This window comes from Poecilia mexicana, unplaced genomic scaffold (assembly GCF_051168715.1).
Source record: "Poecilia mexicana isolate PSO_F unplaced genomic scaffold, ASM5116871v1 scaffold_8, whole genome shotgun sequence".
NCBI classification, from domain to species: Eukaryota; Metazoa; Chordata; class Actinopteri; order Cyprinodontiformes; family Poeciliidae; genus Poecilia; species Poecilia mexicana.
Window position 1 is genome coordinate 8,457,522 of NW_028263377.1, and position 72,089 is coordinate 8,529,610.

The window sequence follows — 72,089 nt, forward strand, 5'->3', positions numbered from 1 at the left end:
TGTGATCTATAGACTCAAAATCACTTTGAAATAATTATAATAGTCCCTATAGATGAGGCACAGACATTTGTTTTCCAGTTTTATCCATTTTCCATTTTTTAGGAATTTTTTTCATCAAAATTGAGTGTTTTTCTTCAATAGCTTCCAGGTCATATGGCCTATTGACTCAAAATCACTTTGAAATAATTATACTAGTCTCTATAGATGAGGCACAGACATTTGTTTTCCATTTTAAATAATTTTCAATTTTTTATGAATTTCTTTCATCAAAATTGAGGTTTTTCTTCAATAGCTTCCAGGTCATGTGACCTAATGACTCAAAATCACTTGGAAATAATTCTAATAGTCTGTCTAGATGAGGCACAGACATTTGTTTTCCATTTTGAGCCATTTTCCATTTTTTATGAATTTTTTTCATCAAAATTGGTTGTTTTTCCTCAATAGCTTCCAGGTCATGTGACCTATTGACTCAAAATCACTTTGAAATAATTCTAATAGTCTCTATAGATGAGGCACAGACATTTGTTTTCCATTTTGAGCCATTTTCCATTTTTTATGAATTTTTTTCATCAAAATTGGTTGTTTTTCCTCAATAGCTTCCAGGTCATGTGACCTATTGACTCAAAATCACTTTGAAAAAATTCTAATAGTCCCTATAGATGAGGCACAGACATTTGTTTTCCATTTTAAATCATTTTCAATTTTTTATGAAATTATTTTTGCCAAAATTGAGTGTTTTTCTTCAATAGCTTCCATGTCATGTGACCTATTGACTCAAAATCACTTTGAAATAATTCTAATAGTCCCTTTAATTGAGGCACAGACATTTGATTTCCATTTTTAGCCATTTTCCATTTTTTAGGAATTTTATTCGTCTAAATTGAGTGTTTTTCTTCAATAACTTCCAGGTCATGTGACCTAATGACTCAAAATCACTTGGAAATAATTCTACTAGTCTGTCTAGATGAGGCACAGACATTTATTTTCCATTTAAATTTTTTTATTTATTTTTTAGCAATTTGTTTTGTCAATATTTAGGATTTTAATTCAATAGCTTCCAGGTCTTGTGACCTATTGACCCAGAACCAGTGTGAAATTGTTCTTTTATCCTATATAGATGAGGAACAGTCATTTGTTTCCTATTTTAACATTTTTTTTTATGTTTTAGCAATCTCATTTGTCAAAATTTAGTATGTTTTTGCAATAGCTTTCAAGACATGTGTTCTATTGATTCAAAACCATTTTGAAATTGTTTTATTAATTATTATAGATGAGGCACCCTCATATTTTCCCCATTTTAGATCTTTATCCATTTTTTACATCATTTAAATTTACAAATTAAAAAATATGATTGGTGTTTAATATCTTAAATTTCATGTGACCGACTGAAAAGGAATAAAAAGGGCTAAATGGAATAAAAATGAGTTTGCACCACCTATCCTGTCTAGTAGATTAATTTCACATTGATTTTGAGTTAATAAGACCCAATTAACTTATGGGTCTTTTGACCCATAAGCTATTGAAGAAAAATCAATCAATCATCTTCCCCTTGTCTGCAGTCAGGCCCAGACTTCTGTCTCCCCAGCCACTTGTTCCAGCTCCTCCAGGGGAACCCCTGGAGAAGCTGGAACGCTCGTCCACGCTGGAGAAACATCGTCCCTCCAGCGTGTCCTGGGTCTTCCTGTGGGCCTCCTCCTGGTGGGATGTGCCCAAAAGACCTCACTAGGGAGGCGTCAAGGAAGCATCCTAATCTGATGCCTCGCCCACGCTGGAGAAACATCGTCCCTCCAGCGTGTCCTGGGTCTTCCTGTGGGCCTCCTCCTGGCGGGACGTGCCCAAAAGACCTCACTAGGGAGGCGTCAAGGAAGCATCCTAATCTGATGCCTGACCCACCTCAGCTGGCTCCTCTCGAAGTGAAAAATCAGCAGCTCTACTCTCAGTCCCTCCTGGATGACTGAGCTTCTCATCCTATCACTAAGGGAGAGCCCAGAGACCTTATGGAAAAAACTAATTTTGGCCGTTAGTTTGTGATTTTGTTCTTTTAGTCAGGGCCCTTCAGCCTCTGCCATAGATGAAGGTAGGGACATAGATCGACTGGCAAATCGAGACCTTTGCCTTTCGATCCCGCTCTCTTCACCATGACAGACTGGTACAACGCCCACTTTACTTGACCCAGAACCAGTGTGAAATTGTTCTTTTATCCTGTATAGATGAGGCACAGTCATTTGTTTCCTATTTTAAATTTTTTTTATGTTTTAGCAATTTCATTTGCTAAAACAAATGAAATTGTTTTAGCAAAATGGATCTCCTGTCCATTTTGCCCTCATTCTTGATGTTATGGATTCTGTATTTTCCTCCATCTCTTTTACCCTCTTAACACGCTGCAGCATACATAACCATGTTTATATGTGACTGCTGACATGTAAACAGACTGAAACTGATTAGAGTACCGTTTAGGGAGGGTCCAGATTGCAGAGATGAATAAAAAGCTAAACTTGCTACAATCTTTGTCTCAGTTTGCCCAACGCTGGACGGTGAATGTAACATAAGAAGCATGATGTTCCATTTGGATGATAAGTATGGCTTGTGGAATTTGATCATCTTTTAGCATTAAAGCTTGTTTTTATATATAACCAAATCTCATTATTTCTCAAGGTCATTTACGATGAGTGGTTCTGGTCGGGTCCTAAAACTGGTTAACGGACATGGGTGGTGAACAGAGACAGAAATGAATGAACTCCAACAGTGAACAAGATCCTCAGATGCTTAAACTCCTCCACTTGGGTCAGGACAATCTTCCCTGACCCAAATAAGGCACTCTACCCTTTTCCAGCTCAAGACCATGGCCTTGGATCTGGAGGTACTGATCCTCCTCCCGGCCGCTTCACACTCATCTGCATACTGCTCCAGTAAAGCTGTAGATCACGACCTGATGAAGCCAGTAGGGCCACATCATCTGCCAAAAGCAGAGGTGTGATCCTAAGGCCACCAAAATGGATCCCTTCAGAACCCTGGTTGTGAAGGGATCCATTCACAACCGGGGTTTTCTGTCCGAGATTGGCCTCGGACAGAAAACACCCAAATCCAAAAATCTAATCAAATTTTATTTATACATCACATTTCAACAACAAGACATTTCAAAGAGCTTTACACCATAAAAACACAAAAATACAAAGTCATAGAAACACAGCTAACAACTGAAACATTACATTACATCTCACTACATATCAGATTTTTTGTTAATGTTCCATTAATTAGCGCATGGCTCTCACCTCAGGTCATGCGATGAGATGAGACTATTTCTAGTTAGAACCTCTCAACCTCACACACCAGCTCAGGCTCCCACCAGAGAGGTGATGCCCACTGATAAAAAGTCTATCGCCCAGGGTCAGAAGGCCAAGGTCCCCTCCCTCAGCCTTCTAACATCCCACATTGCACCCAGCCCTTTTGGCCCACAGTTGGTGAGCCCATGGGAAGGTGAATCCACTTTAGGCTGAGCCTGGCCAGACTCCATGTGTTTTGGCACCAGATGCTGCCAAGGAGAACCAACTCCAGGCCCGGCTCCAGGGTGGTGCCCTGGTGACCTGCGTCCAGGTGAGGGGACACTGTATCCATTGATTGTGCTCTTTATAAAGGGTCTTTGGGCTGCTCTTTGTCTGGTTCATCACTTCTAGCACTGGGTGACCCTATAAGGGGTATGAAACCCCTAGAGTCACTTCAACACTCAAACACTTTCATCATGACAAGGTGGCAGTCTATGGAGGTGAAGAGAAAATAGGAAATATATTTTTTAAATATAAAATTGCCTAAAAAATAATAAAATGGGTCAAAATGAATTAAAAATGAGTGTACCTCATTGCTCCAGTCTACTAAAACAAATTTACACTGATTTAGAGTAATTGGGTGAAAGTTTAGTGAGAACTCCTGCTCGGGTTCTCACTAAAACCAGGAACATTGATCACATAACACCAGTTTTAAAGTCCCTACACTGACTCCCTGTAGCTCATAGAATAGAATAGAAAAATACTGTTGTTAGTTTATAAATCACTGAAAGGTTTAGTACCACAATACATTAAAGATCTGCTGTTTTATCAATCTTCCAGACCCCTCAGGTCTTCTGGTTCTGGTTCTGCTCTGCATCCAGAACCAGAACCAAACGAGGAGAAGCAGCATTCAGCTTCTATGCACCACAAATTTGGAACAAGCTTCCAGAAAACTGTAAAGCAGCTGAAACACTGAGAGCCTTTAAATCTCAACTAAAAACCCACCTGGTTAGAGCTGTATTTGAAACGTAATCAATTACGAATTTAATGACAGCTCTTAACTTAATGTAATGTTTTGATTGTTGATTCTATGTTGCATGACTCCGTGTTTTCATGTTTTTATTATATAAAGGACATTGAAATGCCTTGCTGCTGAAATGTGCTGAACAAATAAAATTGGATTGATTGATTGATGACATAGAAGATAATATAAAAATACCCACAAATTATAAAAAGGACTCAAATCAAATATAAATGTCTGTGCCTCATCTATACAGACTAGCAGAACAATTTCAAAGTGATTTTGAATGAATAGGTCACATGACCTGGAAGCTATTGAAGAAAAACACTCAATTTTGGCGAAAAAAATTCATAAAAAATGGAAAATGGCTAAAAATGGAAATCAAATGTCTGTGCCTCAATTAAAGGGACTATTAGAATTATTTCAAAGTGATTTTGAGTAATTAGGTCACATGACCTGGAAGCTATTGAAGAAAACCCCTCAATTTTGGCGAAAAAAATTCATAAAAAATTGAAAATGATTTAAAATGGAAAACAAATGTCCGTGCCTCATCTATACAGACTAGTAGAACAATTTCAAAGTGATTTTGAATCAATAGGTCACATGACCTGGAAGGTATTGAAGAAAAACACTCAATTTTGATGAAAAAAATTCATAAAAAATGGAAAATGGCTCAAAATGGAAAACAAATGTCTGTGCCTCATCTATAGAGACTAGTATAATTATTTCAAAGTGATTTTGAGTCAATAGGTCACATGACCTGGAAGCTATTGAGGAAAAACACTCAATTTTGATGAAAAAAATTCATAAAAAATGGAAAATGGCTCAAAATGGAAAACAAATGTCTGTGCCTCATCTAGACAGACTATTAGAATTATTTCAAAGTGATTTTGAGTCATTAGGTCACATGACCTGGAAGCTATTGAGGAAAAACACTCAATTTTGATGAAAAAAATTCATAAAAAATGGAAAATGGCTCAAAATGGAAAACAAATGTCTGTGCCTCATCTAGACAGACTATTAGAATTATTTCAAAGTGATTTTGAGTCATTAGGTCACATGACCTGGAAGCTATTGAATAAAAACCCTCAATTTTGGTGAAAAAAATTCATAAAAAATTGAAAATGATTTAAAATGGAAAACAAATGTCTGTGCCTCATCTAGACAGACTATTAGAATTATTTCAAAGTGATTTTGAATGAATAGGTCACATGACCTGTAAGCTATTGAAGAAAAACACTCAATTTTGGCGAAAAAAATTCATAAAAAATGGAAAATGGCTAAAAATGGAAATCAAATGTCTGTGCCTCAATTAAAGGGACTATTAGAATTATTTCAAAGTGATTTTGAGTAATTAGGTCACATGACCTGGAAGCTATTGAAGAAAAACACTCAATTTTGGCGAAAAAAATTCATAAAAAATTGAAAATGATTTAAAATGGAAAACAAATGTCTGTACCTCATCTATACAGACTAGTAGAACAATTTCAAAGTGATTTTGAATCAATAGGTCACATGACCTGGAAGCTATTGAGAAAAAACACTCAATTTTGATGAAAAAAATTCATAAAAAATGGAAAATGGCTCAAAATGGAAAACAAATGTCTGTGCCTCATCTAGACAGACTATTAGAATTATTTCAAAGTGATTTTGAGTCATTAGGTCACATGACCTGGAAGCTATTGAATAAAAACCCTCAATTTTGGCGAAAAAAATTCATAAAAAATTGAAAATGATTTAAAATGGAAAACAAATGTCTGTGCCTCATCTATAGGGACTATTAGAATTATTTCAAAGTGATTTTGAATCAATAGGTCACATGACCTGTAAGCTATTGAAGAAAAACCCTCAATTTTGGCGAAAAAAATTCTTTAAAAATTGTAAATGATTTAAAATGGAAAACAAATGTCTGTGCCTCATCTATAGGGACTATTAGAATTATTTCAAAGTGATTTTGAGTCATTAGGTCAAATGACCTGGAAGCTATTGAAGAAAACATTACATTTCTTTGACAGGAATGTTGGGTTCAGTAATTTGTTGATAGTCCCTAAGTGAACCTGGGGCGATGCGGCCGGGAGCGATAGAGAACCGCTGGCCGAGAGTAGCGTTCCGAAATCGGATCAACTTTCAGCTAAACGTCGGTTACTCCGCGGAGCTCGGGCCGGGAGCGGTGGAGAACCGCTGGCCGACATTAGCGTTCATAAATCGGATCAACCTTGAGCTAAACTCCGCTTACTCCCCGGAGCTCGAATATCGAATATCCAACTTGAAACTAACTTCACTGCGGTAGTCGACCTACAAAAAACAAAGATGCATCATGGGTATTGTAGTCCTAGAACGAACAGGTGGACATTTAACAAAGATAGTATCACGTTTTAACAAGATACGTATCACGTTTTGTTAGATATTTTTTGGTATTATCATTATTACTTTAGTTCATATTCAGTCTAATGTTAATCAGTATTATTGTGATTTTTAATTTAAAGTGTTCTCTTCCTTATGTGTGTATAAACTGACCTGGAGGTTACGACTGACTGTTTATCTTTATGTGAGACATTTAACTCTGTGTTTCCCAGACCTTAATTCTTATCAACCAGAATACCTCCTAACTGCCTGTGAGCAGTCGTATTTTGTCTCTTGTTTATCCTCCCTCTTTGTTGACAGTTTGACCTAGAGCTGAACTGGGCTCAGACCGTAGATCAGATATCACACCTGGAACTGAGTTGCTGGTTTGTTTAGGTTAGAAGTTTTACGACCTTTGTTGTCTTCCTGACTGCCCCTTTTGGTTGTTCTGCTTGACAATAAAACAGGGGCTCGCGTGGAAGGAGATCAGAATTCTCTGTGAACGGCCTGGAGAGGCCGTGGCGGAAAGTTCTCCTTTTGCAAAAGCTTTGTCTATAAAATTCATATACGTTGTCTGTGGTCTTTTTATATAGGTTCAAGAAAAAGTACCTATCATTTGGTGCCGAAAGCCCGGGATCTCTCAACCCCCGCTGACAGGCAGAGGAAGACGCGCTGAATCCGTGCACGGCCAGAGTCAACTGGAGACCTGGAAAGAAAGACCCAGGAAGCAAAATTCTTCGCTGGGCCAGCGACACATGTCCGACTTTGTCTGCCAACGGCGGAGTGACGAGATCCGACTGGACAACCCGAAAACTACAGAAACGTAGGTGAATTTTTAAATGACTATTTTAGAGGTTAGAGTCCTTGTCAAACGGCGTTTTGACTAAAGTCCTAGAGGTTAGAGTCCTTGTCAAACGGCGTTTTGACTAAAGTCCTAGAGGTTTGAGTCCTTGTCAGATACCAGCTTGACTAAAGTAAGGTTTGAGTCCTTGTCAAATATCAGTTTGACTAAAGTAAGGTTTGAGTCCTTGTCAAATATCAGTTTGACTAAAGTAAGGTTTGAGTCCTTGTCAAATATCAGTTTGACTAAAGTAAGGTTTGAGTCCTTGTCAGATACCAGCTTGACTAAAGAAGTTATAAGGGTCCCAGTTGACAGAGTTTCAACTAAAGGCAAAAGGAAAGGCTCTTGGAGAGCCTCCTTATTTAGAGGACACCTCTTAAGGGTAAGTCCTCACGTAGATAGGAAGCTTAATATTACTGTTCTATTATTACTGTGCTGATATTGCTGTTTGTCTGCTGCTTTGATGTGTGTGTGTGCGTGAAAGAGTGAGTGGAGGTTTAAATACTGCTCAGTATTTTACCTCATATAAAAACAGTGGGGTTAAACAGCAGACCTCTTGTGGATGCAAAGGCGAGATTCTCCCACTCGATAAGAGTTGAAGCGGAGAATACCACAACAAGGTATTTTTAATTGCTGGCCTACTGAAAAGATCTCCAGTTCATAGGACTCCCTAGGAGTCAACGAACCTGGACTAAATTTAAATAAATAAAAATTTTCGAAGCTAAAATTGATTTTAAATAATAGAAAAAGAAACATAAAATAGATGGGAGGCTAAAAATTGATCAATGACAAACAATTGTTGGAATTTTGGAGAGTAGTGAAGAAAGAAAAACGGGAATAATAAAGGCTAAAAAGGAGGATGAGCTGAGATGTGCTAAATTATGGTTAAAAGCAGCCATAGACCGGAAAGAACAAATTAAAAAGGTTAAAGACAAAAAAAATTCGTAGAAGCAAAAAACGCTTTAATGTCGAGTTTCCGCCCTGAAATTGAGGGCTGGATTAAAAAACACCTGGTTGAATATGATGCTGCCTCAGTCCCACAGCTGATGACGTGGGCACGTCATGCAGAAAAAGTAGTCAAAAAACCAAAAAACAGGATCAGATGTTTTTCATCTGGAGGATTTTGGAGAAGTAGACACCTCTGTTGTTTTCCGCGGCCCTCAAGAGGCCGGGGGAGAAACAGAGGCAAAGGAGGTCACTTTAGGCAGCGACCCCTAAGTCATAAACCAAAGGACAACGATATCTGTTGGACTTGTGGCAATACTGGCCACTGGTCAAGAAACTGTCCTTCAAAGAATGCTGCACGGGGCAACAAGAGGAATGGTGGAGTGAGGGGACCACAAACAGGAGAAATACACAGCATGATCAGACTCTACCACACCCCAAAAAGACAAACCACCAGACTAAATTGATGAAATGGTGGACACATGTGCAGCTTGTTATACGTTAAGTAAAAGATAAATAAATAAAAGAAATTGAATTCCTGTATGAAACCAGTGCATGCAAAAATAATTTTTAATGTTACTAAAAATTAGGTTTAAGCCTCACAAGTCAGAAATAAAATTATTTTTAGGAAATACTGGTGTTTTGTTTTGTTTGTTTATTTTGTTTTTTAGTGTTCCTACACTTTCAAAGAAAAATCAGTTGAGAGACGTCTCACTGAAATAAAAACATGGGAACAACTTCCTTGTATGCTAAAAGTGGAATTATGATTTTCCTGAAGAAGGAGAAGCTGAAAAATAAAATTAAATAATAAAATTCTCCTCAGAGAACAATATTTGATATATTGTGTCGTAATCAGATTACAACACCAACTTGGTGAAATGATCCTTTGGCTGTATAACTGGAGGGGTCAGAGGTCAGAGTAAGGTACCGACCTGGACATTATCCAGCCTCATGTCTCTCTTAGGCCTTTTTGAGAGGAGGGCTGCCCGCTGACCTCGCAGTTCGCAGTACTAAGATCGACAAATTTAGAGAAATCCATTGTTCTCTGGTGAAACGTGACACAGATGAAGTTAACATAAACTTACATTCTACATTTTAAAGGTTAATATTGTACAGGTTAAAAGAGACTACAACTTTTAACATGTTTCATGTTTATATGTGTTTGAATAAAGAAAGGATTTATGAGTTCTTAAAAAGTTGGGTAATAAGTGGCTAAACACTATACGATCACAAGAGAAAAGTTATATGGAAAATGTTTGAAAAAAAAAAGACACAGAAAGCCGAACAAACCCTAATGGATTCTTATTTGCTTCTTTCCTTTTCCTCTGTCTGAGCCTCGCTGCGGTGAGTCTGACCTCCGACCTCAACTCAAACCTGTCCTGCCAGATCAGATGACGTCCCTCTTTCAACACCAGCCAATGACAGTTGATAAAGAAGCGAAAAAGGACACAATGATTTCTGCCACCTGAAGGCGCCAAGATGTCCGCTGATCCTGATTCCTGGACATCTGGGAACTGCCATGCAGCAAACTACTGTATGGAGTCCTGCTGGACGTTTGGACTGGAACTAAATTCATTGGTGGACAACCTGGACATTCACTAAGGGACGGTCTGGACAACTTATCCAACACCAGAGCCAGTTGGACTGACAGGGAGCTGGAGGAGAGGCGGGGGGAGGACCAGCTGCAGCGACGCCAACAGCAGGAGGGGGAAGCAAGAAGTGAGACAGTGGAGAAATGCAAGATAAGTTATACACACACCACTGTGATAAAGAATGTGCTCACTAATCCTGTTTGCATATAGGAATAATCTACCCAGAAAGGAACATTTTAGAGGTTTTTAGGTACAATGTTAGATACAATCGTTCATTTTGTACCCGTTAACTCAGTCCTTAACAGAAGGACCAGTGATCCTCTTAGGGCCCACGAGCCATAGGTTGGGAAACTATGAAGAAGAAAATTATAATCATTAAAAGTTAAACAAAAAAAAACAAAAAAAAAAAAAAAACTGATAGAGCTATGCAACTAAATTACACCAATTAGAAAAATGTATTAGAGATCCTAAGCTAATAATGATTTTCAAATGTTTTATTTACTAGTTTGGAACTAAATTAAACATCTCTACGTGTTAAAAAAAAAAAAAAAATTATATTGCAGTGTTGAAATATTATGAAATATTTCGTTGAATTTAACTGAAAAATTTAATTTAGAGTTTAACAAAGAAAAACCATAATATAACCCTGCAATTAAAATACGTGTCTGCTACAATATCTTCTATAAACCTATGAGTTCACCTGCATTAACTACTAATCCTCCCAAAGACTTTATAAAAGCTTAGATGATTGTGACACATGGGCAATGCCATGTGTAAAAAGGGGGGAAACGGGAAAATGGTGAGGTAATACTATAAAACTATATAACTACTAAATTCTTACATAAAATTTTTTTTTGTTATGAACTTTTGAGTTAACAAATACTGTTAGATGATGATTGATGCTTTTTCTAAATGGGTTGAAATAGTTCCAGCAAAGCATGCGGATGCTTTGACGGTAGCTAAGGCTATCTGCAAAACTATATCCCAACACACGGTATTCCACAGAATGTTTAGATTTAGTGAAGCTCTATATGAGCATCACCCCGACAGCTGATGGTCTAACACCTTCTGAAATAATTCATGGGAGAGCTTACAGATTGCCTCTGTTTGCTCCAGAATACAAAAAGCTGATGAAGATCAGACATTAGCAGATTATATGATCAGGACTCTTAAACTGAAGGAAGTGTCCAGAGCAAAGTTACTGCCTTATGATTCTCTTCCTGTACAGGAGGCCGCTCCAATCGAGCAAGGTGACTGGGTCTACATAAAGGTCATCAAACGAAAGAACTGGACGAGTCCACGGTGGGAAGGACCGTTCCAGGTGCTGATGACCACACCAACAGCTGTAAATATTGCTGAAAGACCCAGCTGGATACATCTCAGTCACTGTAAGCTGCAGAGAGTGTTAAACCCCTAAAGTCGGAGTAGAGAGGAAGGAGAGCTTCTTCTGAGAGCTTCCGGGGTACAAAGGGGAGTTACTTTATAGTAGTAGCTCGTCTCAAACCCGGTGAAGAAACGCTAAGATTCTCACTTCTTTAGTTTGGGGGTTCTAACATCTCTGTACGCCGAGCAGCAATGGAGACTCCATATGCCAGATGGACCTTCTACTGCACTGTGACTGCAGCATGTCTGATGTTTGGAGGAGGAAGTGATCTCACTTTCTACCCACATGACTACAGAACCAACCTGTAGTGGCAGCTGATGAACAGGACTGCTCACGAGGAGAACGAGGTGAACTGCTGTGTGTGTGCGCAGCTACCAATCGCCACACACAACTCAGGTCTGCACCCAGAGAGCATCACTGATGACAAACAGATGTGTCTCTATGGCCTGAGCACACAACCACGACTCAGCGTCCCCATGCCAAAGGGATGCAAATGGTGCAAAAAGGATTTTTCTGTTCTACTTCGGACAGGAGATGCCACAAAAGGACTTTTTGGATCTATGAACTGTTCATTTGAGGATGACGTACTTCCGTTTCCACCTTTTCCACAAGCCACATGGAAAATACCAGAGACCATTTCTTTAGCAGGAGCTAAACCCGGGTCTCTGAGGAGCTGTGTTTACAACAACAGACACGTTTCTCTTAGAATGCTACCTTGGAACTTGTGTAACAAAGTTTTCACCTACTGCGACATGACACCGGATTACATCAACTGCATCGCCTGCAGGGGTCAGAGGGCGACCCCCGGCTGCAAAGTCTGGAAGGATAACCCAGACTGTGACAACCTGCTTCAGGAAAGGAGTTTCAACACCACGCATAAGACAAGGAGGAGACAAGTGACAACACCGTGCAGCGCCATAGTGCCAGGAGATTATGGCTCACGGATGTTGGCAGACTGGTACTTCATATGCGGGAATGTAGCGTACATGTTCTTGCCTAAAAATTGGGGAGGACTGTGTGCTGTGGTGCCTCTAATCAACCCGATTGCGTTCATCAGGAAAGCACAAAATGATCTACACACCCGCTCCAAACGAACAGTTATGTCAGAGGTCAAAAGATGGGGAGACCTCACAACACATACTGGAGTTCCATGGGAATTCAGGATTTGGAACGGCGGAGAAAAATTCATGCAAAGTCTTTTTCCGTGGGTTGATCTAGGAGAGATTCGGGACCACGTTGAGATCAACAGATATGAATTACTGCGACTCATCAACAGTACACAGCCAATGGCACCAAGAAAGAACTGACTGAACTGAGGAACATGGTTATGCAAAACCGTGTTTTCCTGGACTTCCTCACAGCCTCTCAGGGAGGGGTCTGCAACGACTGTGCTTTTGTGCTTGATGAAACAGGAACTGGAGGAACTTAAACATTACATAGAAAGTGGAACACAAGGATCACCCTCTTTTGATTTGCTTTCATGGCTCACTTCCAGACCATGGTGGAAGTTACTGGTGAAGCTTGAAACACCTATTCTGGGTGTTTTGATTCTTTTTTGCCTGTTCATAGGTTGCATTTTTCCATGCCTTCGAAGCATGATGTTTAAAACAATTAACACAACTGTTATCAACTATCAGCTGGCAAAGGCATCTTATGAGACAATTGAAGATGACTTGTTTCGAGTTCTGATGGTTTTCTGAACAATGATGAAGTTCTGTAATCAATAAACAGATGAATTCATTTGCTGAATGACTCCTACAACAAGTGGTTGTAGAGATGAGTAACCTGCATTTGATTTTTTGTTGTTTCTTTTATTTTTCATGTATTTCATTATTTCACATTTATTCATTGTGTATTTTCTGTGTTTAGATTAGAAAAAAAAACTTTTGCATTTATTGGTTCTTTTCTTTTCTTTTCTATGCTTGGCTTTTGCATAAAGTTTACACACATAGTAAAATGATAAAAAGGGGGGAATGTTAGATATTTTTTGGTATTATCATTATTACTTTAGTTCATATTCAGTCTAATGTTAATCAGTATTATTGTGATTTTTAATTTAAAGTGTTCTCTTCCTTATGTGTGTATAAACTGACCTGGAGGTTACGACTGACTGTTTATCTTTATGTGAGACATTTAACTCTGTGTTTCCCAGACCTTAATTCTTATCAACCAGAATACCTCCTAACTGCCTGTGAGCAGTCGTATTTTGTCTCTTGTTTATCCTCCCTCTTTGTTGACAGTTTGACCTAGAGCTGAACTGGGCTCAGACCGTAGATCAGATATCACACCTGGAACTGAGTTGCTGGTTTGTTTAGGTTAGAAGTTTTACGACCTTTGTTGTCTTCCTGACTGCCCCTTTTGGTTGTTCTGCTTGACAATAAAACAGGGGCTCGCGTGGAAGGAGATCAGAATTCTCTGTGAACGGCCTGGAGAGGCCGTGGCGGAAAGTTCTCCTTTTGCAAAAGCTTTGTCTATAAAATTCATATACGTTGTCTGTGGTCTTTTTATATAGGTTCAAGAAAAAGTACCTATCACGTTTTAACAAGATACGTATCACGTTTTAACAAGATACGTATCACGTTATAACGTGATAGCACTCGAAAAAAAAATTTTTCCTGCGTGATAGCAATGCGCTTCCGTATCGTTTAATAGCATGAATCACCACTTTTTTGTATTAGTTGGTCACAAGACAAAGCATTTATTTACAGGAGTGTTCGGAAATTGACGGTCCCTATGTGAACATCCAAGCGCTTCGGGAGGCATCGGTAGAGAACAGCTGGCCGAAATTAGCGTTCATAAATCGGATCAACCTTGAGCTGAACGTCCCTCATCCAGTATCCAATTTGCAAAACAACTTCGCTGCGGTCGGTAATGCAATGACAACACCGGTGTTCTGACTAGTTTGTTTTGGTCTGTGGGCTGCATACGCTGTGATGTCAGCTCCAAAGCTCTATAAGCCCTCTATAAGTTTTTTTTGTTGGGTTTTTATTTTTTGTACAACATAATAAGCCGGTCACCTTGTTAACTTTGACCTTTGCCCGTGCATGACGCAGTTGCCCCTCGCACAGTGAGATAAGGCGGATAACCGGAGCTCAACGTAGCGAACTGTTCCAGATTACATAACAATTTTTGGTAAATTAAAAAAAAAGTTTTTGGTGAATAAAGTGGAGTAGACTTGCTACTTGTCAGATGACTGAAAAATTTGAACGTATCGTTTCTGCTTCAGCACGGAGTATCGGTTTAAGCAGAGAGGTAATGAAATACAACAGACACTGACAGGCCTCTGCGTCTGCATTTCTCTAAAGAACTACTGAGAGGGAGGAGACAGGTGAGGAAAAACTGTTCTTGTCTATCGATTCAGTATTTTTACCATACAGAGATCACTATAAAGCTTCTTCCTTGTATCTTTAATGATAACAGTCATTCTTCATTATTGCTTATGCAATAGGGGCACATCGGCTGTCCTAAACCAATCATCTCCATAATGTATAAATGTCCAATCTTCTAATTTCCTTTGCTGCATAATGTACATTGTATTTATCCTGGCGTTAGGTAAATGTACCTTGAAGGAGAATAGCACTTAAATAAAAGTCCAACAAGGATATTCATTTAGAATTAAAAATAACTGACCCTGAATTACCATGATAGATATAATGTACCGTATTTTCCGCACTATAAGGCACACCGGATTATAAGGCGCACCTTCAATAAATGGCCTATTTTAGGACTTTTTTCATATATTAGGCGCACCGCATTATAAGGTGTATAGAATAGACGCTTCATACTCTATTGTTACACATCTAAATTTATAAAGAAATGGTCCCCGAGTACTTAACATAGTAGGCTGGCCCAGTCGTTGTTTAAGATTAATAATGGCACAAATAAATAATGATTAATACTGAATTATATATATATATATATATATATATATATATATATGTATTTCAGCCAACGAGTCCAAAATCCGATGTGAGATTCATCCGTGCTGCAGTGAATCTGTCTCTCTTTATAGATTTCTCCCTCTTCTTCCTCACATCGTGTCTTTAGGAAACTTCCAAAACAAAAACGGAAGATTTAGGATGTATCTTACTTTTGACAGAGTGAAAGAATATAAATAATAGTCTTTACCACCTGTGTAAACTTTGCCGGTGAATGTTATAACACATAATATAAGTTTTATAATATGTGTTATATTGTTTCATTTCTAATATAGGCCCTTGTGTCAGATAATCTAAGTCAATGTTAGAGAATAATTATTTTTTTTAGATTTACGGAATCTCAGTTAGCCTTCATAGCGGGCTGAACCCGTATTACACCAAGCACTGTAGCTAATATTAGCTGGTATCTCGCCGGTGGACATAAATAGAGTAAAGTAATATTCTAATCACAATATATACACAATAATGTGTCCATCTTACTTGTGAAATGTTGTCTGTGGAGCCCTCGCATCAATAATCCATCGACCAGAACAACAATATCCCTCAGTGCTGAGGCATCTTCTGCTGTTTTGATTGAGCAAAGTAGGAGGGTATACCGCTCCAAGATGGCCGCCGTATTTCCTGCGCCGGAGCGGTCCATGAGGCGTCTATGCTTATATTATGTCTATGGGACCAACTACTAAGCAGCCTACTGCATGTCTGTGTAAACATGACGTCTTTCATTTCGATCTGAGTTAATTAGCGTAGCATTTCTGCCAGATTTTCACAAAATATCAGCCACGACAATGGACAGGGGAACCAACAAGTTCATGTCATCTTTTTTGGACGACATCAAGGTATTTGAGCCACGGGATGCCTCCAACATTGTGTGCGTCACAGCTAAAAGCTACCGATAGATGAGGAAAACAGCAGATCCTCACACCTTCAGCATAAATATAGCTGTGGACAAGATCACTGATGCCTATTGTTCTTGCAAGGCTGGGTCAGTCGGCATTCATGGTTTTGATGGTCCACAATGTACATTAGCATGTGTTTACTACTGTAGCTTGTGTTTGTGAGAAGGTCACGCACGTGGTAGCTGCGCTGTGACGTAAAATGGGCATTAGCCAATGAAACGCAGCCCCTGTGTTAAGGTCCGTTGCTGGACCTGTTGTGGCTCAATATTGGTCCATATATAAGGGCACCGGATTATAAGGCGCACTGTCGGCTTTTGAGGAAATTGAAGGTTTTTAGGTGCGTCTTATAGTGCGGAAAATACGGTATGTAATAAAAGTGTGTCATTAATGAAGGGGAAAATCTCAAACCAGACTTTAAGTAAGTTTAGAATCTGGTTCGCAGAGTATGAAGTTAAGTTATATATTTTTTCCCTAATTATTCAATGAAAAAAAAAAACCCTCAGTTAAGTAAAATAAAATTGTAATCAAAACTTTTGGAATTGTAATGATTTCTTTTTAAAAAACTAAATGTTTTGTTTAAATAACTTTTTTTCTAAATTAAATAACTCATTTTTGTCTTGTGAACTTAAAAAGTTATTTGCCAAACATAAACTTTTATTTGCACTCATCAGAAATATTTTGTTGCGATTTTGGGCTCATAAACACCAAATTTCATCTTGCATATTGTCATTCACCACAAAATGTGTGAATACTTGAGTTTTCCCTCTCCACTTGGATTTCTATAGCATAAGAAAAGACAAAAATGTGTAAAGAGGAGTTTTGAATTTATTTATTTTTATTCATCCCAATGACTCCGTTTCTTTTACTTTTCTCCAGTGAACAATTTAAGAGAATGTACAATACAAAAATATGAAAAATAACATAACCCATTCAACTAATTAGCACATGTAGGGCAGTATGCAAGTGCACAGCCTTTGCAGATATATTTCTTAGACCTGCAGCTCACAGTATGTATTTTACAGTCCTTCTTTTGAGGGCAGAACTGACATCTCTTCCTCTTACTTGTCCTAGCTGGGGAAGTGGCTGTGGTAGATGGATCCTCAGGTTGATCAGGAGCTGCTGCACTCTGAATAGCTTTCACAACTGCTGCTGAGGCTTCTGTGGGGGGGACATGCTTCCTTCTTTCAATGAGTGGACTTACAAGTGCCTTTCCTAGCTGCTCCAGGAACACCCTCCTCTTGTGCTTACGAGACATCCAGGTCGGGTTGATCTCTCTCCAAATCACAAAGGCATTGTAGGAGGACACATCAATGATGTTGTGGAAGATGGCCAGGGGCCAGCGGGCAGTCATTCTTCTGCAGCTATATGCTCCAATCACCTTATCTAGGTTGTCCACACCTCCTTTGTTACGGTTGTATTCCAGGATGATGATTGGCTTCCTGTCCTCACAATCGCTAATGTCGCCGTCTCTGTGCTCAGAAGAACTACATTCTTGTTTTTCTTTGGGAGGTAGGAAACTAGAGTAGTGGTGGGCGTGAAGGCAAACTTTTAGGAGAAGACCTCCTAAAAGCAGTGCAGGTGGGAGCTCAGGCTTGTTCTTTCGAACTGTACCAACCATGGTGATCTTCCTCTTCAGGAGCTGCTGTCCGAGTTCATATGAGGTGAAGAAATTGTCACATGTCACCTTGTGACCCCTCAGTCCCTCTGTCACAGCTAGCTGCAGCCTCACCTCGGGACCTGTATACACCTGCTAAGGTTAGCAGCCCTAAGTAGGCCTGCAGGTCAGTCTCATCCATCTTTTTCCAACTGTCTCCATATTTGGGAAAACCCTCCTGATTTGTCATATCCAGCATTATTTTTTCTATTGCTGGTTTGATAAACAGGTAGAATGTAGAAACAATATCATGGGCATTAGAAACGGCATACCTTGTGGGTCCTGGGGTCATCTTTGCAATGTTTTGTTCTGCATGCCTGCCGTGTTGGTCATATGCCGCTGAGGACCATGTTATTTTGCCATTTTTTGAAAGAAAAGTCTCACTTTCAGGTTCAGGGTTTTCTTCTTCTGAAGATAATTCATCATTCTCTGGGTTGTATTTCTCTCCATCTTCTTCTTCGGATACATCCTCCACTTCCTCTTCTGAATCAGAGTTGTCTTGCTGGATGTGAGAAAATCACCTCTTAAGCCTCTTCAGTGTTATAGCGCACACTCATGGCTTCAGCACAGACACAATACAGGGTCCTGTTATGCAGCACCTTTATAATCTCTTGAAATAACAGGTGGTCTTCTGAAGTCTGCGAACACCACCTGGTTTGCCTTGTTTACTTCTGCTACTGATTGATCTGAGACACAACTAAAACTTTGTAACATTCTGTGGTTTGTAAATAGCTCTGTGACCTTGATTTCAACTCTATTTGAATCACTGGTCATTTTGACCCGAAGACCATCTTTGTACCTTTTTTTGTACAGCTTACATGGAAATGTGAATAAAAGCAACATTTAACTTTTTCTATTGTTTGGGCCAATCTAGGAAAAGTCTTAAAATCTCAAGTAAAAAAAAAATAACAGTGGATTTTTTGGGGGGTTTTAACACAGTGTTGGGTCATTTTGACCTGAGGACAAGCAAAACTCAGTAGACTTTTCTCAAGGTGACATGCCTAACAATTCAATTTTTGCTTTTGTGTTTTGTCTTTTTTCTGCAGTTCCACATTAAAGTTTGATGCAGCTCTGCTTTCCTGAATGGACCATCTTCATCTCCACTGCAAGTGTAGCAAACAGGCAGCTCTTTTTTATAGATTACAGTCCACCAAAAGGTTGCATTGTGCCCTTGTTTATATTTTTAATAGTGTAATTCTGTAAAGACAAAATATCTCTGGTGGTCTAGCTCTGATTTACATATCCTGCTAAATTGCGGGTTTGAATATTGCAATACTTTCTTATAACAAAATAGACCTGCAGAAAGAAATTACTAATAAAATATCTTGCATATGCATAGTTGTATGCTCTATATAGAGTTTTTCCTTAGCCTTGATTGTATATCTCACAATTTTGTTATTTATCATTGTTTATTAAACTCTGAAAGCTGTGTGGCTTTAATATTCTGTCCTAGAAGGCGGTTAGATGTGCCCTTTTTTTTGAGCACCTGCCCCTCTAGTGGTCTCTGCACGGCCCTGGCTGAATCTGGTGGATAGCTGTGCACCCACCCACCCAGGTTGATTGGATCGAGGTGGAGCGGTGACGTGTCCTGGTTGGCTGGGGCGAAGGCATGGTGATAGGTGATGCCGGTTTAAGGTGAAGAGTCTTATAGGATGAATTTACGCCTAGGGCTTCATTTCCTCACATTGGATGATGACAATAAACAGGACGGGGAGTTTGTTGGGGAAAGATACATTATAAACAAGAATCTGGATGATTTCTGACAGAAACAGACACATTCTGGAGTGGTCTGTTCAGTGGTCCAGATGCTGCTCCAAATCAGTAAAAAGGACAAAAGAAAAGTTTTTGAAACTATTCACAATGACATAAATCATAATTTGACTTAAAATTTTCACAAAAAGGTTTTACCAATTTATCTAATAGTTAAAAAAGCATGTGGGATGAACATTTCAAAATGTCTTTTCTCTTCTACCACATGCATTTTATGCCCCTTTGAATTATAACATGCAGAGACAAATCCAAATTTTGTTCTTCACCACACTTTAACAGTGCGTGTACTGACCTGACAGACTTCCTTGTTCTACTGAATAAACCACAGAGGAGAAAAACTGAATTAGTTTTAACCTGCCATGTATAGACATGTACAAGGTAAAAATTGATGGATCTTTTTAAATCAGTAAGTAATACTTTTAACTATAATAACTTTTATTTGACCAGATAAAAAATCTCACTGAGATCTGCAATCTCTTTTTCACGAGGAACCTGGGAAGACAGCAGCACCGTTTACACATATCAACATTTACATTCACTCACAGAAAGACACTTGTTTAGTTTTACAAGCATCACAGCATAAAATAAATAAAATCAGCTGTTACAGGATCGTGTTTACATGTTAAGACTTTTACTTTCTTAAGTTTTCATTATGTTAATCAGACTGCAATGCATAAGATGTGTTGATAAGGTCAGAGGTCGTCTGATCCTGCCAGTTGTAACAGAAAATTCCTGTTTTTATCTACACATTACATGCAACACTATGCAAATATAAAAACCCATCGAACCAGGTGCCGCCTACCGTCTCTGAACAAACATGTTAAAGAACTGACTTCTCAAGGGAACGCCCAATTGTGCATACATTGTAAAACATTTAATGGTGGTTTAACTTGAACCTGAAAATCCACCTGCTGCCTTGAAAATGCAATTTAAGACAAGAAAGCTCTTTTGTTTTTATCTCAGCAGTTTTGCCCCTAATTATCCAAAACAAATCTGCAAACCTTTGTCAGAATAAAAAGAACTTGTACATCCTTATCCCTCTGACACAAAACTACTTTTCCCTTTTAAATTATAATGTAAAACTTTCCCCTTTTACATTATAATGCCCATTTTTATGCTTTTATTCTGCCACTGTTTCAGCCAACTAGCTGAATGTGTCTATATATTTCTTGTAGAAACATGTAGCTTACATGTCGAGTTCAAGGTAAAGACCCATTTCTCTTTCACTTTTGATTTCCTCGTTTTTTCCAAAGCAGAGTTTTTCAGCCAATGAGAATGAGAGACGGCAGGAGGAGTCTGTTAGAACAAGAGACATTAAAAACAAGAATCTCTCTGGGGGGGTTTCAGTTTACAAAGAAATCGGTACATGTACTGCTGTGCCAACAAAGATTCGCTAAGCCAGTTAAACAAAAGCAAGGTAAGAAAAACTTTTATGACTTTTGACGCAAACATAAATTACATTTTGTCTTGTATTTCTTCTATTTAAATAATTTATTCACATAAATGTGAAAAAAACTTAACAGGTTAAATAAGGTGTGGCAGGAAATATCTGTAAATGTCTTTTCTTATGTATTATAATGTTTTTGTTTTATAATCTGTACTCTGATAATAGAAAACTCTGTTACAAAGCCACAACCCACCATCAGCCTTTTATAGCATTTTAAATCGTAACGTTCAAGTTTGAAAATGACCTTTAATCTTTGCCACACCCATGCCACACTTCCTCTTGGCATACTGAATAAATATAAAAATGGCTTATTTTAATCTTCCATATACAGACATTTACAGTGCAATAGGTGATGAATCTATTTCAATCAAAACATAATATTTTAAAAGATGAATATAATTTGTTAAAAAAAGTTTTTTGTAACAGTGATGCATTGTAAACCTTGAAATTTGCATAGTACTGTGATGTAAAATGAAAGCAGATGGGACAGAGAATTATTTAACATCAATAAAAGGATAAATAAAATGAAATTTGTAACCTGTTACAAATAATAAAAAACACCCTGAAAAGTGTAAAATCATTAGAACTTTTTGCTTTTTATATGTAAATATATACTGTATGTAGCATGCTTCCTCTTTTTGAACTAGCCTCAACTTAACTTTTGTCTGTTTTCCTCACGTATATATACTGTATTTACACACACACACACACACACACACACACACACACACACACACACACACACACACACACACACACATATATATACATATATAGAGATACATATATAGAGATACATATATATATATATATATATATATATATATATATATATATATATATATATATATATATATATATATATATATGTATATATATATATATATACACATATATAGAGGCAGGACAACCAGTCTGACATTATCAGTTCTTGAAAGTGTTTGGCTCATCTCCAGTTGCACCAACATCAGTGGTGAGCAGGTTACTAATCTGTTCATCCAAAAGGAGGAGCTGAGCCATGCCTTCATCCTCCAATACTTTCAGTTTCTCACTTCTAACAAAATCAACAATCAAATCGTACAGACCTGCTTCACTTAAATCATGAACACCAATGTCACCTCCATCATTAATTGAAGTCACAACTGTCTGCAGCTGCTCTGTACTAAATGTAACAAGTTTTTTCTCTATCTTGAATATCAGTGCTCGCTGTGGATGATTGGTAGCCAGAGTTTACGACTCACTTCAGCTGGACCTCATCGATTCAGACCTGCAAGCAGCTACTCCAGATACAGACATTCCCTTGCAGCCAACACAGACAGCGGGAGGCTCCACTGACATACCACCGACAGCAAGTGAAACTGGTAAGAAGAGTCCCTCTACTAGTGTAGGAGACCAGATTATGAGGTTAAATAATGTTGTAGCTTTGTTTCCATGCAGAGAGTTTAAGCTTCATGGTGGACAAATCTCTTTTGGTTCTGTTGTGTCATAAAAATAAGATTTATGTAAACATAAGATTAATCTTAACAAAATTCCTCGAGTGATTTGAGTACCTTGATTATAAAAATTCTACATTAATTTATATTTTATTAATTACCGCACCGTGTTCCAGCCTGAATATTACTAGCGTTGCGCGTAGCTCTCACTTCTGCCTCTGAGTTGTTGATGAAAGCTAAGTGTTAGCTGCATAATGTCCAATTTTCAATTTTGACCCATGTTGATTTTATTGATTGATGATAAAGCCTGGGTTTTGATCGTTTTTGGCAGGGCCGTGCAGAGACCACTAAAGGGGCAGGTGCTCAAAAAAAGGGCACATCTAACCGCCTTCTAGGACAGAATATTAAAGCCTCTCAGCTTTCAGAGTTTAATAAACAATGATAAATTACAAAATTGTGACATATACAATCAAAGCTAACGAACATCTCTATATAAAGCATACAACTATGCATATGTAAGATATTTTATTCGTAATTTCTTTCTGCAGGTCTGTTTTGTTATAAGAAAGTATTGCCATATTCAAACCCGCAATTTAGCAGGTTATGTAAATCAGAGCTAGACCACCAGACATATTTTGTCTTTACAGAATTACACTATTAAAAATATAAACAAGGGCACAATGCAACCTTTTGGTGAACTGTAATCTATAAAAAGAGCTGCCTGTTTGCTACACTTGCAGTGGAGATGAAGATGGTCCATTCAGGAAAGCAGAGCTGCATCAAACTTTAATGTGGAACTGCAGAAAAAAGACAAAACACAAAAGCAAAAATTGAATTGATAAGGCATGTCACCATGAGAAAAGTCTACTGAGTTTTGCTTAAAAAAAACTTGTTTTAAAATTAAAATCACACATTTGTCTCATAAAGTGAAGAAATTATTTGCAAAACAAATTTATTTGCGCATGTAATAAATCTTTTCTTGCTATTCTAAGTTTTTATTTGTGACTCAAAGTTTTGCTTGTGATTCTCACATGATGTTGTGGGCAGGGCCCAAAATCACAACAAAAGATTTCTGAGTGTAAATAAATGTTTGGCAAATAACTTTTTAAGTTCACAAGAATAAAAATGTATTTAATTTTTAAAAAAAAGTTTTTAAACAAAACATTTTGTTTTAAAAAAAAATGAAATCATTACAAATCCAAAAGTTTTGATTACAGTTTAATTTTACTTACTTAATTGAGGTTAGTTTTTTTTATTGAATAATTGGGGGGGGAAATAACTTCATACTCTGTGAACCAGACCCTAAACTTACTTAAAGTCTGGGTTGAGTTTTTTCCCCTTCATTAATGACACTTTTATTACATACATTATATCTATCATGGTAATTCAGGGTGAGTTATTTTTATTTCTAAATTAATATCCTTGTTGGTCTTTTATTTAAGTGCTTTTCTCCTTCAAGATACATTTACCTAACGCCAGAATAAATGCAATGTACATTATGCAACAAAGGAAGTTAGAAAACATGTATCCAAGGAGCAAAAGGGGCAGGTGCTCAAACACCCCTAGCTCCCCCCCCCTCCTCTGCACGTGGCTGGTTTTTGGACCAATAAGCATCCTTAAAATGTTTAGAGTACAGCAACCTTTCTCCTCTGGGAGCTGCTGGTTCAAATCGAACGGCGGGAAGAGCGCTGAGGAGTATTTATGGAGGTGAAGCGAATAGACTGAACACGGCGGGCGGCTGAGTAGTTGATGCTTACAGTGTAAGTGTAGCCTTACGGACGAACCGCACAACAAATTTCATATCTTCCCGGTCTCAACAAACGAGTGGTGGAAATCATTGCAGTGGTACATGGCTGGTAGATGAGTTTGAGTGTGACAAACGAAGGTGCCGTAAATATCCCGTATTGCTCCCCCCCATTCTTTCGTTCCCTTGTCTACCGGTCTCTGGACTTACGTTCATCTGTCCCCTGGTCTATTTCCTCCCCTCCACCCCCATCTTACATTCGTTCATTTGGTCCCTTGTTCCCCACCATCCCAAGACCCCCACTCCAGGTGCCATTTCCCATATCAGGTATGGGGCAAGGTGAGAGTTTATCTATTAAACTCACTGAAGATGAATACATAAACTAAAAGCTGGAGTATAGACATTTTTTATAAGCGTATTTGTGAGCCTGCCTCTTTATTATTAAATTAAATATAATTTCAGATCTTTGTATAACTTTTCTTCAGGTTAACTTAGAAAGTGAGAGTATTGTTACAGGTTAATTTTCTAAACTACAGAAAAAGTAACTGGTCGGGATGCTCAAATATGAAAAACTGGACTGATATTGATATCCGATAGCAACACTGGTGTTATGGAAGATTTAGCAATATTTTGTTTTATAACTTTTTTTATCCGATCACTCGATTAATTGTAAGAATAATCGATAGATTACTCGACTACTATTCGTTTACAACAGCCCTAAAACAAATAGATGAAGAATTATAGGAAGGTTTTACTGAAACAGGAAATTCACACAATCTTTAAGATAATGAAGCCTTTTGCATTCAAATAAATGTTACCTAATAAATGTGATGAACTTAAGATGTTCCTGCGCTCACATACCAGAGATAAAATAGCATTAAGCTTTTGATTTAAGTAACGCAAAGCAACAAGAGGAGTGCAGAGCAATTTCTGTACAGAATAATGGGACTTAAACAGCATGTCCTTTTTGAGACAGAGCAACCTGGTGCAGATTTTAGTTATGATAAAAAACTTGTATAGGATACATTTCTACACACACTGTACCGTGAGTTACATGAAACTCTTGGTACAGGCCAGTCATCTAGAGCTTTTCCCAGCTCTAGTTGAGGTACCAAGTGGGTTAATTGCTGTCATTAGAATCCCAAATCAGAATCCCACCAAAGAATATCTCTACTTTAGCAAAAGAACAGTTCTAGGAACTTTAGTGCAGGTCATAGATGTGAATCTAGGTCAGAACAACCAAAATTAGTAATTCTCCTGTGATTTCATACATGGCATAGTAAATATCAGAAAGCATTGAGATACAAGATGACATATCTGAGATCCTCCTGTTGATTTGTTTCACTTGGTGGAGGATGAACAGAAATTAGTCAGGGATGTTGTATATGGAGTCTGAAGTCTTTGCTAAGCATGACTCTGACATTGGCTGCATTAAAAATTTTCAGTTGAAAAGAACGAGACACCTGTCCAGATGCCCCAAAATGCAATTCCAAAGCCCCTGTATTAGGAGGTGAAAGAATATGTACAAAATCTTCTTGACCATGATTGGACTAAGAAATTCACCTCACCATATTCGTCCCCTGTTGTCTGTGGAGACCATCAAGGTTTTGTTGATAAGAGTTCAAGACACATGACTGCATTCAGCACACCCTGGGGCTTGTATGAGTGATCCGCTCCCATTTGGCCTTACTAATGTAACGTAGTTGGAATGGAGCTGTACTCTCTGACAGTGGTGTCAGAGAGAAGGATCCTGTCCAAGATGCGGGCCATCTTTGACAACAAGTCTCATCCACTTCATGACGTTCTGGCAGGATACAGGAACCCCTCCAGCCAGAGACTCATTTTGCCGAGGACTACGAGATGGTGATATTTTCACTGGCATTGTTGAAAGTGGAGAGAAGCCGGAAGCCACGTATGATTGCGGTAGCACAAAGACAGAAAAGTTTGGAACTGAACTTTTAATGATGAATGCAACTTAAATTAGAACATGGCAATGATAGATTAAGAAAGAAGTAACTGGAATAGTGTGGATTGTAGTGAAGAGGAAGGGATGAATGGTCAAAATGACGAAAAAGAGTGGGAAAATGTGGGGAAGGGTGGTAAGAAGCAGTGAACCGCTGAAAGAAAGAGAAAAAAGCGAATTGAGGAAAGTACAGAAGACACTGATAGTGAAGGCATTGAGGAAAGAGCAGAAGAACCAAAAAATCCAATTATGAATATTATAGTAAGATTTGATAAAGGAGAAGGGGTAAAGAAGATTGATCCACTTAAGTCAACAAAAGCACTTAAAGCGCATGTTGGAGAAATTAAACATGCTAAAATACTGAGAGACGGAAATCGATAGCTCCTGGTTGGATGAGCAAAGATACACCTTATTTTAATAAATTAAAGACAAGAATACACTTTTTCTATAAAACATTCTACACAGGAATAATAAATCAGATTTGCTCTCGCAATTCTCCAAAGACGTCTTTGGACGTCTTTGCTTTTCTTTCTTTCATCCTTCTTCTTTTCCATTTATGTCAGGTAAATTAATGTATGTCTCTGTTCTGCAGTTTTCTGTTGTAATTTTATGCGTTGTCTTTATTGAAGAATTGAGGGGTGGATATACTCTTAAATATACAGTATAAGTAAAAGAAATAACGCACAGAGACGTAGTTCTTGCTGCTAGGCCATAGACGAGCTGGAGATTTATTACACTACCACGGATACCTCGTTACAGTTTCTTCAGTTCAATACTCAAAAATCTTCCATAGCCTCAACACAAAAAAAATCTCCCTGTCATTCTAAGACCTCGTTCCCTTTATACATTTCCATCTTCATTGGTGTGTGTTGGAAAGTTTCAACCAGTGGCGTGCTACTGTTGTTTTGCAGAAAGATTCTGGCACGCTTTATACTGAGTGTGTATTGGGCGACCTTTAAAATATTTTGGACCTCACAAACTCAACATCTGCTCCATTTCAGAATTGCTGAATAGGACAATTTATCTCAAATTGTTGATTTTATCTTGCACAAACAGACATCCTTTCCAGTAAATTCTGGCTCCATTTGCGCTTTGCTTGCAAATGGAAGGCAGTGAGTCGGTCAGGTTGACCTAGTGCGAAGCCAAGTCCTTTCAGAAAAACAATTCCCTTAAATAGTATTTCCACTCTTACATCTTCTATTGGATTAAATTGCAATTCTGTGACGTCAACACGCATTGTTGTTTTTGTGTGGCTACACGCGGCCCGCCGGGAGAACCTGGGATCGAAGAAGATTGAGTAAAAGAGTTTTCTTAAGAAATATTATAACCTAAAATCTTCTTCAACACTAGCAACAGTGAGGCTAGCATAACTGACCCACTGCTCACTTGTTCAATGTTTTAAGTTAATTTTTTTTCCTCACCTGTTAAATCTGAAGCCCTTGTTATCTAATTCATAGGGTTGAATTAACTGCTAAATATTGCGTCCATTTTTCAGATTGTTTGCTTAACTGTGGTATTTTCCTGACCACCCATAATGTTGACTCAATGGACAGCAAAGGCGCATGTGTGGCGCACGATAAGTCACGTAATGCCCAGTCCAGTGATTTATATCCATCCATATCATTGCTGCTGCCTCGCGCTCTGTCCTTCTCTCATACTTTCCACTACTTAGTGGGTGTCAGGTTACATTGTGTTGCATTCAATGTTATCGGAAAAAAGAGATTCATGCGCTTAATGTCCGACTTTCCATAACTATTTATTGAATTCATAATTGCCAGCTGGGGTGGCAACAGGGGTGGCAAGGCTCTCATTTGGGGTGGCAACTGCCACCACATGCCACCCCAGTAGATCCGCCCCTGCTGTAAAGGAATTATTACAGGAGTGCCTTTCAGTGTAAAGATGAAAGATTTAGTTGGGAATTTAAAAGAAAGAAATAGGGAAGTAAAAGGAGCACGAAGACTGACAAAGGGTCCAGAGAAAGTTGAAACAAAAATTGTGTTGGTGGCGTTTGAAACAAAAGAAGTGCCAAAGGAGGTTTTCTTTGGTTTGATAAGACTTAGTGTCAGGAAATTTGTGCCTAAACCAGTGAGATGTTTCAACTGTCAGGAATTTGGCTATGTTGCAAAAAATGTGTAAAGGAAAAAGGAGATGTGCCCGATGTTCTGGAGACCATGAATATGGAAAATGTGGAGTTGGAGTTAAACCAAAGTGCTGTACACTGTTAAAAAAAATAAATAAATAAAGTCCGGAGATTTCAAGGTAAAAAAATGGTAAAATACCAAGAGTTTCTGACTGTAATATCCAAAACATTTAATTACCGCATAAAGTACATGGAATTACCGTAAGTCAACACTGAAAAAAAAGGAAGAAAAAAAGGTAAATTTATAGTAAAAAAAATGGTAAAATAGTTATGGTTGCTGACTGTAATATAAAAAACACTTAATTACCGTAGAATATATGGAAGTACAATAATTCAGTAATCATATATTTCAAGTGATTTTGACAGTCATGAAATGTAGAAAACACAGAAATCTATTGTAAAAATCTAAGTAATTGTAAAATTCATAGTAAAATATTGTGATATTGCCAGCAGCTAATTACCCTAAAATTAACAGTACTAATCGGCCAAAATTACAAATTTTGCTGATGTTTATGAACCAGACTGCAAAAGTAATTTACAAAGAATAGAATGCTGGTGTGATATTTTGGTTTCTTAATTACATTTATAATGCCTTTGATATCTCAAAGGTAGACCAGGTATCAAATTGGCGATCCACCGATTGCAGGGCAAACTTCTACAGCCGATGCCACCATCATTTATGAGAGAGTTTGATTAAATTATGTATTTGGGATTATTTAATTTTATTCCGACAATAGATTTGTCATACATTAATAGAAGATATTCTGACCTTTCCTCATATCCCACCTTTGTCACAGGGAAGCCAAGCGCTACATACGCTTCGTCATATTTTCTCAACTTAGCTTTCCAGTGACCTTTGTTTGTCTCATTATCTTCGTCTCTCTTCGCCTATCTTTTCATGCCTGTTAAATATTTTTCCATGATGTCTCTTCAGTGCATTTTATATCACTTCTTAAGCGCTGTGTGGCTTGCTCTGTGAAAAAACCCTACTCCACACGCTCAGTCTGACAATAACGGCACCATTGACCCTACGGTAATAGATGTGCAATTACACTTTATTCTATACCATTTTACTTTCAAAATGTGAATAAGAAAATTCAGAACTGGGTTACAGCCCCCCCCCCCCCCCCCCCCCACAGGCATCGCATTGTGCCCCTCTAGAGGGGCATGCCCCACTATTTGAGAAGGACAGTCTTAAACATACAAATTATGAATGTTTTCAAAATGTCTTTAAAATGAAAGGACTACTTTACCAGCATAACTACTGTGCCTGTTTGAGCATCTTAAGATTTTTCTGATCGCTAATTTGATATCCTGGCCTAACTGACAACATTTACAGCCTATTTACCAAACACTGATATGGAACAATTAGGCTTTGACTTTTTAGTAAATGTCAAAAGTTACAAATTTAAAAAATAAGCTTTAAAAGTGGAAATTCGGAGTAATTTTGCAATGAAATAACATCAACTGTTATACAAATCAGATGATACATTTTCTCTTTAATGTATTTTATGCAAGAAAAAAAAACAAACATAGTGGTTACGTTACAATCAAATAAGTAAATAACATCAAAAGTGTTAATGTAAATATACAGTTATCCCTCATACTTTGCGGGGGTTGCGTTCTGAAAATAACCCGCAATAAGCGAAATCCGTGAAGTAGAGTTACCTTTATTTTTTACAATTATTATGTAGCATAATTAAATACTCTACATTGAAACCAAAGCACAAAACCTGTTTTCAGGTCAGCAGATGTGCGAGTTCATCAATCGGGCCTTAATGTGATCCGGAGTCATGTCATTAAAGCGTCTCCTCCAAGCTGCTATGCGAGATTCAGCTGTATCTACGGCAGAGCGATGGATCTCATCATTCTGGCCAGTTTTTTTCCAGCAGGCCTTCAAAGTTTCAATTTCCATCTCTTGAAAGGCCAATCTGTATTACTTATATTTAAATAACGCAACGTTATTGGCACACAGGCAGAGAAGAACCGCTGAGACTGTTTAGCCAATCAGGATGCAGAACACAATGCACTGTGGAAAAAAACTGCACACAAAAAAAATCTGCAAAGCAGCGAAACCGCGGAAGGTGAACTGTGTTATAGCGAGGGATCACTGTATATAATACAAGATTAAACTAATGTCAGTTTAGCAATTCAGTTCATCCATCAGAGGGATGAAGCTCTGATGGAATCTGGTTGTCCTGCATTTGAAGCTGCTCAATGTTTTCCCAGAAGGCAGCAGGGAGAACACACTATGCTAGTTTATCACTACTTTGATATCCTGGCCTGATTGACAACATTTACAGCCTTTTTACCAAACACTGATATGGAACCATTAGGCTGACCGCTCTACATTTTCTTTAAGGAAACCACTGAGAAAGAAGACTCAGAGGTGAAAGATGTCAGAGGAGACAAATCCACGAATGGTAAATTTACTTGTATGGCGACTTCTCCACTGCACACACACACACACACACACACACACACACACACACACTTGCATGCACTTTTTAAAATCAACATTGTGTAATCACTTTTTCTACTATCTCCCACCAGGGCATGAGAAAAAGGGTGAAGCTGAGACTGGAGTAAATTTCTTTGACTTTTTAGTAAATTAAAATGTCAAAAGTTACAAATTTTTTCTCATAGTAATATTCATGCAATTCTTGTAAAGACGAAGCATGATGGTGTGAAAGACTCAGAGGCCAATGACAACGACAAAGGAGAAAAGACTGATTCATCTGAGCCGAGTCAGGAAAGCAAGAGTTTTCAAAGTCCTCCATCTACAGCGCCTCCCACCAAGACTGGTATGTCATCCCATGTTATGCAGTTACTTGTTGTATGATTGGTGTTTTGTTTTCAATGACATTTAACTAATCTGGAGACCTTTCAATGTCTTATAGGTACCCTTGCTATGGATAGGAACAGAGACAAGGTTGGATATACTTATTTCTAAGAATTTCTAGACTGTAAATTTTGCTTTGTTGTGTTTGCTGTTTTAAATCTGGTATTATTTGCAGCCATTATTAAATTCTTCCAAGAAAGCCAAAAAATGCTCTCAAAAGAGACTAAATGGTGCTTAAAAGATTTGGACTGCAGAACCAATCTCAAACATAGTGGTCACCAGCAGAACATTTTTCAAATGGGTCAACTTTAAACCAGACAAATTACATTTCAGAGATCGATTTAGCTAATGCTGTCAGAACCTGGATTATTTTGAGGTTTGATTCTCGTTTCATTATTATCCTGTATTCCTTAGTGTTTGATTATATCAGCTTTGTTTCCTCTTCATATTTGTTCAATGCTTTAGACACAAAGACAGTTTATCATCATTCAATTGTACGTTTAAAAATATACAAATGGAAATACATTTATTTGCAAGGCTCCAATAATATTATGTAAAATTCAGCTTCTATTTAAAGCAAAACTCACAAATACACTCAAGGGGGATACGTCACCGGCATCAGGTAAAATGTGTTTCACCAGTTAATTTGAGAAGTAAATTAATAGCCAACCACTCAATATGAAATTTTGTTGAGTTTTAGCAACAATGATTTATTACAAAAACCAGAAGCTAGGAAATAATAATAGTTATCCTGATAAATAGATCAGTAACCAAAAATCCCTCAAAATTAAGGTTAGTTTAATTTAATTCACTCAGTTCATGTCAGCATAGAAACCCAAAAGTTTAAATGTCCAAATATTCCCGTTCTTTTTGTTAATGCAAATATTGTCCACAAAAGAGTTCCATATCCTGGGAGAATTTCTCCACTTTAATCCAAAGTCCCAATCCAAAAAGAAAAATCCAAAGCGTCAAAACGTCCCCCAAAAAAATAATAAAAAAGTGGTACCACCAAAAATCCCCAAAAAGAGAAATAAAGTCCAGATCTCACTGGGAATGGCTTTCTTTCCCCCCCGGTGGCGTCTTCCTGCACCTGGCGGCGTTTCCTGGGCACAAGCTCCAATCCAGCTCCTAAAGCGCACGATCCGCGGCGCTGGGGCGAACTTTGATTGCCGTTTTATCTCTTTTCTTTGATTTATTACTTGTTCTAAACGTTCAGTCAATTCAAGTCGCCCGGTGCCCGGACCTGACGGTGAGCGTCTTCCTCTCTGATTGCGCCGCTGCGCGCCGACGCACACGCCCCTTTTTATACACTAATCTCAGCCACACCTAAAAATCAGCATAACCTGCCCAAAAATAAGCATTAAAAGTGGAAATTCGGAGTAATTTTGCAATGAAATAACATCAACTGTTATACAAATCAGATGATACATTTTCTCTTTAATGTATTTTATGCAGGAAAAAAAAAACAAACATAGTGGTTACGTTACAATCAAATAAGTAAATAACATCAAAAGTGTTAATGTAAATATACAGTTATCCCTCATACTTTGCGGGGGTTGCGTTCTGAAAATAACCCGCAATAAGCGAAATCCGTGAAGTAGAGTTACCTTTATTTTTTACAATTATTATGTAGCATAATTAAATACTCTACATTGAAACCAAAGCACAAAACCTGTTTTCAGGTCAGCAGATGTGCGAGTTCATCAATCGGGCCTTAATGTGATCCGGAGTCATGTCATTAAAGCGTCTCCTCCAAGCTGCTATGCGAGATTCAGCTGTATCTACGGCAGAGCGATGGATCTCATCATTCTGGCCAGTTTTTTTCCAGCAGGCATTCAAAGTTTCAATTTCCATCTCTTGAAAGGCCAATCTGTATTACTTATATTTAAATAACGCAACGTTATTGGCACACAGGCAGAGAAGAACCGCTGAGACTGTTTAGCCAATCAGGATGCAGAACACAATGCACTGTGGAAAAAAACTGCACACAAAAAAAATCTGCAAAGCAGCGAAACCGCGAAAGGTGAACCGTGTTATAGCGAGGGATCACTGTATATAATACAAGATTAAACTAATGTCAGTTTAGCAATTCAGTTCATCCATCAGAGGGATGAAGCTCTGATGGAATCTGGTTGTCCTGCATTTGAAGCTGCTCAATGTTTTCCCAGAAGGCAGCAGGGAGAACACACTATGCTAGTTTATCACTACTTTGATATCCTGGCCTGATTGACAACATTTACAGCCTTTTTACCAAACACTGATATGGAACCATTAGGCTGACCGCTCTACATTTTCTTTAAGGAAACCACTGAGAAAGAAGACTCAGAGGTGAAAGATGTCAGAGGAGACAAATCCACGAATGGTAAATTTACTTGTATGGCGACTTCTCCACTGCACACACACACACACACACACACACACACACACACACACACACACACACTTGCATGCACTTTTTAAAATCAACATTGTGTAATCACTTTTTCTACTATCTCCCACCAGGGCATGAGAAAAAGGGTGAAGCTGAGACTGGAGTAAATTTCTTTGACTTTTTAGTAAATTAAAATGTCAAAAGTTACAAATTTTTTCTCATAGTAATATTCATGCAATTCTTGTAAAGACGAAGCATGATGGTGTGAAAGACTCAGAGGCCAATGACAACGACAAAGGAGAAAAGACTGATTCATCTGAACCGAGTCAGGAAAGCAAGAGTTTTCAAAGTCCTCCATCTACAGCGCCTCCCACCAAGACTGGTATGTCATCCCATGTTATGCAGTTACTTGTTGTATGATTGGTGTTTTGTTTTCAATGACATTTAACTAATCTGGAGACCTTTCAATGTCTTATAGGTACCCTTGCTATGGATAGGAACAGAGACAAGGTTGGATATACTTATTTCTAAGAATTTCTAGACTGTAAATTTTGCTTTGTTGTGTTTGCTGTTTTAAATCTGGTATTATTTGCAGCCATTATTAAATTCTTCCAAGAAAGCCAAAAAATGCTCTCAAAAGAGACTAAATGGTGCTTAAAAGATTTGGACTTCAGAACCAATCTCAAACATAGTGGCCACCAGCAGAACATTTTTTAAATGGGTCAACTTTAAACCAGACAAATTACATTTCAGAGATCGATTTAGCTAATGCTGTCAGAACCTGGATTATTTTGAGGTTTGATTCTCGTTTCATTATTATCCTGTATTCCTTAGTGTTTGATTATATCAGCTTTGTTTTCTCTTCATATTTGTTCAATGCTTTAGACACAAAGACAGTTTATCATCATTCAATTGTACGTTTAAAAATATACAAATGGAAATACATTTATTTGCAAGGCTCCAATAATATTATGTAAAATTCAGCTTCTATTTAAAGCAAAACTCACAAATACACTCAAGGGGGATACGTCACCGGCATCAGGTAAAATGTGTTTCACCAGTTAATTTGAGAAGTAAATTAATAGCCAACCACTCAATATGAAATTTTGTTGAGTTTTAGCAACAATGATTTATTACAAAAACCAGAAGCTAGGAAATAATAATAGTTATCCTGATAAATAGATCAGTAACCAAAAATCCCTCAAAATTAAGGTTAGTTTAATTTAATTCACTCAGTTCATGTCAGCATAGAAACCCAAAAGTTTAAATGTCCAAATATTCCCGTTCTTTTTGTTAATGCAAATATTGTCCACAAAAGAGTTCCATATCCTGGGAGAATTTCTCCACTTTAATCCAAAGTCCCAATCCAAAAAGAAAAATCCAAAGCGTCAAAACGTCCCCCAAAAAAATAATAAAAAAGTGGTACCACCAAAAATCCCCAAAAAGAGAAATAAAGTCCAGATCTCACTGGGAATGGCTTTCTTTTCCCCCCGGTGGCGTCTTCCTGCACCTGGCGGCGTTTCCTGGGCACAAGCTCCAATCCAGCTCCTAAAGCGCACGATCCGCGGCGCTGGGGCGAACTTTGATTGCCGTTTTATCTCTTTTCTTTGATTTATTACTTGTTCTAAACGTTCAGTCAATTCAAGTCGCCCGGTGCCCGGACCTGACGGTGAGCGTCTTCCTCTCTGATTGCGCCGCTGCGCGCCGACGCACACGCCCCTTTTTATACACTAATCTCAGCCACACCTAAAAATCAGCATAACCTGCCCAAAAATAAGTTTTCACAGTGGAAATTCGGAGTAATTTTGCAATGAAATAACATCAGCTGTTATACAAATCAGATGATACATTTTCTCTTTAATGTATTTTATGCAGGAAAAAAACAAACAAACATAGTGGTTACGTTACAATCAAATAAGTAAATAACATCAAAAGTGTTAATGTAAATATACAGTTATCCCTCATACTTTGCGGGGGTTGCGTTCTGAAAATAACCCGCAATAAGCGAAATCCGTGAAGTAGAGTTACCTTTATTTTTTACAATTATTATGTAGCATAATTAAATACTCTACATTGAAACCAAAGCACAAAACCTGTTTTCAGGTCAGCAGATGTGCGAGTTCATCAATCGGGCCTTAATGTGATCCGGAGTCATGTCATTAAAGCGTCTCCTCCAAGCTGCTATGCGAGATTCAGCTGTATCTACGGCAGAGCGATGGATCTCATCATTCTGGCCAGTTTTTTTCCAGCAGGCATTCAAAGTTTCAATTTCCATCTCTTGAAAGGCCAATCTGTATTACTTATATTTAAATAACGCAACGTTATTGGCACACAGGCAGAGAAGAACCGCTGAGACTGTTTAGCCAATCAGGATGCAGAACACAATGCACTGTGGAAAAAAACTGCACACAAAAAAAATCTGCAAAGCAGCGAAACCGCGGAAGGTGAACTGTGTTATAGCGAGGGATCACTGTATATAATACAAGATTAAACTAATGTCAGTTTAGCAATTCAGTTCATCCATCAGAGGGATGAAGCTCTGATGGAATCTGGTTGTCCTGCATTTGAAGCTGCTCAATGTTTTCCCAGAAGGCAGCAGGGAGAACACACTATGCTAGTTTATCACTACTTTGATATCCTGGCCTGATTGACAACATTTACAGCCTTTTTACCAAACACTGATATGGAACCATTAGGCTGACCGCTCTACATTTTCTTTAAGGAAACCACTGAGAAAGAAGACTCAGAGGTGAAAGATGTCAGAGGAGACAAATCCACGAATGGTAAATTTACTTGTATGGCGACTTCTCCACTGCACACACACACACACACACACACACACACACACACACACTTGCATGCACTTTTTAAAATCAACATTGTGTAATCACTTTTTCTACTATCTCCCACCAGGGCATGAGAAAAAGGGTGAAGCTGAGACTGGAGTAAATTTCTTTGACTTTTTAGTAAATTAAAATGTCAAAAGTTACAAATTTTTTCTCATAGTAATATTCATGCAATTCTTGTAAAGACGAAGCATGATGGTGTGAAAGACTCAGAGGCCAATGACAACGACAAAGGAGAAAAGACTGATTCATCTGAACCGAGTCAGGAAAGCAAGAGTTTTCAAAGTCCTCCATCTACAGCGCCTCCCACCAAGACTGGTATGTCATCCCATGTTATGCAGTTACTTGTTGTATGATTGGTGTTTTGTTTTCAATGACATTTAACTAATCTGGAGACCTTTCAATGTCTTATAGGTACCCTTGCTATGGATAGGAACAGAGACAAGGTTGGATATACTTATTTCTAAGAATTTCTAGACTGTAAATTTTGCTTTGTTGTGTTTGCTGTTTTAAATCTGGTATTATTTGCAGCCATTATTAAATTCTTCCAAGAAAGCCAAAAAATGCTCTCAAAAGAGACTAAATGGTGCTTAAAAGATTTGGACTTCAGAACCAATCTCAAACATAGTGGCCACCAGCAGAACATTTTTTAAATGGGTCAACTTTAAACCAGACAAATTACATTTCAGAGATCGATTTAGCTAATGCTGTCAGAACCTGGATTATTTTGAGGTTTGATTCTCGTTTCATTATTATCCTGTATTCCTTAGTGTTTGATTATATCAGCTTTGTTTTCTCTTCATATTTGTTCAATGCTTTAGACACAAAGACAGTTTATCATCATTCAATTGTACGTTTAAAAATATACAAATGGAAATACATTTATTTGCAAGGCTCCAATAATATTATGTAAAATTCAGCTTCTATTTAAAGCAAAACTCACAAATACACTCAAGGGGGATACGTCACCGGCATCAGGTAAAATGTGTTTCACCAGTTAATTTGAGAAGTAAATTAATAGCCAACCACTCAATATGAAATTTTGTTGAGTTTTAGCAACAATGATTTATTACAAAAACCAGAAGCTAGGAAATAATAATAGTTATCCTGATAAATAGATCAGTAACCAAAAATCCCTCAAAATTAAGGTTAGTTTAATTTAATTCACTCAGTTCATGTCAGCATAGAAACCCAAAAGTTTAAATGTCCAAATATTCCCGTTCTTTTTGTTAATGCAAATATTGTCCACAAAAGAGTTCCATATCCTGGGAGAATTTCTCCACTTTAATCCAAAGTCCCAATCCAAAAAGAAAAATCCAAAGCGTCAAAACGTCCCCCAAAAAAATAATAAAAAAGTGGTACCACCAAAAATCCCCAAAAAGAGAAATAAAGTCCAGATCTCACTGGGAATGGCTTTCTTTTCCCCCCGGTGGCGTCTTCCTGCACCTGGCGGCGTTTCCTGGGCACAAGCTCCAATCCAGCTCCTAAAGCGCACGATCCGCGGCGCTGGGGCGAACTTTGATTGCCGTTTTATCTCTTTTCTTTGATTTATTACTTGTTCTAAACGTTCAGTCAATTCAAGTCGCCCGGTGCCCGGACCTGACGGTGAGCGTCTTCCTCTCTGATTGCGCCGCTGCGCGCCGACGCACACGCCCCTTTTTATACACTAATCTCAGCCACACCTAAAAATCAGCATAACCTGCCCAAAAATAAGCATTAAAAGTGGAAATTCGGAGTAATTTTGCAATGAAATAACATCAACTGTTATACAAATCAGATGATACATTTTCTCTTTAATGTATTTTATGCAGGAAAAAAAAAACAAACATAGTGGTTACGTTACAATCAAATAAGTAAATAACATCAAAAGTGTTAATGTAAATATACAGTTATCCCTCATACTTTGCGGGGGTTGCGTTCTGAAAATAACCCGCAATAAGCGAAATCCGTGAAGTAGAGTTACCTTTATTTTTTACAATTATTATGTAGCATAATTAAATACTCTACATTGAAACCAAAGCACAAAACCTGTTTTCAGGTCAGCAGATGTGCGAGTTCATCAATCGGGCCTTAATGTGATCCGGAGTCATGTCATTAAAGCGTCTCCTCCAAGCTGCTATGCGAGATTCAGCTGTATCTACGGCAGAGCGATGGATCTCATCATTCTGGCCAGTTTTTTTCCAGCAGGCATTCAAAGTTTCAATTTCCATCTCTTGAAAGGCCAATCTGTATTACTTATATTTAAATAACGCAACGTTATTGGCACACAGGCAGAGAAGAACCGCTGAGACTGTTTAGCCAATCAGGATGCAGAACACAATGCACTGTGGAAAAAAACTGCACACAAAAAAAATCTGCAAAGCAGCGAAACCGCGAAAGGTGAACCGTGTTATAGCGAGGGATCACTGTATATAATACAAGATTAAACTAATGTCAGTTTAGCAATTCAGTTCATCCATCAGAGGGATGAAGCTCTGATGGAATCTGGTTGTCCTGCATTTGAAGCTGCTCAATGTTTTCCCAGAAGGCAGCAGGGAGAACACACTATGCTAGTTTATCACTACTTTGATATCCTGGCCTGATTGACAACATTTACAGCCTTTTTACCAAACACTGATATGGAACCATTAGGCTGACCGCTCTACATTTTCTTTAAGGAAACCACTGAGAAAGAAGACTCAGAGGTGAAAGATGTCAGAGGAGACAAATCCACGAATGGTAAATTTACTTGTATGGCGACTTCTCCACTGCACACACACACACACACACACACACACACACACTTGCATGCACTTTTTAAAATCAACATTGTGTAATCACTTTTTCTACTATCTCCCACCAGGGCATGAGAAAAAGGGTGAAGCTGAGACTGGAGTAAATTTCTTTGACTTTTTAGTAAATTAAAATGTCAAAAGTTACAAATTTTTTCTCATAGTAATATTCATGCAATTCTTGTAAAGACGAAGCATGATGGTGTGAAAGACTCAGAGGCCAATGACAACGACAAAGGAGAAAAGACTGATTCATCTGAACCGAGTCAGGAAAGCAAGAGTTTTCAAAGTCCTCCATCTACAGCGCCTCCCACCAAGACTGGTATGTCATCCCATGTTATGCAGTTACTTGTTGTATGATTGGTGTTTTGTTTTCAATGACATTTAACTAATCTGGAGACCTTTCAATGTCTTATAGGTACCCTTGCTATGGATAGGAACAGAGACAAGGTTGGATATACTTATTTCTAAGAATTTCTAGACTGTAAATTTTGCTTTGTTGTGTTTGCTGTTTTAAATCTGGTATTATTTGCAGCCATTATTAAATTCTTCCAAGAAAGCCAAAAAATGCTCTCAAAAGAGACTAAATGGTGCTTAAAAGATTTGGACTTCAGAACCAATCTCAAACATAGTGGCCACCAGCAGAACATTTTTTAAATGGGTCAACTTTAAACCAGACAAATTACATTTCAGAGATCGATTTAGCTAATGCTGTCAGAACCTGGATTATTTTGAGGTTTGATTCTCGTTTCATTATTATCCTGTATTCCTTAGTGTTTGATTATATCAGCTTTGTTTCCTCTTCATATTTGTTCAATGCTTTAGACACAAAGACAGTTTATCATCATTCAATTGTACGTTTAAAAATATACAAATGGAAATACATTTATTTGCAAGGCTCCAATAATATTATGTAAAATTCAGCTTCTATTTAAAGCAAAACTCACAAATACACTCAAGGGGGATACGTCACCGGCATCAGGTAAAATGTGTTTCACCAGTTAATTTGAGAAGTAAATTAATAGCCAACCACTCAATATGAAATTTTGTTGAGTTTTAGCAACAATGATTTATTACAAAAACCAGAAGCTAGGAAATAATAATAGTTATCCTGATAAATAGATCAGTAACCAAAAATCCCTCAAAATTAAGGTTAGTTTAATTTAATTCACTCAGTTCATGTCAGCATAGAAACCCAAAAGTTTAAATGTCCAAATATTCCCGTTCTTTTTGTTAATGCAAATATTGTCCACAAAAGAGTTCCATATCCTGGGAGAATTTCTCCACTTTAATCCAAAGTCCCAATCCAAAAAGAAAAATCCAAAGCGTCAAAACGTCCCCCAAAAAAATAATAAAAAAGTGGTACCACCAAAAATCCCCAAAAAGAGAAATAAAGTCCAGATCTCACTGGGAATGGCTTTCTTTTCCCCCCGGTGGCGTCTTCCTGCACCTGGCGGCGTTTCCTGGGCACAAGCTCCAATCCAGCTCCTAAAGCGCACGATCCGCGGCGCTGGGGCGAACTTTGATTGCCGTTTTATCTCTTTTCTTTGATTTATTACTTGTTCTAAACGTTCAGTCAATTCAAGTCGCCCGGTGCCCGGACCTGACGGTGAGCGTCTTCCTCTCTGATTGCGCCGCTGCGCGCCGACGCACACGCCCCTTTTTATACACTAATCTCAGCCACACCTAAAAATCAGCATAACCTGCCCAAAAATAAGTTTTCACAGTGGAAATTCGGAGTAATTTTGCAATGAAATAACATCAACTGTTATACAAAACAGATGATACATTTTCTCTTTCATGTATTTTATGCAGGAAAAAACAAACAAACATAGTGGTTACGTTACAATCAAATAAGTAAATAACATCAAAAGTGTTAATGTAAATATACAGTTATCCCTCATACTTTGCGGGGGTTGCGTTCTGAAAATAACCCTCAATAAGCGAAATCCGTGAAGTAGAGTTACCTTTATTTTTTACAATTATTATGTAGCATAATTAAATACTCTACATTGAAACCAAAGCACAAAACCTGTTTTCAGGTCAGCAGATGTGCGAGTTCATCAATCGGGCCTTAATGTGATCCGGAGTCATGTCATTAAAGCGTCTCCTCCAAGCTGCTATGCGAGATTCAGCTGTATCTACGGCAGAGCGATGGATCTCATCATTCTGGCCAGTTTTTTTCCAGCAGGCCTTCAAAGTTTCAATTTCCATCTCTTGAAAGGCCAATCTGTATTACTTATATTTAAATAACGCAACGTTATTGGCACACAGGCAGAGAAGAACCGCTGAGACTGTTTAGCCAATCAGGATGCAGAACACAATGCACTGTGGAAAAAAACTGCACACAAAAAAAATCTGCAAAGCAGCGAAACCGCGGAAGGTGAACCGTGTTATAGCGAGGGATCACTGTATATAATACAAGATTAAACTAATGTCAGTTTAGCAATTCAGTTCATCCATCAGAGGGATGAAGCTCTGATGGAATCTGGTTGTCCTGCATTTGAAGCTGCTCAATGTTTTCCCAGAAGGCAGCAGGGAGAACACACTATGCTAGTTTATCACTACTTTGATATCCTGGCCTGATTGACAACATTTACAGCCTTTTTACCAAACACTGATATGGAACCATTAGGCTGACCGCTCTACATTTTCTTTAAGGAAACCACTGAGAAAGAAGACTCAGAGGTGAAAGATGTCAGAGGAGACAAATCCACGAATGGTAAATTTACTTGTATGGCGACTTCTCCACTGCACGCACACACACACACACACACACACACACACACACACACACACACACACACCCACACACACACACACACACAGACACACTTGCATGCACTTTTTAAAATCAACATTGTGTAATCACTTTTTCTACTATCTCCCACCAGGGCATGAGAAAAAGGGTGAAGCTGAGACTGGAGTAAATTTCTTTGACTTTTTAGTAAATTAAAATGTCAAAAGTTACAAATTTTTTCTCATAGTAATATTCATGCAATTCTTGTAAAGACGAAGCATGATGGTGTGAAAGACTCAGAGGCCAATGACAACGACAAAGGAGAAAAGACTGATTCATCTGAACCGAGTCAGGAAAGCAAGAGTTTTCAAAGTCCTCCATCTACAGCGCCTCCCACCAAGACTGGTATGTCATCCCATGTTATGCAGTTACTTGTTGTATGATTGGTGTTTTGTTTTCAATGACATTTAACTAATCTGGAGACCTTTCAATGTCTTATAGGTACCCTTGCTATGGATAGGAACAGAGACAAGGTTGGATATACTTATTTCTAAGAATTTCTAGACTGTAAATTTTGCTTTGTTGTGTTTGCTGTTTTAAATCTGGTATTATTTGCAGCCATTATTAAATTCTTCCAAGAAAGCCAAAAAATGCTCTCAAAAGAGACTAAATGGTGCTTAAAAGATTTGGACTTCAGAACCAATCTCAAACATAGTGGTCACCAGCAGAACATTTTTCAAATGGGTCAACTTTAAACCAGACAAATTACATTTCAGAGATCGATTTAGCTAATGCTGTCAGAACGTGAATTATTTTGAGGTTTGATTCTCGTTTCATTATTATCCTGTATTCCTTAGTGTTTGATTATATCAGCTTTGTTTCCTCTTCATATTTGTTCAATGCTTTAGACACAAAGACAGTTTATCATCATTCAATTGTACGTTTAAAAATATACAAATGGAAATACATTTATTTGCAAGGCTCCAATAATATTATGTAAAATTCAGCTTCTATTTAAAGCAAAACTCACAAATACACTCAAGGGGGATACGTCACCGGCATCAGGTAAAATGTGTTTCACCAGTTAATTTGAGAAGTAAATTAATAGCCAACCACTCAATATGAAATTTTGTTGAGTTTTAGCAACAATGATTTATTACAAAAACCAGAAGCTAGGAAATAATAATAGTTATCCTGATAAATAGATCAGTAACCAAAAATCCCTCAAAATTAAGGTTAGTTTAATTTAATTCACTCAGTTCATGTCAGCATAGAAACCCAAAAGTTTAAATGTCCAAATATTCCCGTTCTTTTTGTTAATGCAAATATTGTCCACAAAAGAGTTCCATATCCTGGGAGAATTTCTCCACTTTAATCCAAAGTCCCAATCCAAAAAGAAAAATCCAAAGCGTCAAAACGTCCCCCAAAAAAATAATAAAAAAGTGGTACCACCAAAAATCCCCAAAAAGAGAAATAAAGTCCAGATCTCACTGGGAATGGCTTTCTTTTCCCCCCGGTGGCGTCTTCCTGCACCTGGCGGCGTTTCCTGGGCACAAGCTCCAATCCAGCTCCTAAAGCGCACGATCCGCGGCGCTGGGGCGAACTTTGATTGCCGTTTTATCTCTTTTCTTTGATTTATTACTTGTTCTAAACGTTCAGTCAATTCAAGTCGCCCGGTGCCCGGACCTGACGGTGAGCGTCTTCCTCTCTGATTGCGCCGCTGCGCGCCGACGCACACGCCCCTTTTTATACACTAATCTCAGCCACACCTAAAAATCAGCATAACCTGCCCAAAAATAAGTTTTCACAGTGGAAATTCGGAGTAATTTTGCAATGAAATAACATCAGCTGTTATACAAATCAGATGATACATTTTCTCTTTAATGTATTTTATGCAGGAAAAAAACAAACAAACATAGTGGTTACGTTACAATCAAATAAGTAAATAACATCAAAAGTGTTAATGTAAATATACAGTTATCCCTCATACTTTGCGGGGGTTGCGTTCTGAAAATAACCCTCAATAAGCGAAATCCGTGAAGTAGAGTTACCTTTATTTTTTTACAATTATTATGTAGCATAATTAAATACTCTACATTGAAACCAAAGCACAAAACCTGTTTTCAGGTCAGCAGATGTGCGAGTTCATCAATCGGGCCTTAATGTGATCCGGAGTCATGTCATTAAAGCGTCTCCTCCAACCTGCTATGCGAGATTCAGCTGTATCTACGGCAGAGCGATGGATCTCATCATTCTGGCCAGTTTTTTTCCAGCAGGCCTTCAAAGTTTCAATTTCCATCTCTTGAAAGGCCAATCTGTATTACTTATATTTAAATAACGCAACGTTATTGGCACACAGGCAGAGAAGAACCGCTGAGACTGTTTAGCCAATCAGGATGCAGAACACAATGCATTGTGGAAAAAAACTGCACACAAAAAAATTCTGCAAAGCAGCGAAACCGCGAAAGGTGAACTGTGTTATAGCGAGGGATCACTGTATATAATACAAGATTAAACTAATGTCAGTTTAGCAATTCAGTTCATCCATCAGAGGGATGAAGCTCTGATGGAATCTGGTTGTCCTGCATTTGAAGCTGCTCAATGTTTTCCCAGAAGGCAGCAGGGAGAACACACTATGCTAGTTTATCACTACTTTGATATCCTGGCCTGATTGACAACATTTACAGCCTTTTTACCAAACACTGATATGGAACCATTAGGCTGACCGCTCTACATTTTCTTTAAGGAAACCACTGAGAAAGAAGACTCAGAGGTGAAAGATGTCAGAGGAGACAAATCCACGAATGGTAAATTTACTTGTATGGCGACTTCTCCACTGCACACACACACACACACACACACACACACACACACACACACACACACACACACACACACTTGCATGCACTTTTTAAAATCAACATTGTGTAATCACTTTTTCTACTATCTCCCACCAGGGCATGAGAAAAAGGGTGAAGCTGAGACTGGAGTAAATTTCTTTGACTTTTTAGTAAATTAAAATGTCAAAAGTTACAAATTTTTTCTCATAGTAATATTCATGCAATTCTTGTAAAGACGAAGCATGATGGTGTGAAAGACTCAGAGGCCAATGACAACGATAAAGGAGAAAAGACTGATTCATCTGAACCGAGTCAGGAAAGCAAGAGTTTTCAAAGTCCTCCATCTACAGCGCCTCCCACCAAGACTGGTATGTCATCCCATGTTATGCAGTTACTTGTTGTATGATTGGTGTTTTGTTTTCAATGACATTTAACTAATCTGGAGACCTTTCAATGTCTTATAGGTACCCTTGCTATGGATAGGAACAGAGACAAGGTTGGATATACTTATTTCTAAGAATTTCTAGACTGTAAATTTTGCTTTGTTGTGTTTGCTGTTTTAAATCTGGTATTATTTGCAGCCATTATTAAATTCTTCCAAGAAAGCCAAAAAATGCTCTCAAAAGAGACTAAATGGTGCTTAAAAGATATGGACTTCAGAACCAATCTCAAACATAGTGGTCACCAGCAGAACATTTTTCAAATGGGTCAACTTTAAACCAGACAAATTACATTTCAGAGATCGATTTAGCTAATGCTGTCAGAACCTGGATTATTTTGAGGTTTGATTCTCGTTTCATTATTATCCTGTATTCCTTAGTGTTTGATTATATCAGCTTTGTTTCCTCTTCATATTTGTTCAATGCTTTAGACACAAAGACAGTTTATCATCATTCAATTGTACGTTTAAAAATATACAAATGGAAATACATTTATTTGCAAGGCTCCAATAATATTATGTAAAATTCAGCTTCTATTTAAAGCAAAACTCACAAATACACTCAAGGGGGATACGTCACCGGCATCAGGTAAAATGTGTTTCACCAGTTAATTTGAGAAGTAAATTAATAGCCAACCACTCAATATGAAATTTTGTTGAGTTTTAGCAACAATGATTTATTACAAAAACCAGAAGCTAGGAAATAATAATAGTTATCCTGATAAATAGATCAGTAACCAAAAATCCCTCAAAATTAAGGTTAGTTTAATTTAATTCACTCAGTTCATGTCAGCATAGAAACCCAAAAGTTTAAATGTCCAAATATTCCCGTTCTTTTTGTTAATGCAAATATTGTCCACAAAAGAGTTCCATATCCTGGGAGAATTTCTCCACTTTAATCCAAAGTCCCAATCCAAAAAGAAAAATCCAAAGCGTCAAAACGTCCCCCAAAAAAATAATAAAAAAGTGGTACCACCAAAAATCCCCAAAAAGAGAAATAAAGTCCAGATCTCACTGGGAATGGCTTTCTTTTCCCCCCGGTGGCGTCTTCCTGCACCTGGCGGCGTTTCCTGGGCACAAGCTCCAATCCAGCTCCTAAAGCGCACGATCCGCGGCGCTGGGGCGAACTTTGATTGCCGTTTTATCTCTTTTCTTTGATTTATTACTTGTTCTAAACGTTCAGTCAATTCAAGTCGCCCGGTGCCCGGACCTGACGGTGAGCGTCTTCCTCTCTGATTGCGCCGCTGCGCGCCGACGCACACGCCCCTTTTTATACACTAATCTCAGCCACACCTAAAAATCAGCATAACCTGCCCAAAAATAAGTTTTCACAGTGGAAATTCGGAGTAATTTTGCAATGAAATAACATCAACTGTTATACAAATCAGATGATACATTTTCTCTTTAATGTATTTTATGCAGGAAAAAAAAAACAAACATAGTGGTTATGTTACAATCAAATAAGTAAATAACATCAAAAGTGTTAATGTAAATATACAGTTATCCCTCATACTTTGCGGGGGTTGCGTTCTGAAAATAACCCTCAATAAGCGAAATCCGTGAAGTAGAGTTACCTTTATTTTTTACAATTATTATGTAGCATAATTAAGTACTCTACATTGAAACCAAAGCACAAAACCTGTTTTCAGGTCAGCAGATGTGCGAGTTCATCAATCGGGCCTTAATGTGATCCGGAGTCATGTCATTAAAGCGTCTCCTCCAAGCTGCTATGCGAGATTCAGCTGTATCTACGGCAGAGCGATGGATCTCATCATTCTGGCCAGTTTTTTTCCAGCAGGCATTCAAAGTTTCAATTTCCATCTCTTGAAAGGCCAATCTGTATTACTTATATTTAAATAACGCAACGTTATTGGCACACAGGCAGAGAAGAACCGCTGAGACTGTTTAGCCAATCAGGATGCAGAACACAATGCACTGTGGAAAAAAACTGCACACAAAAAAAATCTGCAAAGCAGCGAAACCGCGGAAGGTGAACTGTGTTATAGCGAGGGATCACTGTATATAATACAAGATTAAACTAATGTCAGTTTAGCAATTCAGTTCATCCATCAGAGGGATGAAGCTCTGATGGAATCTGGTTGTCCTGCATTTGAAGCTGCTCAATGTTTTCCCAGAAGGCAGCAGGGAGAACACACTATGCTAGTTTATCACTACTTTGATATCCTGGCCTGATTGACAACATTTACAGCCTTTTTACCAAACACTGATATGGAACCATTAGGCTGACCGCTCTACATTTTCTTTAAGGAAACCACTGAGAAAGAAGACTCAGAGGTGAAAGATGTCAGACTGGAGTAAATTTCTTTGACTTTTTAGTAAATTAAAATGTCAAAAGTTACAAATTTTTTCTCATAGTAATATTCATGCAATTCTTGTAAAGACGAAGCATGATGGTGTGAAAGACTCAGAGGCCAATGACAACGACAAAGGAGAAAAGACTGATTCATCTGAACCGAGTCAGGAAAGCAAGAGTTTTCAAAGTCCTCCATCTACAGCGCCTCCCACCAAGACTGGTATGTCATCCCATGTTATGCAGTTACTTGTTGTATGATTGGTGTTTTGTTTTCAATGACATTTAACTAATCTGGAGACCTTTCAATGTCTTATAGGTACCCTTGCTATGGATAGGAACAGAGACAAGGTTGGATATACTTATTTCTAAGAATTTCTAGACTGTAAATTTTGCTTTGTTGTGTTTGCTGTTTTAAATCTGGTATTATTTGCAGCCATTATTAAATTCTTCCAAGAAAGCCAAAAAATGCTCTCAAAAGAGACTAAATGGTGCTTAAAAGATTTGGACTTCAGAACCAATCTCAAACATAGTGGTCACCAGCAGAACATTTTTCAAATGGGTCAACTTTAAACCAGACAAATTACATTTCAGAGATCGATTTAGCTAATGCTGTCAGAACCTGGATTATTTTGAGGTTTGATTCTCGTTTCATTATTATCCTGTATTCCTTAGTGTTTGATTATATCAGCTTTGTTTTCTCTTCAAATTTCTTCAATGCTTTAGACACAAAGACAGTTTATTATCATTCAATTGTACGTTTAGAAATATACAAATGAAAATACATTTATTTGCAAGGCTCCAATAATAAGTTAATAAATAAATAAGTAATATCAAAAGTGTTAATGTAAATATATTTATAATACAAGATTAAACTAATGTCAGTTTAGCAATTCAGTTCATCCATCAGAGGGATGAAGCTCTGATGGAATCTGGTTGTTCTGCATTTGATGCTGCTGATTTTTTCCCAGAAGGCAGCAGGGAGAACAGACCATGTTAGTGTTGTAGTACTCAAGACTGTTCTCCAGACCACTTTTGATGGTCTTGGTCTAGTCTTGGTCTCATGCGTTGAGGACTCGGGATTTCATTTTAAGACCGGCCGAGACCATAACTGTAAAAATATCACTAAATTGCCAGCATCTTGTCCAGTTTATTTAACATCTTTTTCACTCGATGCAAAATATACCAATTCAAATCCAAGCAATAACGCTACTTACTACGTGTTTCTGTTACCACTGTCACACATTGCTTGTCCCTTTCACTCACATGCGGCGCTTCAAAACATGCACAGTGGTTTTCTGAGCGGCAGATGTCTGTCTGAGTCAGTAATAGAATCTCACTACATCAGGGGTCACCAACTCCAGTCCTCCAGGGCTACCATCCTGTAATTTTTAGATGCGTCTCTGCTCAAACACACCTGGATCAAATAAACTGCTCGTTTCCAGCCTATTGCAGAGAGGAATGAATGCTGGTGAGGGAATTCAGACATTTTGGAGGAGAGGTGAATCTACTAACCCATCTGACAAGAGCTGGAGAAGGTGGGCCCTCACCTGATGAGTACATGATATAGGTTGTCCAGTCAGGGTTGACTCATGGTTGCTAAAAACTTTACAAGCCCAACTGATTGTAGTGATGTAATAGGTGTAAAATATTGAATAAAATGTTGTCCTACATGACTGGCTTTATTTTCACTCTTACATTTAGCTTTATGACTCACAAAATTACAAGTGCATCGCCCATATTGTCTTGAGGTGTATTTTAGGTAAAACTAGTCACCAGCCGTCACCAGCATGTCACATATATGGGACAACGCTGTATCCAAAGTCTGCTATATAGTGAAGTGAGATTTACGAACTATACGATTCTTCTGAGTGGCTCTTTACTAAGAAGATTGAACTGAAGCCTCACTGAAAGCCGTTCTTTGTTCTTGTAATGCTCTGCGTACTCTGCAGTAGCTATTAAATTATGTACATTGATATTTGTCTAATTAGGGAATAAATAAAACACAGGAACGGAAGAGCATGCTCATTGCTCTTAGATTGTTTTTGCCACCTGTCATGGTGGCAGACATTACAGCACTGTGTGCTGCCTGACGTCATGCAGTGGGAAAGAGGGTGAGAACAGTCATGGTGCGCTGTGTGTGTTTAGTTACTTCTTCCTCATTGCTCCTTGGTCAGCGTTCATAGTTGAGCATTTTTTACTGTTAGTGAATTGCAGTGGTGGTATGACAGCGATGGTTTCTGACATGGGCAATATGGGCAACCTCCCAGGGTGTTATCTTTTTAAGGATGGCACACGAGTACCATGGATTGTGGCACAGAGATGGAAGCAAAGGAGAATGAAGAAGAGTTTGAATTGATAATAATATTGGTTAACTTTATTTCAGCTCTAAGTATTTAATATCTGGGTGTTTTTATTGGAATATTAATCTTTCAGATAAATTTGAGAAGCAATTTTGATCATATTTCACATTTTATTGTGTCATGTAGCACAATAAAATGTGCTACATAACATATGTAGCACATTTTGCTACATGGCCTGGGACCCTAAAAGTCTTGGTCTTGTCTTGGTCTCGGGTTAGGCTACAACACTCGACCATGCTGAGGGTGGAAGGGATCTTTTATAATCACCCAAGACCTGGACAGGCAGCGACTGTGAGTGCTGTCAAGGATGGAATGAACCTCAGTTCCGATGATTTTCTCAGCTGTCTTCACCATTCTCTTTACACGTTGCCAGTCAAAGGTGTTAGATGCTCCAAACCAGTCAGTTTGCTCTCTATTGTCCCTCTGTAGAACATGTTGAGGATGGAGGGGGGAAGTTTGCTTTTCTCATCCAACATATAAATTACAGACGTTGCTGTGAATACAGATCACTGATCAACATGTCAGTGATCTGTATTCCCAGGAATTTTATGTTCCTGACTTGTTCCACTGCGGCATCATTGATGAGGAGGAGTGTGTGACTTGGCTGATTTTCCTGAAATCAACAACAATTTGTTTTGTTTTTTGACATTCAGGATTAGATGGTTTACATCACGCCAGTCCACTAGATGTTTCAACACCTCTCTGTAGGCCAGTTAGTTGTTATCCTTGATGAGACCCACCACTGTTGTATCGTCCGCGTACTTAATGATGTGGTTTGTACTGAACCTGGCTTGGCAATCATAGGTCATCAGGGTGAACATCAGTGGGCTCAGTACACAGCCCTGAGGGGAGCCAGTGCTGAGGGAGACTACCCTTGAAGCATTTTTCCCAACCCTCACAAACTGGGGTCTGTCTGTGAGGAAATCCATCAGCCATTTACACAGGGGGGTGTTGAGCCTTTACTTACTTTTGTTTTATTTTGTTCTTTATAGTTATTTGTTAGTCTTACATTCATTTTCCTAGTTGCACAGTTTGTGTTTTTACCACTTGTGCCATTTTTTCTTTCTCTTTCCTCAGCCTGCCTTCTGCTCTCTTCCTTCTCACCTGTAACCCATTTCAAGTCAGCCATCTGTTCGTTGTTCAGTAATTAAGCTCCCCAGTATATATAAAACTTCTTCTCAGTCACTCCTTGCTAGTTCCTCCTTTTAATTCCTTGTTAAAGCCCATTACACCCTTCTGGCTTTTTGTTCCTGTGTTTCTTGTTCTGCTCTGGCTCCCTGTGATTTATGCAAGTTTTTTGTTCTTCATTTTTTATTGAAACTTCATAAGCTACTTGACACCTCTGCCTTACTGTTTTGGGGTGTAACATCACCAATACAACATCATGAGACATTGCTTTTATTCAGAGTTTAATAATCACAGGTTACAGAACTCGATACAATTCTGTACAAGAACTAAGTTTGGATGAAAGTAATTCACAGGTTGCCCAAGCATCTGAAAGTGAACATACAGAGAATGAATTTGGTGCTTTTTATAGCATCCACCTCAACTCAAAAGAGAATCATATGTACCCAAATAATGAGAGTTTAACAGTATATATATAGTTTTCTTAAAAACAACAAAATAAAATTGTATGTCCTTTTTGCAGCCTACTAGGAATACTTTTGAGGACAACCAAAAGAAACGCCAAAAAGAAACTGAAAAACTACTCAGAAGACTTCACCTCCAGGGCCAACATCAACACATGCTGACATCAGAAGACTTTGTACAAATAGGTCTACCTATAAAAAAAACTAATGAGATCTTTGAGAGAGATCTAGTTTGTGCTTTTATTCAGAGGTTAATGATGTTAGATTATAGAGCCAGATACATCCCTGTTCAGCAAGAAAGCTCTGATGTGAACAATTCACAGGCTGTTCAAGTGTCTGACAGTGCTGTTACAGACGACGACGACTTAGATGCTCTTTTTACTACTAACGTAGACATAGATCAGTCAAAAGAGAATCATGTTCACCCAATGGATGTCCAAATGGCAGCATTTCACTGCTCAGACAGCTTCCTTAAACAGAAAATGATCACAAAGTTGTCACAGTGTCAGTATGCCTTACCACTGCTTGTTCCTGATCCTCTCACATCAAATATTGAGTGTCCTTTGTGGACATTCAGACAAATAACAAAAACATGGAAAATAAGCACAACCAAAGAAAACACAACCACTGTCACCATGAAGAGCATGCCAATCTACAAAGCTCAGACTCCCATGGTTTCATTTTTCCGACTGGGCTCCATGTCTTTGTCCAAATCTCAGCTGATGAATGCCTTGATCAACGACCGCCACGACACATTCTTCCACAGAAACTGTAAAGGCAGCACCAAATCTCGTCATTTGATGGATGGAGTGGCAGAGATTGCCTGGTACTATCCTGTTGGAAAACCCAATGATTTCTTTACTGACTGCATTGCCTTCTGTAATCTTCATGGGGATTCTCTAGCAAACGTAAAACAGCGTGAAATCCTGACTGAAATGTCTTCAGTCATTGTTGTTCTTGTTCCAACTCTGGACAAAAGCCAGGAAAGTACTGCAGTCATTTCTATGCTTTACAAGTCTTCAAAGCCTCTAATCATTCTCATTGCTGACAATGAGTGTAGTGCAGTTCAGATGAAACCTCAAAAATATAAATTGGGTCTGAAAGAAAGAAACCAGACGGATGTTTCTGAAGAACTAAAAAAGATTATAAAAAGCCTTTTGTCTGGACCCCACACATCCTTCAGACTGGAAACTATGGCTGATGTCTCTGGGGTCAAAGTGGATGAAGATCAGAAAATCTGCCAGAAAGGGAAATCTGCTGCAATGAAACTAGTTCAATTGGTTAAAGGGATGGACGTTGCCAAAATCAAAGATACATTTCTCCCCTACCAAGGTCAACCTTGGAATGACTGGTGCAAAATCAATAAAGAGTTGCATCATCTAAAGGGAGACATTGAGAAAGAAAAGGCCCAGAAGACTCATCAGCTGATGGAACTACGAGAGAAACAGTGTAAAGCGTCCAATCGTGAACTGATGAGGTTGTTCACTCAGAGCCTCCAGAGTTTGCCACCAGAAGAAAGAGAATATTTCCTGACATGGACTCAGATCCTCATAGATGCCCTCTCCACAGATGATCTTTCTTCAATTCTCCAAAACTATGATGAAACCTGGTCAGAGGTCTTGGTCCTGAAGAAGAAACATGACAAATCTTATAAATTAAAACACAAACAAAGTGAGCTTGAACTGTTGTCAAAAAAGCTTCAATCAGCAACCTTTGGTCTGGAACACATCTTCAGAGAGATGGGGCAGATCTATGAAGCTCATCAAACAGTGAAGAAACTATCACTGAGCCGACATCCTGATTGGACTAAATACCCTGAGCTGGCTGCAGATCTGATGATATCAGGACACCCGATGGAGCTGATGGATGGGGATGCAGGCCATGTGCCTTTAATATGGATCTCTAGTCTCTTAAAAGAAGTCATCAAGAAACTGGGTGACCAGAGAGTCTTTGTGCTGTCAGTTCTGGGCGTTCAAAGTAGTGGAAAGTCAACGATGCTGAACGCCATGTTTGGCCTGCAGTTTGCAGTCAGTGCTGGGAGATGCACCAAGGGTGCCTACATGCAACTGGTTAAACTGTCAGAGGAAATCAAGGATAACTACAAGTTTGACTACATTCTAGTTGTAGACACTGAAGGACTGCGAGCTCTTGAGTTAGCAGGTAATGCTACCCTTCATCATGACAATGAACTTGCAACATTTGTTGTTGGTCTGGGAAACATGACACTGATCAACATCTTTGGTGAGAATCCAGCTGACATGCAAGATGTCCTACAGATTGTTGTGCAGGCTTTCATGAGGATGAAGAAAGTTGAGCTTTCTCCAAGTTGTGTGTTTGTCCATCAGAATGTCACAGATATTACAGCAGCAGAGAAAAATATGGACGGAAAGAGACGCCTGCAGGAGAAACTGGACAAGATGACTCAACTTGCTGCCAAAGAGGAAGTGTGTGATGTTGAGTGCTTCAGTGATGTCATCGCATTTGATGTGCAGAAAGATGTGAAATACTTTGCTCAGCTGTGGGAGGGAAGTCCACCAATGGCTCCTCCAAATCCAGGTTATAGTGAGAGTGTCCAAGAACTGAAGTCCATCATCCTGTCGAAAGCCAAACAGTCTGCTGGGATCACTCTGTCACATTTCAGCAACAAAATCCAAGACCTGTGGGACGCCTTGATGAATGAACACTTTGTTTTTAGTTTCAAAAACACCCAAGAAATTGCAGTTTATAGAAAACTGGAGGTTCAATATGGGAACTGGACTTGGGCCCTGAGGAGTGAGATGCTGAACATTGAAAACCAACTTTATCCTAGAATTGAAAAAGGCCAACTGGACAAAGTTGACAAGAATGACCTTATCAAAGAAATGGCTAAAACATATGAAGATGTAACAAAAAGTATATCAACTTATTTCGGTAATGACAAAGACAAAGTGATGTTGGTTCAGTGGCGGGGCCGATTTGAGAACAAAATCAAAGAGTTTCATGAGGAACTTGTGAGAGGAGTGAAAAAAAAACTGGATGAAGTAATCCAGCAAAATAATGCTAGAAAAATGCTTGACAAGAAGAAGACAGAGTTTGAAAACTATCTACTACAGAAGAGCAAAGAGCTCGCTCACCAGTTAAAAAGCATTACAGCAGATGAAGAGGAACTAAAAGCACAGTTCAGCACCGTTTGGAGTGACTGGGTTAAGGAATTAACCACAGATACAAAACCCATTGAGAACATAAACTTGGAGAAAGATCAGATTGCTGTCCTTCAAGAGCTTGGTGTTGAATGGGGACTCATTGGTGAGTCCAAAAGAAGTAAGAGATACAAAAATCTGTCAGAACATGGTGATTATTCTGATTACATTACCATAAAAAAGAGCATTGGAGGTGTCAGAATGACTATTGATTCACATAAAGAACAGGAACTGATCCGATCATTCATTAACGAGGTTGAACAAAAATGTCTTGAAGCTATTAAGAGCAAACCTGTTGCAACGAGAGGCTTTACATCAACTTACTTGAAGGAAGTGGCTCAAAACATAAAAGATGAAATACAAAAAAATGAATCTCAGAGAAACTATGTTTTTAAGAAGGAGTTTACAGTTGATCTTTCACTGCATGTGTTTGACAGGGCAGGGGATTGGCTCTTAAAGTCATTCAAGATCTACAGAGACAACAATGATGTTCTTACTTTTTTGGACAACAAGAAAAATGAATACTACAACATTTTCAGAAGCTTCTGCAAAGGAAGTTCATCTGCTGTGGTGTTGGGAGAAATTATGTGTGAAAAACTCAAAGTCTCTGCTGTTGAAACCGTCTGTAACAAGACTGGAGTTGATATTGCTGGACAGATGATGTGCAGTTTCCCAGCATTCAGTGAGACCAGACTGAACTTAGAGAAACATGTGTTGGCATCTCTGGCAGAGAAAGAAGACTTTAACATATTCATGACCTACATTCAAAATCCAAGAGCTCAAGTCGAGGCTTTCATCAAAGAACAAGTAAAGAAATACATGTTCATGACACAGAAAGTTAAAGCCCAGGATATCCTGAAGAAAAATGTAGAAGAAATCATCAGATTCGTCAGTCAGGCTTTGTTTGAGGCAACAGAGAAATTCAAACACAGAAAGGGAAGCATAGAAATGTGGGTGGAGGAATTTTCTAGAAAACTAAAACCAAAGTTGATACTTGATACTGTTAGTTGTCAAAACTTCAGTGACATAAACAATTTTGACTTCCTTAAAGAAGAGATAGAGAAAGGCCTGAAAAGCATCACAACAGAGATGAGCAAACTCCCCCTGGAAAAGGTGAATGACTGCAGACAGAAACCTGATCAGATCCTGATTGATCAGCTGTGTAACTGCTGCTGGGAAAGATGTCCATTCTGTGCTGCTGTTTGCACCAACACTTTGAAGGACCACAGTCCTGAGAAGCACAGCGTTCCTTTTCATCGACCCAATGGGGTTAGAGGTTTCACAGTTAGAGGAACAGATGATCTGGTCATTGATTTCTGCACCACATTAGTTGCAAGTGATGGAAACTTTCAGCCAAATGAGTCAGATTGTATAGTTCCTTATAAACAGTACCCAACTGCAGGAGAACCATTTGCTTCATGGAGCATTACAGCTGATAACTCTAAGCTGGCCTTCTGGAAATGGTTTGTCTGTCGCTTTCAAAAGGAACTGGAAGAGCACTATGATAAGAAATTCCAGGGTAGAGGAGAAATTCCTCATCAATGGAAAAGCCTCAATAAGAAGGATGCTATTGAAAGTCTAAAAGAAAATGTAGTTTGTGAGAAAACTGCAGCCATCCATAAAAATTAAACAAAGTTGTCGGAGCAATAATTTTGATTTTCAAGGCTCTACAAAATTAACTTCATTACCTTTGATTTGTACATCCTGAGTGTGTTATATTTTAAGGATAACTGATATAGCTTCAAACAGCTGTGTGTTTTACTTTATATTATTTTTCAGTCTTTTTGTTTTTTCTGTTATTCTGATTATTTTTTTAGTCATCAAAATGTGCTATGTAGGAACTAATCATTGAAATATCAAATATGATTCTTGATTTGGGTTAAGAAAGGCAAACAAATGGCAAGTATGTAAACATCTTGCCTTTTGTATCCAGAATGAATTGATTTATAATGGAATATTTTTTCATGTTTTAAATTTAATACATGTATTTTAAAATTAAAATCTTAGTCCATATTTTTGACGAGCAATTACAATCTTAATAATCCAGTATATAAATATTATAACATACCTCATGTTTGAATTTCATGAACAAAATGTTTTTTGTAAATGAGCAACAATTTAGATTTTTTTCCGATTTATTTCATTTATGTTCATGTTTTTTCATTTATAGTGAGTTAAAGTAATTTGTTAAGCAACTCAATAATTTTGTCTTTCTTTTTATTTTTTATTTCTTTAGTCATGCTGTGATGTGTTCCCTATAGATTTGTCTCTAAATAAACTTAAGTTTTATAACAGAAAAGTATAATCTAAAAAATTTAACCACTCTTGAAAAAATTGCAATAAATATACTTCTTTGACATATCACATCATTAATAATACATATTATGAGATTTAACAGGACACAGAACACAATGATGCAAAATCCTGTTTCACCAGTAAAAGTTGTTTGATTGTAACTTGTATTGAATTCAATAAAATCAGTCAACTGCTCCTGGTTCCCTTGTTTACTTCTTTAAAATAAATAAAGGAAATAAATAAAGGTGTGAAACCAAATAAGTTAAATGCTTTGGATCTGGTTCGAGAATCAATGTTCACCAAAATTTATTTTCCAGGAGTTCTTGTGTTGTTCATTGTAAGATCAATGCTATTTGTAAAACAGTGAGCTACTTTTAATGATACATATTTAGTATAATTCCTGCATGTTTATCAAAGACTAGTTAACTTGTTCCACTTCAAATATATAATATATAATGTGTTAAACATGTCCACCTAAATATGTTAAATTTGTTATATGTGTAAACAAAAAGATATGCTTGTAAGTACATCAAGTGATGTGGTATAATAAGTTAAAATAATTTGGAAATATGCAGTTAAAACCATTTTGTGGAAAAGTAATCTTTACCATTTGTTATTTTGAAGGGATCATGTTTGTAGAAAGTAGTGGTGATGAGTAAAGCAACTTTACTGATTCGTGGTTGACTGAGAGTCAAGAAGTGATAGGAGAGTAGAGAACAGACATAGACATAATACAAGAGTAGACCCCACATTGGCCGCAGGAAATACAGCGACCATCTTGGATGGGTCGTCCCTCCTACTTTGCTCAACTAAAACAGCAGAAGATGCCTCAGCACTGAGGGATATTGTTTGGATCGATGGATTACTGATGTGAGAGCTCAACAGACAACGTTTCAGAAGTAAGATGGACATATTATTGTGTGTTTTGTGATTAGAATATTACTTTACTGTATTTATGTCCACAGGCGAGCAGTGATGGCATAGTTACTTTGAAAAAGTAACTTTATTCGGATTACTGATTACTCCTTGAAAAAGTATTAGATTACTGACTACTTGATTTGAAAAGTATCTAAGTTACATTAAAAGTAACTTTTTTAGTTACTTTCAGCAGCTGCTGCTGACAACAACGCTCTGCCACCTTTGAAATTACTTTGAGCTTTGCCAATACTTACTTGCAAGTTATTTTATAATGGTTAACATCAACAATGTATCTCCACTTATAAGGAAGAACTAAAGAGGAGATTCTTTTTAATGGCCACACCTTACAAAAAAAAAAACAACTTTAGTAATTTGTGTGTTCCACAGAGCCGTGCAGAGACCACTAAAGGGGCAGGTGCTTAAGAAAAGGGCACATGTAACCGCCTTCTAGGACAGAATATTAAAGCCACACAGCTTTCAGAGTTTAACAAACAATGATAAAAATTGTGACATATACAATCAAAGCTAACGAACATCTCTATATAGAGCATATAACTATGCATATGTAAGATACTTTTAGTAATTTCTTGGTTTATTTTGTTATAAGAAAGTTTTGCAATATTCAAACCTGCAATTTATCAAGATATGTAAATCAGAGCTTGGCCACCAGACATATTTTGTCTTTACAGAATTACACTATTCTGTGGCTCTGTGGGTAGAGTAGTCGTGTTGTGATCTGAATGTTGTAGGTTCATTCCAGCTTCCTCCTGCCACATGTCAATGTGCCCCTGGGCAAGGCATTTAACCCCAAATTGCCTACCAATCAGTGTATAAATGTGAGGGCGAATGGGTGAATGTGACTCAAGTGAAAAGTGCTTTGAGTGATCAAAATGATTGGAAAAGCACTATATAAGTTCAGTCCATTTACCATCTTATTAAAAATATAAACAAGGGCACAATGCAACCTTTTGGTGGACTGTAATCTATAAAAAAGAGAGCTACCTGTTTGCTACACTTGCAGTGGAGATGAAGATGGTCCATTCAGGAAAGCAGAGCTACATCAAACTTTAATGTGGAACTGCAGAAAAAAGACAAAACACAAAAGCAAAAATTGAATTGATAAGGCATGTCACCATGAGAAAAGTCTACTGAGTTTTGCTTAAAAAACTTTTTTTAAAATTAAATTACATATTTTTGTCTCATGAAGTGAAACAATTACTTCCAAACCAAACTTATTTGCACCTGTCATAAATCTTTTCTTGCTATTCAAAGTTTTTGTTTGTGATTCTTACATGACGTCGTGGGCAGGGCCCAAAATCACAAAATATTTCTGATGTGTGCAAATAAGTTTGTTTGGCAAATAACTTTTTAAGTTTACGAGACAAAAATTAGTTATTTAATTTAAAAAAAAGTTTTTTAAACAAAACGTTTTGTTTAAAAAAAAAAAGAAATCATAACAATTTCAAAAGTTTTGATTACAGTTTTATTGTATTTAACTTCATACTCTGCAAACCAGACTCTAAACTTACTTAAAGTCTGAATTGAGTTTTTTCCCCTTCATTAATGACACTTATTACATACATTTTATCTATGTGTGGGTGAGTTCAGGGTGAGTTATTTTTAATTCTAAATGAATATCCTTGTTGGGCTTTAATTTAAGTGCTATTTTACTTCAATATACATTTACCTAACGCCAGAATAAATACAATGTACATTATGCAGCAAAGGAAATTAGAAGATCGGACATTTATACATTATGGAGCAGTGGCGGCTGGCCAGTAGGGGGCGCTTGGGCGCCGCCCCCTTTAAATTGTTTAGATAATAAATGATTTCTGAACTGCAAAATACTTAGAAATGTATTTATTCATACTGTGTGTCCAATAGACATGTTAGAATTTATTAAAATAGTAAATACATAATTCTATTTAATTGCTCACATTGTGCACACTTCCTATCCTATGTGCAGGGCGCCGTTCTAATGAGAGTGTATGTAGGCGCATCAACTTTTGGCAAGCAGGTGATCTGAGGCTGACTTTTAATTGGTTATTTAAGGTTTTCCACAGGGCGCAGCGCTCTGCGTCCCGGACACACCGGGTTGTTGTGTCATTACTGGCTAATTTTTTTTTTAAAACATTGTGATTGGACAATCCCCGATTCGACTCATTAGCGCAGCTGCAGTTCGTTAGGTCGATTCACGTTTACGTTTGCAAAGTGGAGTAGTTTCAAAATGAGAGAAAATTATTTTTTGTCTTTACAAAAGAAATGCTTTTACAAAGCGTTCACTTGAAGAAAAAAACAGGATAAAGGAGCTTGGACCGGATCGTCCCAATTTACAAATTCAGCAGCAGGCAAGTGATCGTGGACGATCCTACACGCGGGCTTTTTCCAGCTCTTCTTATGACAAGCGGAGTTGGCTGGCTGGATGTGATGTGAGCAATGCCTTTTACTGCTTTCCGTGTTTGCTATTTCAAAGTTCTGGCACGGAGGCAATGTGGACAACAACTGGGGTAAGAGACTTAAAACATCTTTCAGAAAAATGCAAACGGCACGAAAACAGCCGCAGCCACCTAGACAATGCAATGAAGCTAAGTTTTTGGGGGAAACTTAGCAATGCTCAACAGCTAGATGAAGGCTACAGGATTGCTGTTAGAAGGCACAATGAAGAGGTGACAAAAAATCGGCACATCCTTTCATATTTAGAATGAAAAATGTGATTATAAAATCATTACCTTCATGTTTGTCCTTCTCTCTTAAGGTCTGTGATATCATACTGGGACACACCAGGGAGCGCTTTTCTTTCACAAACCACCTTGTTAGTGCCACACTCCTGCAGGGGGATAGATTTGAACAATACAACACAGCATTTCCTGAAGATGCACTGAGCAACACCTTAAAAGCCTATCCAGTGCTCAATCGAGGTAAGCTGAAGACAGAGCTTACTCTCATCTACAGCAAGGAAGAGTTCAAAGCCTGTTGTGGTGCTGTGGGCCTACTCCAGCTGTTTATGGAAAACAATCTAGAAGAAGTCTTTTCAGAACCTGTCACGCTCTTGAAGATCCTCATCACCACACCCATGAGCACAGCAGAAGCTGAAAGGTGCTTTTCAACTCTGAAAAGAATCAAGACTTTTCTGAGAAACTCAATGACTCAGGACAGGCTGAATGCATTGGCCATGTTGTCAATGGAGAAAAGACTAGTCACAGAGATGACTGACTTTAACAAGAATGTAATTGAGAAATTTGCAGGGCAGAAGGAAAGGAGGGCAAAATTCATGTTCAAATAGTGCTATTTTTTAAGATTTGTTTTGTTTGTTTTTCATTTGTTTGTTTGTGTGCGCCCCCCTCAGTTTTTTTAGCACCAGCCGCGACTGGTCACATGACATGTGAAATAGAAATATGATGTAGATATATAGCAATAGATATTTAAATCTGAATCACAGTATTTATTTACGGTCTTTGAATGCAGGTCATCTGTGACAATTTAGCCACTTTGTCTTTTTGTTGCCTTGTCAATATTTGTAAAAACAAAAAAGAAAATATTCTACTAGTTTCTAAAATATATAACTACATACTCATTTAATGTATAAGCTTTTAATGACTTATTTTAATTGAGATGCTTCGCTTTGAAAATAATTAAAATTCAAGATGAAAAAACGAAACAACACATTCAAATAGTAATAAGGCCTGTGCGTCATCTGCACCTGATTGGCTCAGCTGGTCATTGGTGACGTGATCCTCGGATTTTAAACTCAAACCCCGAATCCCACGTCACAGACTGACGTCAATGACCGCCTGAACAGAGTCCTTGAATGTAGGCCTAATCATTTTGTTGGATCGCAGGTAAGTTATTCTAAGAAAAAACAAAAGCAAAAAAAAAAAAAAAAAAGCCATTAAGGATAGGTTATGCTTCCTTAATTTACGAGCATCACGATGCGGGATGAAAAGTTAATTTTTAGTCCGGGTCTTTACTTAAAGACCCGTATGAAAAGGAGGATGTGTGGACTCTGATTGGCTCAGAGTCCAATCAGAGGCTGGTTTTAAACGGGCTGGTCTCTATTTCGGCTCGTTCGCTGGTAACAAGCTCCTATCGTTTCTGCTCCGCTGGCGGGCAAAACAAAGGAGGAGGCAGATAAATGCTTTAACAACTTTATTCCTCTTTTGAACAAGTACAACGAACAGCTGGCTTCCCTAAAACTAACACGCTGCGCTCCCCACAACAACCGGACATTTTTCTCGCTCTTCTTCGGAGCAGCGCCTTCATGTTGCTCTCTACTGCCCCCTAGGGAAGAGAGGGGGCAGTAGAGAAAGGCTGGGCCTGTAAGAGCAGGTTATTGTTTGTACTGACGGTAATCTGAGTCATGTCACTAAACCTTTAATAGTCACATGACATGTGAAATAGAAATATGATGTAGATATATAGTAATAGATATTTAAATCTGAATCACAGTATTTATTTACGGTCTTTGAATGCAGGTCATCTGTGACAATTTAGCCACTTTGTCTTGTTGGCTTGTCAATACTTGTAAAAACAAAAAAGAAAATATTCTACTAGTTTATAAAATATATAACTACATACTCATTTAATGTATAAGCTTTTAATGACTTATGTTAATTGAGATGCTTCGCTTTGAAAATAATTAAAATTCAAGATGAAAAAACGAAACAACACATTCAAATAGTAATAAGGCCTGTGCGTCATCTGCACCTGATTGGCTCAGCTGGTCATTGGTGACGTGATCCTCGGATTTTAAACTCAAACCCCGAATCCCACGTCACAGATTGACGTCAATGACCGCCTGAACAGAGTCCTTGAATGTAGGCCTAATCATTTTGTTGGATCGCAGGTAAGTTATTCTAAGAAAAAACAAAAGCAAAAAAAAAAAAAAAAAAAAAAAAAGCCATTAAGGATAGGTTATGCTTCCTTAATTTACGAGCATCACGATGCGGGATGAAACGTTAATTTTTAGTCCGGGTCTTTATTTAAATGAAAATAAGGATGTGTGTAGTATATATAATTATGCTTGTATATAGTAAGTTATTTTTTATACATTATATAACTATTATTAACCAATTATATTGTGTATAATTTTTTTGTATAATCTGTTAATGACTTATTTTCATTGAAATACGTCATTTGGATCATAATTAAACTTTAAGACTAAAAAAATGAAATCCTACATTCAAATACTTTACGTCATAAGACCTGTGCGACCAGATATGCTCAGCTGGTCGTTGGTGACGTGATCCTCGGATTTCAAACTCAAATCCCGAATCACACGTCACAGATTGACGTCAATGACCGCCTGGGCAGAGTCCTTGAATGTAGGCCTTCTGCGATCATTTGGTCACTAATCATTTTCTTTGTCTTTCAGGTAAATACTTGTAAAAAAAAAAAAAAAAAAAAAAAAAAAAAAACCCATTAAGGATAGGTTATGCTTCCTTAATTTACGAGCATCACGATGCGGGATGAAAAGTTATTTTTTAGTATGAAAAGGAGGATGTGTGGACTCTGATTGGCTCAGAGTCCAATCAGAGGCTGGTTTTAAACGGGCTGGTCTCTATTTCGGCTCGTTCTCTGGTAACAAGCTCCTATCGTTTCTGCTCCGCTGGCGGGCAAAAGCAAGGAGGAGGCAGATAAATGCTTTAACAACTTTATTCCTCTTTTGAACAAGTACAACGAACAGCTGGCTTCCCTAAAACTAACACGCTGCGCTCCCCACAACAACCGGACACTTTTCTCGCTCTTCTTCCGAGCAGCGCCTTCATGTTGCTCTCTACTGCCCCCTAGGGAAGAGAGGGGGCAGTACAGAAAGGCTGGGCCTGTAAGAGCAGGTTATTGTTTGTACTGACGGTAATCTGATTCATGTGACTAAACCTTTAATACTCACATGACATGTGAAATAGAAATATGATGTAGATATATAGCAATAGATATTTAAATCTGAATCACAGTATTTATTTACGGTCGTTGAATGCAGGTCATCTGTGACAATTTAGCCACTTTGTCGTTTTGTTGCCTTGTCAATATTTGTAAAAACAAAAAAGAAAATATTCTACTAGTTTATAAAATATATGACTACATACTCATTTAATGTATAAGCTTTTAATGACTTATTTTAATTGAGATGCTTCGCTTTGAAAATGATTAAAATTCAAGATGAAAAAAACGAAACAACACATTCAAATAGTAATAAGGCCTGTGCGTCATCTGCACCTGATTGGCTCAGCTGGTCATTGGTGACGTGATCTTCGGATTTTAAACTCAAACCCCGAATCCCACGTCACAGATTGACGTCAAAGACCGCCTGAACAGAGTCCTTGAATGTAGGCCTAATCATTTTGTTGGATCGCAGGTAAGTTATTCTAAGAAAAAACAAAAGCAAAAAAAAAAAAATAAAAAAGCCATTAAGGATAGGTTATGCTTCCTTAATTTACGAGCATCACGATGCGGGATGAAAAGTTAATTTTTAGTCCGGGTCTTTACTTAAAGACCCGTATGAAAAGGAGGATGTGTGGACTCTGATTGGCTCAGAGTCCAATCAGAGGCTAGTTTCAAACGGGCTGGTCTCTATTTCGGCTCGTTCGCTGGTAACAAGCTCCTATCGTTTCTGCTCCGCTGGCGGGCAAAACAAAGGAGGAGGCAGATAAATGCTTTAACAACTTTATTCCTCTTTTGAACAAGTACAACGAACAGCTGGCTTCCCTAAAACTAACACGCTGCGCTCCCCACAACAACCGGACACTTTTCTCGCTCTTCTTCCGAGCAGCGCCTTCATGTTGCTCTCTACTGCCCCCTAGGGAAGAGAGGGGGCAGTACAGAAAGGCTGGGCCTGTAAGAGAAGGTTATTGTTTGTACTGACGGTAATCTGATTCATGTGACTATACCTTTAATACTCACATGACATGTGAAATAGAAATATGATGTAGATATATAGCAACAGATATTTAAATCTGAATCACAGTATTTATTTACGGTCTTTGAATGCAGGTCATCTGTGACAATTTAGCCACTTTGTCTTTTTGTTGCCTTGTCAATATTTGTAAAAACAAAAAAGAAAATATTCTACTAGTTTCTAAAATATATAACTACATACTCATTTAATGTATAAGCTTTTAATGACTTATTTTAATTGAGATGCTTCGCTTTGAAAATAATTAAAATTCAAGATGAAAAAACGAAACAACACATTCAAATAGTAATAAGGCCTGTGCGTCATCTGCACCTGATTGGCTCAGCTGGTCATTGGTGACGTGATCCTCGGATTTTAAACTCAAACCCCGAATCCCACGTCACAGATTGACGTCAATGACCGCCTGAACAGAGTCCTTGAATGTAGGCCTAATCATTTTGTTGGATCGCAGGTAAGTTATTCTAAGAAAAAACAAAAGCAAAAAAATAAAAAATAAAAAAGCCATTAAGGATAGGTTATGCTTCCTTAATTTACGAGCATCACGATGCGGGATGAAAAGTTAATTTTTAGTCCGGGTCTTTATTTAAATTAAAAGAAGGATGTGTGTAGTATATATAATTATGCTTATATATAGTACGTTATTTTTTATACATTATATAACTATTATTAACCAATTATATAGTGTATAATTTCTTTGTATAATCTGTTAATGACTTATTTTCATTGAAATGCGTCATTTGGATCATAATTAAACTTTAAGACTAAAAAAATGAAATCCTACATTCAAATACTTTACGTCATAAGACCCGTGCGTCACCTGGACCAGATATGCTCAGCTGGTCATTGGTGACGTGATCCTCGGATTTTAAACAAAATCGATTTCAACCTCAAATCCCGAATCACACGTCACAGATTGACGTCAATGACCGCCTGGGCAGAGTCCTTGAATGTAGGCCTTCTGCGATCATTTGGTCACTAATCATTTTCTTTGTCTTTCAGGTAAATACTTGTAAAAAAAAAAAAAAAAAAAAAAAAAAAGCCATTAAGGATAGGTTATGCTTCCTTAATTTACGAGCATCACGATGCGGGATGAAAAGTTAATTTTTAGTCCGGGTCTTTACTTAAAGACCCGTATGAAAAGGAGGATGTGTGGACTCTGATTGGCTCAGAGTCCAATCAGAGGCTGGTTTTTAACGGGCTGGTCTCTATTTCGGCTCGTTCTCTGGTAACAAGCTCCTATCGTTTCTGCTCCGCTGGCGGGCAAAAGCAAGGAGGATGCAGATAAATGCTTTAACAACTTTATTCCTCTTTTGAACAAGTACAACGAACAGCTGGCTTCCCTAAAACTAACACGCTGCGCTCCCCACAACAACCGGACACTTTTCTCGCTCTTCTTCCGAGCAGCGCCTTCATGTTGCTCTCTACTGCCCGCTAGGGAAGAGAGGGGGCAGTACAGAAAGGCTGGGCCTGTAAGAGCAGGTTATTGTTTGTACTGACGGTAATCTGAGTCATGTCACTAAACCTTTAATAGTCACATGACATGTGAAATAGAAATATGATGTAGATATATAGTAATAGATATTTAAATCTGAATCACAGTATTTATTTACGGTCTTTGAATGCAGGTCATCTGTGACAATTTAGCCACTTTGTCTTGTTGGCTTGTCAATACTTGTAAAAACAAAAAAGAAAATATTCTACTAGTTTATAAAATATATAACTACATACTCATTTAATGTATAAGCTTTTAATGACTTATGTTAATTGAGATGCTTCGCTTTGAAAATAATTAAAATTCAAGATGAAAAAACGAAACAACACATTCAAATAGTAATAAGGCCTGTGCGTCATCTGCACCTGATTGGCTCAGCTGGTCATTGGTGACGTGATCCTCGGATTTTAAACTCAAATCCCGAATCCCACGTCACAGATTGACGTCAATGACCGCCTGAACAGAGTCCTTGAATGTAGGCCTAATCATTTTGTTGGATCGCAGGTAAGTTATTCTAAGAAAAAACAAAAGCAAAAAAAAAAAAAAAAAAAAAAAAAAAGCCATTAAGGATAGGTTATGCTTCCTTAATTTACGAGCATCACGATGCGGGATGAAACGTTAATTTTTAGTCCGGGTCTTTATTTAAATGAAAATAAGGATGTGTGTAGTATATATAATTATGCTTGTATATAGTAAGTTATTTTTTATACATTATATAACTATTATTAACCAATTATATTGTGTATAATTTCTTTGTATAATCTGTTAATGACTTATTTTCATTGAAATACGTCATTTGGATCATAATTAAACTTTAAGACTAAAAAAATGAAATCCTACATTCAAATACTTTACGTCATAAGACCTGTGCGACCAGATATGCTCAGCTGGTCGTTGGTGACGTGATCCTCGGATTTCAAACTCAAATCCCGAATCACACGTCACAGATTGACGTCAATGACCGCCTGGGCAGAGTCCTTGAATGTAGGCCTTCTGCGATCATTTGGTCACTAATCATTTTCTTTGTCTTTCAGGTAAATACTTGTAAAAAAAAAAAAAAAAAAAAAAACCCATTAAGGATAGGTTATGCTTCCTTAATTTACGAGCATCACGATGCGGGATGAAAAGTTATTTTTTAGTCCGGGTCTTTACTTAAAGACCCGTATGAAAAGGAGGATGTGTGGACTCTGATTGGCTCAGAGTCCAATCAGAGGCTGGTTTTAAACGGGCTGGTCTCTATTTCGGCTCGTTCTCTGGTAACAAGCTCCTATCGTTTCTGCTCCGCTGGCGGGCAAAAGCAAGTAGGAGGCAGATAAATGCTTTAACAACTTTATTCCTCTTTTGAACAAGTACAACGAACAGCTGGCTTCCCTAAAACTAACACGCTGCGCTCCCCACAACAACCGGACACTTTTCTCGCTCTTCTTCCGAGCAGCGCCTTCATGTTGCTCTCTACTGCCCCCTAGGGAAGAGAGGGGGCAGTACAGAAAGGCTGGGCCTGTAAGAGCAGGTTATTGTTTGTACTTACGGTAATCTGATTCATGTGACTAAACCTTTAATACTCACATGACATGTGAAATAGAAATATGATGTAGATATATAGCAATAGATATTTAAATCTGAATCACAGTATTTATTTACGGTCGTTGAATGCAGGTCATCTGTGACAATTTAGCCACTTTGTCTTTTTGTTGCCTTGTCAATATTTGTAAAAACAAAAAAGAAAATATTCTACTAGTTTATAAAATATATGACTACATACTCATTTAATGTATAAGCTTTTAATGACTTATTTTAATTGAGATGCTTCGCTTTGAAAATGATTAAAATTCAAGATGAAAAAAACGAAACAACACATTCAAATAGTAATAAGGCCTGTGCGTCATCTGCACCTGATTGGCTCAGCTGGTCATTGGTGACGTGATCTTCGGATTTTAAACTCAAACCCCGAATCCCACGTCACAGATTGACGTCAAAGACCGCCTGAACAGAGTCCTTGAATGTAGGCCTAATCATTTTGTTGGATCGCAGGTAAGTTATTCTAAGAAAAAACAAAAGCAAAAAATAAAAAATAAAAAAGCCATTAAGGATAGGTTATGCTTCCTTAATTTACGAGCATCACGATGCGGGATGAAAAGTTAATTTTTAGTCCGGGTCTTTACTTAAAGACCCGTATGAAAAGGAGGATGTGTGGACTCTGATTGGCTCAGAGTCCAATCAGAGGCTGGTTTCAAACGGGCTGGTCTCTATTTCGGCTCGTTCGCTGGTAACAAGCTCCTATCGTTTCTGCTCCGCTGGCGGGCAAAACAAAGGAGGAGGCAGATAAATGCTTTAACAACTTTATTCCTCTTTTGAACAAGTACAACGAACAGCTGGCTTCCCTAAAACTAACACGCTGCGCTCCCCACAACAACCGGACACTTTTCTCGCTCTTCTTCCGAGCAGCGCCTTCATGTTGCTCTCTACTGCCCCCTAGGGAAGAGAGGGGGCAGTACAGAAAGGCTGGGCCTGTAAGAGAAGGTTATTGTTTGTACTGACGGTAATCTGATTCATGTGACTATACCTTTAATACTCACATGACATGTGAAATAGAAATATGATGTAGATATATAGCAACAGATATTTAAATCTGAATCACAGTATTTATTTACGGTCTTTGAATGCAGGTCATCTGTGACAATTTAGCCACTTTGTCTTTTTGTTGCCTTGTCAATATTTGTAAAAACAAAAAAGAAAATATTCTACTAGTTTCTAAAATATATAACTACATACTCATTTAATGTATAAGCTTTTAATGACTTATTGTAATTGAGATGCTTCGCTTTGAAAATAATTAAAATTCAAGATGAAAAAACGAAACAACACATTCAAATAGTAATAAGGCCTGTGCGTCATCTGCACCTGATTGGCTCAGCTGGTCATTGGTGACGTGATCCTCGGATTTTAAACTCAAACCCCGAATCCCACGTCACAGATTGACGTCAATGACCGCCTGAACAGAGTCCTTGAATGTAGGCCTAATCATTTTGTTGGATCGCAGGTAAGTTATTCTAAGAAAAAACAAAAGCAAAAAAATAAAAAATAAAAAAGCCATTAAGGATAGGTTATGCTTCCTTAATTTACGAGCATCACGATGCGGGATGAAAAGTTAATTTTTAGTCCGGGTCTTTATTTAAATTAAAAGAAGGATGTGTGTAGTATATATAATTATGCTTATATATAGTACGTTATTTTTTATACATTATATAACTATTATTAACCAATTATATAGTGTATCATTTCTTTGTATAATCTGTTAATGACTTATTTTCATTGAAATGCGTCATTTGGATCATAATTAAACTTTAAGACTAAAAAAATGAAATCCTACATTCAAATACTTTACGTCATAAGACCCGTGCGTCACCTGGACCAGATATGCTCAGCTGGTCATTGGTGACGTGATCCTCGGATTTTAAACAAAATCGATTTCAACCTCAAATCCCGAATCACACGTCACAGATTGACGTCAATGACCGCCTGGGCAGAGTCCTTGAATGTAGGCCTTCTGCGATCATTTGGTCACTAATCATTTTCTTTGTCTTTCAGGTAAATACTTGTAAAAAAAAAAAAAAAAAAAAAAAAAAAAAAGCCATTAAGGATAGGTTATGCTTCCTTAATTTACGAGCATCACGATGCGGGATGAAAAGTTAATTTTTAGTCCGGGTCTTTACTTAAAGACCCGTATGAAAAGGAGGATGTGTGGACTCTGATTGGCTCAGAGTCCAATCAGAGGCTGGTTTTTAACGGGCTGGTCTCTATTTCGGCTCGTTCTCTGGTAACAAGCTCCTATCGTTTCTGCTCCGCTGGCGGGCAAAAGCAAGGAGGATGCAGATAAATGCTTTAACAACTTTATTCCTCTTTTGAACAAGTACAACGAACAGCTGGCTTCCCTAAAACTAACACGCTGCGCTCCCCACAACAACCGGACACTTTTCTCGCTCTTCTTCCGAGCAGCGCCTTCATGTTGCTCTCTACTGCCCGCTAGGGAAGAGAGGGGGCAGTACAGAAAGGCTGGGCCTGTAAGAGCAGGTTATTGTTTGTACTGACGGTAATCTGAGTCATGTGACTAAACCTTTCATACTCACATGACATGTGAAATAGAAATATGATCTAGATATATAGTAATAGATATTTAAATCTGAATCACAGTATTTATTTACGGTCTTTGAATGCAGGTCATCTGTGACAATTTAGCCACTTTGTCTTGTTGCCTTGTCAATACTTGTAAAAACAAAAAAGAAAATATTCTACTAGTTTATAAAATATATAACTACATACTCATTTAATGTATAAGCTTTTAATGACTTATGTTAATTGAGATGCTTCGCTTTGAAAATAATTAAAATTCAAGATGAAAAAACGAAACAACACATTCAAATAGTAATAAGGCCTGTGCGTCATCTGCACCTGATTGGCTCAGCTGGTCATTGGTGACGTGATCCTCGGATTTTAAACTCAAACCCCGAATCACACGTCACAGATTGACGTCAATGACCGCCTGAACAGAGTCCTTGAATGTAGGCCTTCTGCGATCATTTGGTCACTAATCATTTTCTTTGTCTTGCAGGTAAATACTGAAAAAAAAAAAAAAAAAAAAAGCCATTAAGGATAGGTTATGCTTCCTTAATTTACGAGCATCACGATGCGGGATGAAATGTTAATTTTTAGTCCGGGTCTTTACTTAAAGACCCGTATGAAAAGGAGGATGTGTGGACTCTGATTGGCTCAGAGTCCAATCAGAGGCTGGTTTTAAACGGGCTGGTCTCTATTTCGGCTCTTTCTCTGGTAACAAGCTCCTATCGTTTCTGCTCCGCTGGCGGGCAAAAGCAAGGAGGATGCAGATAAATGCTTTAACAACTTTATTCCACTTTTGAACAAGTACAACGAACAGCTGGCTTCCCCAAAACTAACACGCTGCGCTCCCCACAACAACCGGACACTTTTCTCGCTCTTCTTCGGAGCAGCGCCTTCATGTTGCTCTCTACTGCACCCTAGCGAAGAGAGGGGGCAGTACAGAAAGGCTGGGCCTGTAAGAGCAGGTTATTGTTTGTACTGACGGTAATCTGAGTCATGTCACTAAACCTTTAATAGTCACATGACATGTGAAATAGAAATATGATGTAGATATAGAGTAATAGACATTTAAATCTGAATCACAGTATTTATTTACGGTCTTTGAATGCAGGTCATCTGTGACAATTTAGCCACTTTGTCTTGTTGTTGCCTTGTCAATACTTGTAAAAACAAAAAAGAAAATATTCTACTAGTTTATAAAATATATAACTACATACTCATTTAATTTATAAGCTTTTAATGACTTATTTTAATTGAGATGCTTCGCTTTGAAAATAATTAAAATTCAAGATGAAAAAACGAAACAACACATTCAAATAGTAATAAGGCCTGTGCGTCATCTGCACCTGATTGGCTCAGCTGGTCATTGGTGACGTGATCTTCGGATTTTAAACTCAAACCCCGAATCCCACGTCACAGATTGACGTCAATGACCGCCTGAACAGAGTCCTTGAATGTAGGCCTTCTGCGATCATTTGGTCACTAATCATTTTTTTTGTCTTGCAGGTAAATACTGAAAAAAAAAAAAAAAAAGCCATTAAGGATAGGTTATGCTTCCTTAATTTACGAGCATCACGATGCGGGATGAAAAGTTAATTTTTAGTCCGGGTCTTTACTTAAAGACCCGTATGAAAAGGAGGATGTGTGGACTCTGATTGGCTCAGAGTCCAATCAGAGGCTGGTTTTAAACGGG

The 72,089-nt window shown here is 38.0% G+C and overlaps 1 protein-coding gene across 9 annotated transcripts; it reads left to right on the forward strand.

The window, feature by feature from the left end:
- The first annotated feature begins 20,922 nt into the window (after nucleotides 1-20,922).
- On the forward strand, nucleotides 20,923-57,155 carry LOC106910668 (interferon-induced very large GTPase 1-like). Of its 9 annotated transcripts, XM_088008175.1 has the most exons (29): nucleotides 20,923-21,064; nucleotides 22,295-22,455; nucleotides 30,737-30,797; nucleotides 30,928-30,959; nucleotides 31,046-31,178; nucleotides 31,275-31,306; nucleotides 33,518-33,578; nucleotides 33,719-33,750; nucleotides 33,837-33,969; nucleotides 34,066-34,097; nucleotides 36,310-36,370; nucleotides 36,501-36,532; nucleotides 36,619-36,751; nucleotides 36,848-36,879; nucleotides 39,091-39,151; nucleotides 39,276-39,307; nucleotides 39,394-39,526; nucleotides 39,623-39,654; nucleotides 41,866-41,926; nucleotides 42,099-42,130; nucleotides 42,217-42,349; nucleotides 42,446-42,477; nucleotides 44,691-44,751; nucleotides 44,902-44,933; nucleotides 45,020-45,152; nucleotides 45,249-45,280; nucleotides 47,625-47,757; nucleotides 47,854-47,885; nucleotides 51,546-57,155. In XM_088008175.1, exons 6-29 carry the CDS (start codon nucleotides 31,286-31,288, stop codon nucleotides 56,292-56,294), a joined length of 6,225 nt encoding a protein of 2,074 aa, XP_087864301.1. In that variant the 5' UTR covers nucleotides 20,923-21,064; nucleotides 22,295-22,455; nucleotides 30,737-30,797; nucleotides 30,928-30,959; nucleotides 31,046-31,178; nucleotides 31,275-31,285; the 3' UTR covers nucleotides 56,295-57,155. The 9 variants fall into 9 exon arrangements, with proteins under 9 accessions (XP_087864301.1, XP_087864302.1, XP_087864300.1 ...); XM_088008176.1 differs by lacking the exons at nucleotides 30,737-30,797; nucleotides 30,928-30,959; XM_088008169.1 differs by lacking the exons at nucleotides 22,295-22,455; nucleotides 30,737-30,797; nucleotides 30,928-30,959 and having other exon boundaries at nucleotides 20,967-21,064.
- Nucleotides 57,156-72,089: the final 14,934 nt, after the last annotated feature.

What these genes read in the sequence shown, in the direction of transcription:
- LOC106910668 (XM_088008169.1), top strand. Translation starts at nt 21,014, where the DNA reads ATGTACTGCTGTGCCAACAAAGATTCGCTAAGCCAGTTAAACAAAAGC. An exon ending in AGCGCCTCCCACCAAGACTG is followed by an intron (nt 33,970 to 34,065) that starts GTATGTCATCCC and finishes AATGTCTTATAG; the next exon opens with GTACCCTTGCTATGGATAGG. An exon ending in TGGATAGGAACAGAGACAAG is followed by an intron (nt 39,655 to 41,865) that starts GTTGGATATACT and finishes ATTTTCTTTAAG; the next exon opens with GAAACCACTGAGAAAGAAGA.